General features: G+C 34.4%; 3 protein-coding genes across 5 annotated transcripts; 2 read left to right on the forward strand and 1 right to left on the reverse strand.

Moving 5' to 3' along the window:
• Positions 1–24,607: 24,607 nt before the first annotated feature.
• LOC136203559 (6,7-dimethyl-8-ribityllumazine synthase, chloroplastic-like) lies at positions 24,608–28,977 on the reverse strand. Of its 3 annotated transcripts, none has more exons than XM_065994745.1 (9): positions 28,710–28,976; positions 27,787–28,000; positions 27,593–27,711; positions 26,784–26,879; positions 26,597–26,692; positions 26,383–26,461; positions 25,156–25,202; positions 25,026–25,085; positions 24,608–24,928 (listed from the first exon to the last, which is right to left on the reverse strand). In XM_065994745.1, the coding sequence occupies exons 2-9, from the start codon at positions 27,920–27,922 to the stop codon at positions 24,890–24,892; spliced, it is 672 nt and encodes a 223-aa protein (XP_065850817.1). In that variant the 5' UTR covers positions 27,923–28,000; positions 28,710–28,976; the 3' UTR covers positions 24,608–24,889. The 3 variants fall into 3 exon arrangements, with proteins under 3 accessions (XP_065850817.1, XP_065850816.1, XP_065850818.1); XM_065994744.1 differs by having other exon boundaries at positions 27,787–27,923; positions 28,710–28,974; XM_065994746.1 differs by lacking the exon at positions 25,156–25,202 and having other exon boundaries at positions 27,787–27,923; positions 28,710–28,977.
• Positions 28,978–42,578: 13,601 nt separating this feature from the next.
• Positions 42,579–46,448, forward strand: LOC136202092 (derlin-1). Its single transcript, XM_065992563.1, has 7 exons — positions 42,579–42,760; positions 44,178–44,313; positions 45,081–45,154; positions 45,307–45,400; positions 45,553–45,681; positions 45,779–45,939; positions 46,172–46,448. Exons 1-7 carry the CDS (start codon positions 42,744–42,746, stop codon positions 46,299–46,301), a joined length of 741 nt encoding a protein of 246 aa, XP_065848635.1. The 5' UTR covers positions 42,579–42,743; the 3' UTR covers positions 46,302–46,448.
• Positions 46,449–57,092: 10,644 nt separating this feature from the next.
• LOC136204138 (profilin-4) lies at positions 57,093–59,317 on the forward strand. The gene is made up of 3 exons (XM_065995339.1): positions 57,093–57,325; positions 58,128–58,265; positions 58,903–59,317. The coding sequence occupies exons 1-3, from the start codon at positions 57,197–57,199 to the stop codon at positions 59,035–59,037; spliced, it is 402 nt and encodes a 133-aa protein (XP_065851411.1). The 5' UTR covers positions 57,093–57,196; the 3' UTR covers positions 59,038–59,317.
• Positions 59,318–72,089: the final 12,772 nt, after the last annotated feature.

Raw genomic sequence — 72,089 nt, forward strand, 5'->3', positions numbered from 1 at the left:
GTTTTCTGAAATTGTCCAAAAAATTTAATTAGCCCCTCGAACTTTCATATTGTTCCTATAGCTTCCTAAACTTATTTAAAACATAATCAATTCATTCATGAACTTATATGAAAAGGTTGACTGCTACTTGAATTGCAAGTTGTCCAGATAACCCCTTCAACAAATGTGCATATTTCTACTCAAACGTCAACACGCAACAAATGTGCATATTTCTCTTATCTAACATATATTAAAAGGAATGAAATTTTCTAGTTAAATACCTAAATATAATGGTTTAAATTCTAAAATCCCTAATGTTCTTTGAAATTCTAAATCCTTAAACAACAACAATTGTTTGCCTTTCTCTCTTATGTTTTTATGGATTTCTTCTCTTCTCCCTTGAAATCGCTTACCCTCTTCTCTTTTAAAATTGCTTCTTCTCTTATCTTTTGAAATCATTTATTCTCTTGTCCTCTAGGTTTATTCTCTTGAAATCGTTTCTTCTGTTTAGTTTGCATTTATTCTCTTCTTTCATTTCTAATTTGGTTGTTTGTGGTACATTGTCAGTTTTATTTTCTTGAAATCATCTTTGTTAGTTGAACATTTGTTTTTTGGGATAAAGGCCAAATTTAGCCCAATATTTTTTGTGAAGTTCAGATTTAGCCTCACTTACGAGATGGTCCAAATTTAACCCTAATGTTTTCAAGTAAGATCAATTCTAGCCTTGTATTAGCAAAAATTTGAAAAATTGTTTGACTATTATTTAACTGTCACATCATAACTTCCAAACATCAATTACATTTAAGAATGTGACATTAACACAGTTACAAAAAAACTTATTAAAATGCTAATAATTCAATATGTCACGTACAAGTTAATCACAATTTTTTGTTTATGTCTCTAAAATATTTATTGTGCTACTAATTTAGTTACAAATAATCAACCAAAAATGTATAAAACTACTTCAGTTTATCGACAAACTTGTTTGGAAGCTCTAGCGTGACAGTAAAATAACAGTCAAACCAGTTTTTTTAAATTTTCAGTAACATAAAGCTAAAATTTATCTTACTTGAAAATATTAGGGTTAAATTTTCATCATTTCATACATTAGAGTTAAATCTACACTTCTCAAAAAACGTTAGGTTCAAATTCGATCTTTATCCCTTGCTTATTCTATGTTGAATGACTAAGAAGATTTGGAGACTTTTAATGATAAATTTTAAATGTCATTTACTTTTCAGTGCTTAAACGGCTCGAGATTGTTTACTCAAAACTTGAAAATTATTGCTTGAAATTTTCACCGATTAATTTAGTGACCGAAAACATTAAAGTGCTTCATTCAAGATTCTCTCGATTGTTTGATATTTTCATCGAATGATTTAGAGATTGTTTTTGTTCCTCCATCAAAATGTTTAATATATCATTTCCATCACTAATTTTGCTCTTTACATACATGGTGATGTTGGTTAATCTACAGAATAGGTTGATCAAGCTAAGCTGGAGTCACCTGAACAGAATGAGCACAAACTGTTAGAGAGAGGTCGATGTATGACGTCCCTTTTGATGCTTAAGTCAGTGATTTTACTAAGGAGTAAGTGAGACTTGAAAGTAAAGTGAAGATAGATTGGATTACGTACCTTGTGTCTATTTAGAACTGACTATTTACAAATAACTGAAAGGTACCTACTAATGAGTAGTTTTCCACGTATTGACGTTTGCTCGGTCTACATTCTGTGTGCTTTTGTGCTTATCTTCCCTTTACCGTAAATTGCGGCGCTTCTTAGGGGTTATGAGCGTATCTTTGGAATCTGGCTTCATGATTATGACATGTGTATTAACAGTTACACTTTTTGCCTAAACCTTCTTATTGGTCTACGTGTCCAAACCTTTATTTAAAACGACATCACATGGTAATTTATTAATCTGACATGGCACTAGGTGTCCATTCTCTTGACTAGCCAACAACGTGTAGGATGTACATAAGTGCTTTAACATCAGGGCAAACCACGAATCTCGATGAGGATTTACAGTGAAATTTACAGATTACCTACCAATAAGGACTAAATTTTGACGGAATGATAAATTGAACCTCAAACATGTGAAGCAGAGATTCAACGTCTTACCACTCAGACTAACCCTCATTAGCTCTTCCACCATTACTCTAATAATAGCAAGAAATTGTCAAACTCAATATCATATCAGCTTGACACTCAACACTACTGTCAATTGGAGATTAGAAGCCACTTATGAAAATAAAAATAGCAAAAAAAAAAAAAAAAAAGAAAATGGAAAATAAGGGGCGAGAAAATGAAAATGTTGTGGGGGAAGGGGTGGGGTCAGCACAGCTGGTTAAGGCTGTCATCACGTTGTCAAATAGGGAAGATGGAGTTTGTTTGATAATACACAACTATTTTCCCATATCAAACAAAATTTTGTCCTACGTGGCATTCGCTGGCGCCTTCCTTCAATAAAATAAACTCTGGAGTCACATTTTCATTTGGGATCCGACGGCGCAAGCGGCTCTATAAAAAAAAAAAAAAAGAAATTCCCAAATTATAATGTTTTTTTTGGTAGAAAATTATAATGTTACTTTTTAAGAAAAGAGTTAAATAAAGAAATAAATTATTAAATGATTTATACACTTGTTCTTGTGTTTCTGTATATTAGCTAAATCCGAATCCAAATTATTTATATCATTTTCCTATGTTATAAATCCGAATCCAAATTTTTAAGGAATGTAGCTAAAAATAGGATATATAACCTTTTCTTTTGTGCGAAAAAGGTAAGGGAGGTGGAATAATTCAAGTTCCAGGATGTGGAAAAACTTTGAGACACTGAAGGGTTAATAAGAGGACTGCATTTAGAGATACTAATAATGATAACGGAACCGAATTCAGATACTGGTTTTATAAGAATCGCTTTCTTACTATTGAATGCATCTTCATAGATTAGGCTAACTAAGGTTTTGTACAGGGTAACTAGTATTTATGAAAAGTTGGGTGATTTTTATATTCGGTTTTGAAGTTGAATGACCATGATATTAATTAGTAAAGGTAAAGTTGAATGGATCTTGGAATAATTTACCCATTATGCATAAGTCCATTGTAATAAAAAACTAAAACTAATTGAACTAAAATTATGAAGAAAATTTTAGCGTGAGAACAAGTCGTTGTGTACTAGTGTAGATTCTTTGTTTTCTAGGAATTTGGGAATCTCATGGTCAATTCTATCTTAATGTTTCTCTCTCATATCAAAATTGGTGAAGGGGGACGGTTGCAATTCTATCTTCAAGTTTTTCTTTTTCAGCGTAGAAACGGATCGTCGTATACTAGTGTAGATTCTTTTCTAATACACGAGTATATGTTTATGTAAAACACATAAGATCCCAATGCTTATGTTTTTCATGCATTTATAAGAATATGATTATTCAAAAAGTCTTCGGAACTTTTCCAATACACGAGTGCTAGTGCTATTTGTTAAAATTTATTATGCATGTCGGACAAAGAACTCACTCACACGGGTGTTTACCCTTATCTTGTCACGTGGTGATAAAAGGAATAAGGATGAGGCTTTTTAATGAGTGAATCAAGAGCTACCTCAATAACCACAGTCGCCCTGCATAAAGGATGAAATCAGTTTCATTTAAAATGAGAAATGATTGTGTACATAAATTATGTCTTAAAAACATATTAGAGGTTATATGGTAGCAAGTTAAAAGTAACTTGAAATATTCTATCCTTACAACCAGAAGTAATCTCTATACGGTGTAGATTAAGGTTAGATGTTTTGGCACATCTGACGTGAAACTTCTACATGGTGCTTTTACTTTGAGAAAGACATGCTCTCCTTTTAATAACAAAGTGATAGAACACCATGACGAATGTATTCGTACCATGTGTATTTTGTGACCATGAGATGGAAAAATATTAACATAATGAATCTCAAGTTTTCCTAGTGTGAGACTCACGTCATAAAACTATTGTTTCTTGACTTTGATTTGTCCTTAAGATCTGTAACTCATTCTGAAAGTATGATCTGGTTCGACTTATCTTGGAAGGAAATTCTGAAAGCTACGAGATAATACAGACCGTAAAAGGACCCAACCATTTAAGCAAATTAGATCATTATGGAAGAAACTGAGTATGAGGGAAAGAATTCTATTTTATCACATCTAAGTGTTTCTATTTATCGTTGTCCGAACACTTTATACATATGTGCATATTTGTGAGAAAAAAATTGTAAGTAAGATCAGAAGAATTATATGTGAATGTGAGATGAATTCTGTAAAAAGGCATAACACTTGTCACAATACATGTTCATTCGAATGACTGTCTCCAACGAATATATAGTACTAAGTTTGAAACATGCTTGTCGAGACGCTATATATCTCCAACGAGTATATAGCACTAGAGCTCTTGAGTGTAACCGATCGCACGAACTATTTGCAAGGATGAAGGAGACCGAGAAAGAGATAGGAATAAGTTGCATTACATGTGAGTGAGAGATGTTGGAAGTATATTTGGGTTTGTGCCGAATATATAAGTTTGTCCGTTAATGGGCCGGGCCGGATCTTATTATATGGAGAGGATAAGGGTTTCACCTTAGTGCCTGCATATATAGTTAGAGTAACCCTAACCTAGCCTCGTTAAGTTTACCTGAAACCCTAAGCAAGCCTCGTTAGAGAATAGACAAAAGTTATCCCTATCCTTTACTTGTTGTCGTCTCTCTCTCTTTCTTAGTTCGTTCCGTTGATCGGCGTAGTTAAGATATGATTGGTAATAGAAAAGTCATGATGACTCTTACTATAATTTCTCATCACATCAATAGATATTTGCACTATAAGAAATAACCCGATAACTCGAATCTATTTCGTATGTGATACTATTTTTTCTTCACTAACAGAGCGAAAAATCACTGATAATTCTAACATTTCGTTGTAGCATCGAAAGTTTTTTTTTTTTACCCTAAACTAAAAATCCTCTTTCTAAGCTAAACTTTTTTGTAATCATTAATCAAATGACAATACAATACCACATGTAGTGAAGATTGAAAATGTTTTTACAATACCTCTAATTAAAGGAAATTGGCCCTGTTTGGGAATTAGCTGTTAGCTGTTAGCTGATTACATTAGCTGTTAGCTGATTACATTAGCTGATTTGACTAGCTGATTTGATTAGCTGTTTGTGTAGATCTGTTTGGTAAAAATTAGCTGATTGATAATAGCGGTTTGTGCAAAAAGACGAATAAGGGCATTAATTTTGGCGCAGGAGAAGATGGAGTCTATTTATTAGGGTTAAAGAAGTCCATTAATTTTAATATTGCAAAACGCTAATTGAAAAAGCTCATTTTAAGAGCTTTTTCTAAATTAACGTTTTCATCCCAAAACTCTCTCACAAACCTCTCTCCACCAAACACTCCAATTAGCGGTTTCAGTGGTCAAACCTCTAAAGTTGGTCAAAATCTCTCTTTTTATCCCAAAACGCTCTTTATCAAACAGGACCGATGTGTAGTCTCAAAAAGATGACGATGTGGTGACTAAAGGAGCCATTATCAACTCGAATGCAATTTTGTAGACTTCAAAAAGTCAAAACCTTGGAAATAAATAGGTAATGTAATGATAATTGGGTCCATGAAATATGTTTACAGTTAATAATAATACCATTCAAAATCCACAATCACTTCACTTGGTAAACACACCCCTTTTTCATTCTAATCTTACTATATAGTATACTTTTTCCTTAGATGGGGCAAAATGGAAATTTAAAGGCTTAATACATTTTTTTTTTTTAATTTGGTCTTATAAAAGAAAGGGTTAAAGTGCAAAAATACCCCTAACGTTTTGGGTCATAAGCAATTTTACCCCTAACGTCTAAAATGGTGTAATTTTACCCTTAACGTTGGAAGCCAAGAGCAATTTTACCCCTAACGTTGATAAATTGGATCAATTTGAGAAATAATTCATCAAACTGTCTTTTCGGTCATGAATCTTGTCATCTACAATTCACACATACGTTATTTTATCAGTAACAAATCACAAATATATGTTGGAATGTAAAAAAAATGAAAAAATATACTGTCTTTTGTACGAATTAGATAAAAAAAATTCAAAAATTTCACCGAATTTATAAATATTAATCTCAAATTTTATTATTAAATTACAAAAAACATGATATCCTTTTTTTTTTTAACGAATTGATATGCAATTGGTGCAAAATAAAGAAAAAAAAGACTGTATTTTATAATAGTGTCTGAAATTGTCCCAATTTATTAACGTTAGGGGTAAAATTGCTCTTGACTACAAACGTTAGGGGTAAAATTGCATCATTTTAGCCGTTAGAGGTAAAATTACTCCTGACTCAAAACGTTAGGGGTATTTTTGCACCTTAACCCTAAAAGAAATCGAATCATCTAAATGTTTCATTAATCTAACTTATTTAATGTAATATGATTAATTATTTAAATGCTATGTGACAGAATAAAAGAAAATTTAGATAAATTGAAACATATATTTCTTTAAACAAATTCAGAATGTAACGTATTATTTTAATAATTTCAAATAAATCGTATTAAACAAGTTTTAAAAATCATAAAGTAATTTAAAATAAGTTTAAAAGGTTAATTTGAGCTATTTCAAAATTAAGAACTCAATCCGTTTTCTTTTATTAATTTCAAAGCGCTTTGATATATTAAGCAAAAATATTTTGAGCAAAAAGTATTTGAGGAAAAAAAAAACAAAGTAAAAAGTTATGATTAGCTTTTCTACTCGATGATTGTTATCCGAAAAAATGGAAATTTTTTGGATGATGTAATGTTCATTTTTTTGCACAGCAATAAAACCATTGGATGCCACTTTTAATTAATAGTCAATTTTAGACCGAGAACCGTAGTTACTAACTTTATTATTATAGAATAGATTTAGCTCCATAATTATGTGATTTACTGTACCTAGCCATAAATTCCTACCTCTAGTCTCGGGAATTGATCGAACTATGCTTTGCCCAAAAATTGAAAAAAACCAAAACCTCTCAAATACCCTATACACTCTTCGATCAAATCCGGACTCGTTTGTGAACCAAATCATGGATCATGAAAGAGCCCGTAAAGGGAAAGACAAAATGGTAAGATTTACGGTTTTATTTCGTTGATTTTCGCTCTGTTTTGTGATATGTGGGGTATTTAAAAAAATCGCCGGAATCGCAGTCGGCGTATGAACATCACGCCCGACATGTGGTTCCGGTGTAAGGGAATCACGCCCGACCAGTGGTGCGGGCGTGATAGCCACATGCCCGCACCACTGGTCGGGTGTGATGCTCGAACGTCCAAACCACAGGTCGGGCGTGATGCGCTTACGCCCTAACCACTGGTCGGACGTGATGTTCATACGCCCGACCAGTGGTCTGGGCGTGATTCCCTTACGCCCAAGGTTTTTTTTAAAAAAAAAATTTACATTATTTACAATTTTATTAATTTAGTATAATTTTATAATTTTAGTATAAATTTAGTATAATTTTAGCATAATTTTATAACTTTAGTATAATTTATTATAATTTTATAATTTTAGTATAATTACAATTATTTACAATTTTATTAATTTAGTATAATTTTATAACTTTAGTATAATTTACATTATTTACAATTTTATTAATTTAGTGTAATTTATAAATTATATGTTACCATTTTTTATTAACTAAGTGTAATTTGTTTGTAGACGGAGCGGCCTACTAGGGGTGGGAAATCCATCCTGTCATCTGCTCGTCGTCTAGATATGGACGGCGAGGATGATACACCACGCCATACGAGATTGCGTGGTATTGATATATCCGGTCGTAGGTGGAGAGGGGCTGCGACGGACCAGTTGAGGAGGGGACCGATTGTGGAGCAGCCCGATATTAATGGATCGGAGGGGGCGACAGATTTTGATGACAGAGAGCCTGATAGCGATACTGTGGAGGACTACCTGGATGAGTTTATGGATGCGTGGCGTCGGGCGAGCTAAATTATTTTTGTAGAACTTCATACATTTTAACACTTTTGATATTATATTTACTCTTTTGTGTTTATTAATTTTTATTTTAATGTTTATGTTTTTAAATTTTATTTGTTAAAGGGTAATACGAGTTAAAATGCCGTAATTTTATTTCTAAACGGATAATTCGAGTTACCACAATTATGAACAATTTTTTTTGTGATTTATTCATGCGGGCGTGAGGTAATCACGCCTCACCCTGTGGTGAGGCGTGAGGCTATCACGCCTCACCGTAGATGCGGACGTGATAGTCCCACGCCTCACCTTGTGGTGAGGCGTGATTACCTCACGCCCGCGTGCCGGGAGAGGTTTTTTCCCCCAATTTCCCACCTTAAAGCCTGAAAGGGTACTTTCATCCTTTCATGGGGCTAGAGGTGGGAAATTGGGGCTGGGTTTAACAACACCCATAATTATTGAGGAATAACACATTTAATTTATATTTAGAAAACATTACAAATTTAAATTTAATATTTATTAGGACGATACAATTTCATATCTTATTAACAAAATACAACTTTTTCATATATAATTTAATGTTTTAGATACACTTTAACTTTTAGCATTCTAACTACGAAATAAGGTTTGAAATTTTTACTTCTTATGTTAATAGAAAAAAGCTCATATTCCGTTAACAAGACTAAAATCGCAACACTGGTAAATATTTGGCTTAAAATTTACTGTTTTATATATGTAAGCTAAACTAGTTTCCTCGAATGACTGTATGGCTAAACTTGCAACTCATCCTAATTATTCTTAAAAGAGAAGTTGTGAAATAAATTTTAAAAGCTTCATTTGTGCTATTGTTATGGATTTTCGATATTTGTTTATGAGACTGTATGATTACTTTACATGGATATTTTTTTAACAAAAATAGATCTCACTAATTATTATATTGTACTTGAAATAATTTTATGGTTTATCAAAGAAAAATTTGGATTGGCGGGAAAGTCTATTATGGTCGTGGTCCAATGGAACCTATCTACAAATGAAAAATAATGATTGTAAAATTTTATTCTTTACACTAATAATTTTCCAATGAGGTGATATATATCTCATGTTTCATGATCGAGTCAATTTCACCCAGTCCACCATGGAACTTCTCGAATTAGAGGCTCCTCTAAATATGAGAGGAACTCCCCCTAGAGCCGCCCATGCATGTGTGCATTTTCATATAGCAATAGCAAAATTATAAAAATATGATAGACGCTAGTCAGATGGATATACCCTTGATAATTAGTGGGAGATTAATCAGACTTGTATTTTTATATTTATTTTATGAAGTATATTTGTACTTTCTTATTTGTTAATAAACAAATTATTATATAAATATAATTAAAATATATATTATCTAAAAATAATAATATTAAATAATTTAATGTAGAAAAATATATATATGCAATATATATCCTTAAAACATTTAAACAACGATATCACCGAAACAACTTATACAAGTAAAACATAATGTACATAAATAATATAATTCACAAAAAAAAAATGTTCTTAAAGTTTTAAGTCCATATCAGAGAACACAGTTAAATAAAAAAATATATGAAATAATAACTTCAATTCATCAAAGTGATGAAACTTTTAGCCCAGTGGTTGAGAGCATACCTATAACTAGAAAGATTATGGGTTCGAATCACATCTAGGGTGGGATGAAGATTTTTCTTTCTTCTTTAATATAAGCGCATTATGCGCAAATTTTATTAAAAAGATAAATAAAAAAATTCATTAAAAACCATATGATAATGTTCAAAACTGAATAATAAAATAAAATAATATTTTGTTCTGACAGTTCTTCAAGCAGCTCCAAGCAACGGATTTTTCTAGAAAATCGGAACGAATTTTCGATTTTGAATTTCTAGGTAACATTTACATTGACCAATTGTAATTAGACCTGTCCACGGGCCCGGGTACCCGCCCGGCCCGCCCAGGCCCGTGTCCCTTGGACCGGGCTTGGACAATAAAAATTGTTTATCGGCCCAGGCCCGCCAAAGCCCGTCTATTTTTTGGGCGGGCTTGGGATTAATAAAAATAACACGGGCCGGCCCAGCCCGGCCCGCTTATTAATATTAATTAATAAATATATATTTATATATTAAATATTTATTTTTAAGTATAATATTTATTTTTTTATAATTAACAATTATATATATATATTTAGGTGGGCTTATATGGGTTGGGCTCGGGATTTGATTTTTAAGCCCGAGCCCAGCCCGGCCCGAGCCCGCCTAAATTAATTGTGGGCTGGGCTGGGCTGGGCTTGGGCTGAGCATTTTTACTTAAAAACCCGACTTGCCGGCCCGAGCCCGGCCAAGCCCGGCCCATGGACAGGTCTAATTGTAATAGCATTAAACTGGTCCAACAATTTCTATTTCATATAGAAAGAAAAAAAATAGTTCGAAATATCTAACGTTATATAATTAATTTCTTAATTATTTGGCTTAATATTGAGTTTAATGAGTTAATTTATTTTAATGGTTTAATACATCTTTTGCCTTTTAAATATGTTCAAAAAGTTTGATTGGTCCCATGAACTTTTCCGATAGCCCTTTCAACTTGTATAAAATATCCAGTTAGCTCTCTAAGCTTACGTAAAATATAATCAATTAATCATTCAGTTATAAGAAAATAAGTTAAATGCGAAAAACGTATTGTCCGCGTCTTAAAAAAGAAGTAAAACGACCAAGGTCGGGGTATGCAGTTCTAATATAAGAGAATACAAGTTTTATAGTTGAGCAAGTAAAATTTTTTTAATCTATTATGTGAATTATGTAATACTCCCTCCGTTTCATAATAATTATCGTTTTGAGGAAAAAATTTTGTTTCAAATTATTTGACGTTTTACACTTTTCAAGAAGCATCAAATGTGTTTTTTCCAACTTTGTCCTCATATAATAAGAGGAAAGAAATTTACAGAGAAATTTAAACATTAATTGCAATAGGGTAATAAGGTAACATTTAACTAGTTTTTAGGTTAATTAATAGGTTTCTTAATATTTCTAGAAACCTTAACAGACAATTAAAATGAAACAGAGAGAGTAATAATTTAAGACGTGTGCAAAATATTTTCCGCATATAACTTACTTTTTTACAATCGAATGAATTGATTACATATTACGCAAATTTAAAAAGTTAACTGAATATTTTATACAAGTTAAGAGGGTTGTCGGGATATTTTAAAAATTCCGAGGGTCAATCAAGTGTTTTTTTAGATAAATTCATGATATTAAAGGTTGTAGGGTCTGATTTGGAAATTTTCAGAGTTGTTGGAAACGGTTGTATTGGTTGGCAGATTTGCAAAAGAAGGGGGGATGGTCATTGGCGGAGAGGTAGCTTATAATTGACCCCACTGAATTTATATATGTATAAAATAATTACAAATTTTATATAATTCATCCACTCATATATAATATTTGGCCTATTATTTTTAGAGCAAATTACAATAATAATTTTATGTGGCATGTTTTTTTTTTATATATAAAACAAAGTAAGTTCTAATTATAATCAATATAATTTTTATTTAATTTTTTAAATTAAAACTACATAGTGACAAAACACAGAATCTCAAGTTGAATCGTATGCGTAAAATGAATTTAAACATTAATTTAGTTCACAAACTTTCAAATTTGTGAAAAACGTAAAAAGTCCATTATATGATTTATGATTTTGATTCACAGAGCTGTGTTTTTTTGGAGGAAGACTGCATTTTATCGATATGTACAAATATATTTTTTTAAAAGATAAAAATAATATTGGTTGTTATCAGAACTTAACAGTGTAATTCAAAATACTTCCTTTTGTAAATAAAACATACCACTTACCTCTATTTGTAAATTTTTAAACTACAAGCCCACATTTATAAATTGGACAATCTACATGTTTTTTTTTTTGTTGTGTATTTTCCCCCTTATTGTCATAAAATAGACCCCAATATTATAAGAACTTAAGAAGTAACTAATTAAAAGCAAAAGAATAACTAGTTAGAGCGTTTAGCTTAAATTTTGGAATCAGAATATGACGGAATCAAAATCAGAATCACTATTTGTTTGTCCTATTTGATCCACTTCGAAATCGAAATTTGATTCCGTTTAAAATTGTTTGGTTTTTTTAATAATCGGAATCAGAATTACAATTGTTTAAGGGAAAATTATAAAATTGAATCAAATGGAAGACACATTTACATATTTAGACCACTTACGCAACTCATTACCTTTCTAGACTATATTTTTTTGTGAATTTTCCAAAATACCCTTCATATATATATAACACTTAGAAATTTTTTAGTCTTTCTTCTTTTTCCATTTCGTCTGACTTCGCATATTTCGCAATATGCGAAGATAATATTTGCTTCAGAACATGAATTTAATTCGCATATTTCGCAATATGCGAAGCATTCTAAGACAATACTAATTCACAGAATAACTTTCATTTTCGCAGATTTCGCAATATGTGAAGTAAAAGATGTGTTTTTAAGCAGTATTATCTTCGCATAGTTCGCATATTGCAAAATATGTGAAGTGGTATATAACAAAAAAGGCATAACAACATGGGTGCAACAATAATTCTAACATTAAAATCATAGCATTATCAAAATTTACAACAAGATTGCAACAGTAACAACTTAAAATCATAATATTTATCAAAATTTACAATAAGATTGCAACAATAATTCAAAACCTAAACCCTAAATCTCAGAAGTAGAAGAAAAATCGGTGGAATAAGCGTCATTTTGAGATGAGAAATGGAACCGGAAGTTTGAGAAATGGAATCCAAAGTTTGTGGTGATTTTTCTTTTCAAGAAAGAATCCAAGAAAAATTGGCAGGTTCCTACCTTCCCTACATCCCAGTGCACCGCCTACTGTGATTGATGCCTTTGCATTCAAGCTAAATGAGTATTTGAATTTGATGTTCTGTATTCAACCACCTTCACAAAAATTAAATCGTGTTAGCAAGAAAAAGGATGGGTTGGCTTCGCGAAAGAAGATTACGCGAAGTCTGAAAAAGAGAAAAGTAACAATAAAAGGACGATTTTACTTCACAAAACAAGATTACGCGAAGTCTTTGAAGATAAAAATCATGAACATTTCTCTTCGCAGACTTCGCGTAATCTGTTTTCGCGAAGTAAAATCGTCCTTTTCAGTCTTTTTTTCCTCGCAGACCTTCGTAAAACTCATTTCGCGAAGTGATTTTCTGAAAAAAAAGATAAAGATTAAACAATAGATACTTACATTTTTTCCGCCTTTTACCATTGAAATCGTTAATAATCATATGATAAACGCAGAAAAACAATCAAAATAACGTTGAATAACGATGTCTACGATCCGCACAAGAAGAAAGAAACCAAGAGACGAGAAGAAACAGGAAGATAAAGAACCATGACTTAATTTTCTAGAAACAGGAAGATGAAAAATTAAGAGAAAAAGAGATGAATAAGAGAAAGACACGGTGATGAAGAAATTGGTGCAGATGTCGCAATATAAAGGAAGAGAGGAAGATCAAATGTCAGCGAAGGGGAAGGAAAACCGTGCAATTGGAAGAGGAATGAGAAGATGAAAGGTTTGGATATTTTGAAAAAGTTACAAAAATATAAATATATAGTAGGTTGGACAAGTGGTTTAAATATGTAAATGAGTCTCCCATTTAACCCAAATTTATAATTTTTTCATTGTTTAATTTTCTCATGAATCAAAAATCGTATACTAATATTTATTAAATATATTTTATTAAATAATAATAATAACTTCAATAAAAAAATCAAAAAGTTGAAATCATTTGAAAAATAGTTGTTTTAGTACCAAGAAAAATAAATGTAGTTATATACTAATATTTTCTAAAAATAAAATTCAAATATTTCAATTCATTCTAGACATATATGATCTCATAGGAGGATAAAAATGACCAATCACATATTGCCTTTTAAAATGTAGCAAAGCTTGATAGAAAACTCTTAATTTATTTTGTTTTGTGACTTCCGACTTTCGAGTATCTATCTTAGTACAACCGCATTTCTTCCCCATTGATGCTTTTCCCAAGATCTGGATCCATAAGAGTTTTTGAATGCCTTATTCTGTTGCGTGGGGATTCTGATTCCTATAGATTATCAAGTTTTGTGTTTGCATATTGGAGATTTTAACGTGTTCTTGTGTGATTTACGATTGTTCGGAGGAAACTCGGGTTCTGTCTTAGCTCTTTCGGTATGATAAAGAGTTCGATTTGACCGCAATTTCCACGAAAATGCGTGAAGGGGAGTGATCTTCCCCGTAAGAATATTTCTAGCTTCTCTCGTTGTATAAGGAAGAGAGTGACCAGGATGACTGTTTCGGCCCTTAGTAGGAGTTCGTTGTCGGATGCAATCCTCATTCGTATGTTTTCCCTCTGGTACTCCGATGATGCATTTCTCCTTGTTGGGCAACTATAGACAATGTGCTATTTTGTAGAATAAGCAGTAGGTCCTGCATTTTGGCTAATCTAATAGCTTCTTCGGCAACATCTAATTTTTCTTGCAGTTCTACCATTACTGCAACATTTTTGTTAATGGGTTGATGCACCGTGTTGACGTTATAAAGAACCTATTTTGTTATGCCATCCATAAATGCCCTCCTAGTATGCTAGCATTCTTCTATACATTTATCGAGGTCATGGGTAATCTAGAGGACACTCAATAGATTTCCACTAGCATCGACCGATAATTTGAGACTCTGAGTACATTATGAAGACGATAGACCCATGACGTTTTCTTGATGAGCCATAGTCATTTGTTTGGTTCAATCCACACACATCACACCAATTTAATACAATAGAATCTGTAGAGTAATACTCCAACTCCTCAAATAAGACATAAAAAGAACCAACGCGAGGTTGTTGACCGGCGACCATAAATTGGGTGCTCAATCCCCACTCCCTTGGTCCCATATTTGTCGAACTCCATTCACTTTTTACTTGGACATGTCCATTTATCTTTAAACTTTACATTATGAATCTTAATCCAATCAACTCATCCTTAATCCACACAGTGTCATGGAAGGTGGGGTTAACTGTTAAGCATCATCTTGCTGTTTTTCAATTTCCATAACTCCAATCCAATATGCTTTTTTTCATTTCTAAGCAACAATTAATATATATTCATAAATATGTAAGGTTGAAGCTGTATGAATCAGTATTTTTATTTTATAAATTGCATTAACATAATTATTGCTTACCAAACACAATTTGTTGGGGCAAATGGGAGAAAATTAAGTTGGTGTGGGGGTGGAAATCGAGGCATGGGAATCTAATCTAATCTAATTAATGGTGGGGTAATCCTAATTAATTGACAATGTTAAACATTTTACTTTACATTGGTACTTTGAAGTTAAATCAATGTCTCTCATCATCCAAATAAGCACGACATTTTCGGTTGCTTTCACTGTTTTAAGGGATAATACATATATTTTTACTACATTATCTGTACAGTAAAATTAATTATTTCCTTCAAATTTTGAATTTATCTTGAAGAAAGATCAGTGGAAGTGAATCAGAAGTCTTTCTTATTGAAATTATAGCAATTATAGCTTAGGTACAAGTTGAACACTAGTGAATACAAGATTGTTCGGTTGGGAGGCCGATTTTACACGTAGTGTGTAATTTTTTTTTATTAAATCGGTGTTTAACAGAAAAATTCGAATTTAGAAAATTAGAATTTTGGATTTATAAATTTATATTGAATAACAATTTTCATTGTTTTTTTTTTTCAATTTGACGCTTAAATATATAATGGATAAATTGAGTTTAGAATAATTTAAAATACGTCAATGTATTCTATGTCATGAGATCTTTTTAACGTTATATTAAAAGCTCAAAACAGATAAGTGATGAATAAGAAATTGATGCTTAAAGTGAACCATTTGAAATGATTGTGAGAAGAATAAAAAGAAATTAAGAGTTTCCATTAATTTATAAGCAAAGAGTTTTTACAAGCCTTTAACCAATTATTAGCGGAAGGACTTTCTCACATCTAGCGATAACACTTTACATACGGCAAAAGTTCACTTATCTTCCTGCACAAACACCTTAACTTTGTTGGAGCAGTTGTACAGCTGTATATTTTGCTGTAACAGACTTCATACAGTACAACATATTGTACTCTATTTTTTTTCTTTTCTTTTCTGTTTCAGCAACTTGCTAAATCAGTTAGATCATAACTGCATTTTGGCTCCATCTTCTTTTGTAACAGATTACTAATTTCACTTGCTATATAAGCAGTGATTCTTAGTTAATTGTTTTTTAAGAGTTTTCAATAAAAGTTTCAGTTTCATCTTTGTGTTTATATGGTATCAGAGCATTAGGTCAGTAAATCTGGCTCGATCATGGCAAAGAAGAAGCATAATGCACAGAAAAAACATTTCACTCGATCTCATCGCCAAGAACATGAAGTTTCTGATAATCCTAGTGATTCTAACAAAGAAGACAATTCTGATTCTTCTCATACGAGAGAGAAAGCTTCTGCAAATTCTGGAAATTACTCAGGAAATTCTCCTTCATTTTCATCAGAGAATCCTAGGTTGGTGTTGATAAACACCGCCTTAACAAGTACAAATTACTTGGCTTGGAGCAGCGCAATTATTCGAGTGTTAACGACAAAAGGAAAACTCAAGTACATTATGGAGGATAATGAAATCCATGTTTCCGGTTCTGCATAATTTAAGAAATGGCAGAAGAAGGATTGTCTTGTATCTTCATGGATTGTGAATACAATCTCTAAAGATTTGGCAGAAGGATTCCTCTACATCACATCAGCTCGTGACTTGTGGAAAGAATTGAAAAGAAGATTTAGGCAGAGTAATGGCCCTATGCTTTACAAAATCAAAAGAGAAATTGGTGCTTTTAACCAAGGTAATCTTTCCTTTATGATTTACTACAATAAATTGAAGAAAAATTGGGACGAATTGTCCATGCTTAGGCCTGTGCCAGGATGTGTTTGTAATGATCTTGTGCCTACAATGTAGAAATAAATGATGAAGGTAAGCTTGTGCAGTTTTTAATGGGGCTAAATGATCACTATAATCATGTGAGGAGCCAAATTCTCTTAATGGATCCTTTACCAGATATTCATAAAGCTTATTCCATAATTCTTCGAATAGAGCAGTAAAGAGAAGTTATGAACAGTCAAAATATTGAGATTGCAAGTCGGGAAACTAAAGCTAGAGACAACAGATCCAAGAAAATTAAGCATTGTGATCATTGCAATACATCTGGTCATTCAAGATCAACTTGTTTTAAGTTGGTGCGATATCCAGATTGGTGGAAAGATATGAAGAACAAGAAGAAAAATGAAAAAGTTAATGATGTTTCTAGAGCCAATCAAGCTAGTTCTAGCAAAAATGACAGTTAAGATGAAGAGGAGATGGATTCCAAACAAATGGCCAGAATGGTCAGTGAGATGTACAAGTTCATGAAAGGTAAAGTTTCCACAGATTCTCCTTTACAGAACTTCGATTTCAATGCTTTTGTAGGATGTGCAAATAAGAATGTTTTAACTACAACAAATTCTTCTTACTGGATCATAGATAGTGGAGCCACTTCCCGTATGTGTTCAAATGAAAAATGGTTCAATAATTTCCAAAAGGTTACATCTTCATAAAGTGCAACTCTTCCAAATGGATCACTACAGAATGTTAGTCATATATGCTCAGTTATATTGCATAAAGATTTGACATTAAACAATGTCCTTTATGTACCTGGCTTTCAATATAACTTACTATTTGTAGGTAAGCTCCTTAAACAATCTGAGGTTGAGATAACTTTCTATGATAATTGTTGTTCCTTACAACAATCTAAGAGCAATCAGGTGCTTGCAGTAGCATGGTTGATTGATGGTCTGTATCTCTTAGATGATACTTCATTTTCAGAAAAGGTAATTAGCAGTTTTCTAAAATGCAATGTGCATAAAGCCTTTCCTGTAAAACCTGGTGAACAAAATCTTAAAGATAGTTTTGATATGTGGCACTTAAGATTGGGGCATGCTTCTTTTGACTCCTTAAGTCACATAGAAGCCATTGAGTTGAAATCGAATTCCACAAGTTGTGAGACTTGTCCATGTGCAAAAATGCATAGATTCTCTTTTACAAGAAATGAAACTAAAAGTACAGAAAGATTTCAGTTACTTCATTTAGATGTATGGGGGCCTTATAATACAGTTGCAATTACTGGTGCTAAATACTTCCTGTCAATAGTTGATGATTTCACTAGGGTAACTTGGATTGTGCTTTTACAACAGAAATCTCAAGTCTACAAAGCTATAGAAACTTTCCTGGTTATGATATCTAACCAGTATAATGCCTCAGTGAAGATTATTAGATCAGACAATGGAGGAGAGTTCATAAATCATCAATACGGTGAATTGTTTAGATTAAAAGGAATCATTCATCAAAGGAGTTGTTCTTACACTCCACAACAAAACAGAGTGGTTGAAAGAAAACACAGGCATTTGCTTGAAATAGCAAGGGCTATCACTTTTCATGCTTGTCTACCTGTGGAATTTTGGGGTGAAGCTGTTTTGATGGCAGCTAAAATCATAAATGCTCTTCCTAGCAGAATTTTGGGATGGCAATCTCCATATTTCAGATTCCATAATACTCAGCCAGACTATTCTCTTTTTCACATTTTGGGCAGCCTTTGTTTCTACAGAGATCCAAATTCATCTAATAAAATGAATACGAGAGCTATAAGATGTATTTTTCTAGGCTATACTCCTGGAAAAAAAAGGGTATAAGGTGTACAACATGGAGACTGGTAAGATTTTTACTTCTAAAGATGTGACATTTCTTGAACAAATACTACCTCATTCTAATATGCAGAAAAGCACTGCTGATACACAAAATGCAGTTTATGAACCTCAATCTATCATGCCTGGAACCTCTAGATTGCTAATTTTTGATGATATAACAAATGAATACTCAAATTCTGATATTTCACCCACAATACCACATAGCTCTCTACGCATGTCAGAAAGGTGTAGACAACCACCTGCTTGGATGACTGATTATGTCCATCTATGTGCAGACACTCAATTTTTTAATGCTAATGCTCTCATAGTTGATACTTCACAAGTTTCAACCTTCTTAATTCCTCTTGCAACTTTTTCAAAAGAACATAAAGCCTTTGTTTTTAATTTAATTCAACACAAAGAACCAGCAACTTACCAGGAAGCAGCTGCAAATCCAGCTTGGACACAAGCTATGAAAAATGAAATTGAAGTATTAGAGAAAAATGAGACATGGATACTTATAGAGTTACCAAAAGGAAAGAAGCATATTGCATCTAGATGGGTTTTTCGAATCAAATACAAGCCAAGTGGTGAAATTGACAAATTCAAAGCCAGATTAGTTGCAAAAGGATTCAATCAAGTTCAAGGCATTGACTTTCATGAATCCTTCAGCCCTGTTACAAGAACAGTAACAGTAAAACTATTTCTTGCTATTGCTGTTATATATTCCTGGAATGTTCATCAAATAGATGTTAACAATGCTTACCTACATGGTACCACTGATGAAGACCTCTATATGATTCCACCACAATGGCATTCGAAAGCTAAAAATGGTCAAGTCTGCATACTAGTTAAGTCTTTATATGGCCTAAAACAGGCAGGAAGGCAATGGCACAAGGAGTTATCGATTAATTCGGAGAAATTTAGGTTCATTTATTCCGTTTTTTTATCACTGCTTGTTTATTAAGCAAAGAAGTTCAGGAGTTTTTCTTACAGCCATAATCATCTATGTAGATGATATTCTTATAACTAGTTCTAGCGATGAACAAATTTCAGATGTCAAAACTTTCTTGCTTAGTCTTTTTACTATAAAAGACATGGCATCAGTCACTTATTTCCTTGGCATTGAGATAGCCAAAACTTCATCTGGAATGATGCTGTCACATGTTAAGTATATTACTAACATGCTTAAAGATGCAGGCAAGATGGATGCTAAACCTGCTTCTAGCCCCATGCCATCAGGAATCAACTTATATATGACAGGAGAAGAAATTTCTAATACAGCTTTCTATAGAAGAATTATTGGCCGATTGTTGTACCTTGGTTTCAACAGACCAGACATTGCATATTGTACTCAGCAACTCAACCAATATATGCAGAGGCCTTGTGTCCATCATCTTAATACATCTCTACATGTGTTTATATACTTAAAAGGCACTCTTTACATTGGCCTCTTTTATCCTTCACATACAACATATATTCTACATGCCTTTTGTGATTCTGACTGGGGAGGATGCCAGATAACAATAAGATCTTTAACAGGCTTCTGCATATTCCTTGGAGAATCCTTAATATCATGGAAAAAAAACAAAGTGTTGTGAATAAATCTTCAGCTTCAGCTGAATATAGAAGTCTTGCTGCTACATGTGCTGAGTTAAAGTGGATCTCCTACTTATTGAGTAACTTTAAGTTCAAACTTTAACTTTCTATTATGGTTTCCTATGATAGTCAAACTGCTATCTCAATTGCCAAAAATCCAGTATTACATGACACAGCCAAACATTTCGAAATTGATTGCCACTATGCAAGGGAATGTGTCAATCAAGGTTTTATCAAATTGGTTCATGCCTCAACACACTCACAGATTGCTAATGTTTTCACTAAAACACTCAGTCACTCTCAAATGGTTCCTTCTCTTGTCAAGATGAATCTTTGCAGTATTCAGCTCGATTCTTCTTGAGGGGGGCGTGTTGGAGCAGTTGTATAGCTGTGTATATTTTGTTGTAACAGACTTCATACAATACAACATAATGTACTCTATTTTTTCCCTTTCTTTTCTGTTTCAGCAACTTACTAAATCAATTAGACCATAACTGATCATTTGCATTTTGGCTCCATCTTCTTTTGTAACAGATTACTAATTTCACTTGCTATATAAGCAGTGATTCTTAGTTAATTGTTTTTTAAGAGTTTTCATAATAAAAGCTTCAATTTCTTCTTTGTGTTCATAAACTTGATAGGTTATCATGTTAGGAAATTACATCGGTTGTTTAATATGCACTACGCAGAACGGAAAATTAGACATGTAATTATAAAAACAAAATTTCGGAAAATTAGACATGTAATTATAAAAACAAAATTTAGCATAGTTCGGATAATTTTGCTTATATTTTTATGGGCTAAAAAGCACATAATTCATTAATGATCGGCAAGTTGTGATAAGAAATGATAAATATCATCATTTACTAAAAATATTACTCTCAAATCTTAATTATGGTCGGATCCGATTACACTAAAAAAAAACTCACACAATAGCACGAGCTTCAAAACTTTCTATGCAAATAAGGAAACAATGGAACTCAGAGCCTATATAATCCTTTTATTAGTAGGATTCAATTAAGAGGAAATTTTATTATTCTAATTAACAACAACAAAATTAAATAGGATGTTAGACATGTTTTTAATAGATATTTGGTCAAGTGAAACCTAAACATAACAATTTCTTTAATTGTATGCATTTATCGGATTCCTCATATAATTTAGAAGATTCAGAGAAAGATTGAAGAAATTATTATAAAAAATTTATAATAAAGTTGTGGACGAATAGTAACTTATGAGTCTTGGCGAGGTACTTCCAAGGTACTCGACGTCTCTGTGCTAGGAACGGTTCCTGCGAACACTCTGACGGTCAAGTTAGTGTGGGAATAATCGAGGTGCAAAGTATATGTTAGAGAGAGATGAAAGCATACCCTTCTTATGTAAGTATTGGGGTTTATATAGGTTTGAATGTGGCCTGGTGGGCTAGTACTTGCTTGAGTTAGGTGGAATATGGCCATTGAGCAATAAGTGGGCTCGAGCTTGGCCCAGATATCTTATCAATTTAAATTTCTCTTTTCAAAGAAATAATTTTATTTATTTATCTTTTGTTTCATGTCAAAATTGATTTAATATGTTATATAAAGAGTTGAATATCTGCTTTTTAGGTTTGAGGTAAGATGTAAATTGTACTTTAAACAATAATCAAGATCTCTAGTTTACTCTAACATTGAAAATGGATAGACTACTCTTACCTAAACAGTTTTTTTTTTTTTAAATGATTTGGTATGGGTTTTAATTTTTTCAAAAAAAAAATTCTGATTTTTTTATTTATGTTTATAAAATAGGATCAATCATTTATTAATTTTTACTGTTTAGTCCTTATATTTTAATAATATATTATTTAATTATTAACTTTTGTTATATTCAACAATTTAATCTTTTATATGGAGCGACTAAACTGTTTAAAATTCAAATATTTGAGGAGCTAAATTATTGAATAAAACAAAAATTAAGAACTAAATGTAAAACCCAATTTACAAACAGTATGTTAGTTAAAAAATATAAGACTGATACATTATTTACTCATAAAATGTAATATTTTTAACTTAATTATGTAAATTGCTCTATTTTTTTTTTTTTTTGGTCATGGGTCCAAATAGTTTGTTTTTTTATACTCAAGTGAGACCGAAGTCACATCTAATCAACACCACTGCTTATTCTACGTAATATTATAAGGTAAAAAATATAATTAAGCTTTACATGTTTTAAGAAGAATCAAAAGACCGATTAATTATTTTTCCACATTAAACCTTGACCATTCATTCTATTTTGAATTTGGCCCTTATTGAACTTTTCAATCGAGTTTGAACGACATGCATTGTTAGGACGATTCGGCCTACTGATGTTGACAAATAAAAATAAGAATTTGTTAACTATGATAGAGAGTAAAAAATAAAAAGAAATTACAAAAATCAATTTCAATAGGTTCTTCCAAACTCGATCTTCTACTCTCCATTTTGTGATTTTCAACATTAGAATCACCAAATCGATCTTCTCCTTTCCCAAATTCGGTGAAAAAGTTAAATAAAGACCAATCCATAGCAAAATCAATGATCAATGACTCAATGTGGAAAAATAATTGATCAGAGGCGTGATCTTTAAAACTGAATTCATGAACTTAATTATGATTTTTATCTAATATAATAGTATCAACAAAAATATTCCCAAATTATTCAAAACTTTTTTTTGTAAAATTTTCAAATTACATTCTCTTTCATTATGTGAGTAGTCTTTCCTACATCCATAAATGAGAAAATAAAAAAGATCCAGTAGAACATAAAAAATGTAAAAATGCGTATAAATCGTTATATATACATAAAAAAAAAAAAAAAAAGTAAAATTTACATACAAATTCACTTTCTAAAAACTATCTATCTACTGTTACACATGTCTCATGCATATCATAAAATTTCTAAATTTGTCAAATTATATTAAATCTATACAAATTTTTAGTATATAACGAACAACCCTTTAAAGAAGGGCATAATTATTATTAAAGTATTTAAAATAATTATAACAATTAAAAAAACAAAGACCCTGTTTGTGAATTAGCGGTTAGCTGATTACATTAGTTGATTTGACTAGCTGTTTGTGTAGACCTGTTTGGTAAAAATTAGCTGATTGATAATAGCGGTTTGTGCAAAAAGACGAATAAGGGCATTAATTTTGGCGCAGGAGAAGAGGGAGTCTATCTATTAGGGTTAAAGAAGTCCATTAATTTTAATATTCCAAAACGCTAATTGAAAAGGCTCCTTTTAAGAGCTTTTTCTAAATTAGCGTTTTCATCCCAAACCTCTCTCCACCAAACACTCCAATCAGCGGTTTTAGTGGTCAAACCTCTAAAATTGGTCAAAACCGCTCTTTTTATCCCAAAAAGCTGTTTACCAAACAGGGCCAAAATAAACTCCTATGTCAGAATGGAATTCACAAATCCATTCATAATTTTTTCTTAAACTCCATTAAATCATTAACTCCAGTTCCAATCCATGTACATTCATAAACTCCATTAAATCAATAACGCGAGTTCCAATTCATACTAAATCCATTCACATGAATTTTCACATGCACCTTAATGAGCAATTGAATTTGCTCATTCACTAGGCTTATTAGAATCATAAGGTGGAGATTCAAAGCATCATGAGGTTTAGATTTAATAAGCCTATATCTAAAGGTGAATGAGCAAATTCTACGTGCTCATTAAGGTGCATGTGATCAAGACTGATCCATTCATAATCCCTTCTTAAACTCCATTAAATCATGAACTCCAATTTCAATTTATGTCTTGTGGAATCGACACCAAAAAGGAAAGAAAGATTCACTTGTAAAAGTTGAATTATCATATTCAGAGAAACTAAAACTAACTGCAGATCTCTCTTTCCATCATTTCTGATTCTATTTTAATTAATAGTTAAATAAATAATTTAATGTCTATTAACTGCTATTTTGACAACATTAAAAATACTTTAATAGATTTCTGATATTTCCAATTAAAAACATATTGTGATGATAAAAGACAAAACCATGAAATACATAACTGTAAAAAAAATTCCAAAACTGCTTTTGAGCGTAATTTCCTCTCAATTTTATGACATTTCAAGTGATTTCTCTTTGAAAATACTTATTTATTTTGGAAAGTAAAAAAAAAACGTGATTGAGCTAGGAGAAAGTAGGCCCGATTCTTTCTTTATTAATGTATAATGCAGAATTCAATCTACATTCTAAATGTTCCTTTGAATTTCTAAAATCTGAAGTATAAATAAGTTATAAAAAATTCTAAGAAATTCATTTGTATGAAACAAGGTTCAATATCCACTACTGTCTCAACCTGTAACTTATGCACAATATCAAGCATGTGCTTACAGGGTCCAATCTAAGCAGTTTTAGAGCAAATAAAATTTAGCAAAAATGCAATAAAAATTATGGATTTGCAATACGCGATAAAAACCTAGCCGAAAAATCACCTTGAATGTTGAAGCCACTTTTTAAATGTCCCATCTACTCCCAAGGAAATAAAGGCATTCAACAGTGTGTCTGCGTCTCTACTTCAAATGATGCTCAAACAAGGAAGCCATCTCAATCTGCAATTACAAGCCAAATTAACAAAGCATGAAGAGAATTATCCAGTACAATACATAAATAAATAGAGGAAACAGGCATCTAATAAGCTCAACTTACAGCTGTCAATGCTCCCTCAGCACCCTTATTCCCAGATTTCCCACCAGCTCGATTTATGGCCTGCAGTTGTTATATGTAATATTCTCAGATTAAATTCTAAACATAGCTCCTCTGAATAATGTATCTTTACCTGCTCCATGTCGTCGCATGTCAGAACACCAAATATGCATGGAACTCCTGCTTTGTCCAGACAGGATCAGAAACTATTACAATACTCATGGACAAATTGAGACATACACATTAAATTGATTAACAATTTGTTGGAAAAAGATGGATCGCATCTTATTTTTTTAGATCACGTGTTATGTGCACTAGCTTCACAAAGGTCAAGAGATCGCAAAAAAGTTATTCACAAGCTGATCCAGCCAATCACATTTTGTTGGAAGAAGAGTGTGGCATGATATCGTACTTGTGTCCATAGTTATTAAAGGCGCAAGGCGCACTAAGGCGCAAGGGGGGTCCTGGAGCCTTGGCGCAAGGCGCAACTTAAGGCGCGCGCCCGAGCGACCCGAGGCGCACACAAAAAAAATATCATAAATTCATAATACTAGTCACAAATAATCACAAATAGTCAAATAACAACAATAAAACCATAAAATGCATGAGTTAAGTTCTAGTTAACTACTAAGGCATGAGTTAACTGTTGCGATATGTGAAGTAAAAACTGTCGATCTTTGTCTATCCATGCTTTTCTTTTATTTTCTGAACTTAAAAGACCCTAAAATACCTTAACCTTAAAATACCCTCAAAACCCTAAGTACCCTCAACCCTAAAATACCCTAAGGTAGCTGAGGCGCGCGCCTTGCGCCTGGCTTAAGGCGCGCGCCTTACTGACCGCGCCCGCCTTTGGGCTCCAGAGGCGCTAAGGCTGGAGCCTTAGCCGAGGCGCGCCTCAGGCGCGCCTTTAGCAACACTGCTTGTGTCATTTGATGCATTTGGAAGAAAGTTTTTACAAGAAAAAATCAAGAGTTAACTGGATGCATTTGGGAGATGGTACATTGTTTTCTTTCAAAAGCAGTTTAAGATTAGGAAGGAAATGAATAAGATAGTCAGTCTGTCTCTTGAAGATGGGAGAGTTGTCACCGATAGAAGAGATATTAGTCAGGCCATGGTGGAGTTTTATCAAGAGTTAATTGGTACTAGTAGCTAAAAGGTTGAGGCATGTGATCTAAATGAAAGCATGACTTGAATGCGTATATTTTCAAACAAGTCAAAATAAGTAAACAAACAACTATGAGCTAAGATGTGCTTGAAATTCGTGTGTGAATGACTGTAAGATTGTTTACTAATGGTAGTATATCTGAAAGAAAGATAATGATATTATCAAAATAACAATTCGAAAGCAAAAATGACCAACCTGAATTTAAACCAGCTGAAAGTACTCCGGATGCTGCTGAATTAGCAACTGCATCATAATGCGTAGTATCACCTCTTACCTACTAATCAAAAATGAATTGATAAGATAGGTCCAACAAGTGTCGTTGTACATAAGAACCTAATTGTCATATCTACTACTTAACCATATGTTTCTGAACTCACTAGTAACTATAGAGTACAGGAAGATATCATACCACAGCTCCAATGCATAAAATTGCATGATACTTCCGTGACTTCCCAAGCTTTTCTGCAACAACACCTATTTCAAAACTGCCAGGAACCCAGACGACCTACGATGAGAAAATCAAAAGTAACTATGGATGCCGACATTTGCCTAGTGAAATAAAAGGATATCACAGCTCGCCTTAAGCATTATCCTACATCAATATCTTCTTCATTAACTGAGTAGCTCTTGAAAGTTTCCAGAGCTCCCTCCAAAAGCGGCTTCGTCACAATCTCATTGAACCTTGCTACAACCTTTCATGTAATTCCAGTCAAATAAGCAATCAAATAAAATTTGATAAGATTATGACACAAATAAAACAGCATATGCCTGAAATGTATTCACTACTTAATAGTATCTACTATCACTGCATCTAGAACCCAAAAACATAAGGGTTTATTGTAACTCAAAACAAGGATGGTTCAGCAAATATTTATTCCCATTGTAATCTGCAGAAGTATGAAACTGCATAATGAATAGTTTCTGTAAACAAAGGTCTAACTCACCCCAAAAGGTATCTCAAAGGTGAGGATTGCCTCACATATTTAAGGAACCATATAGCTTCGTCATTTAGCAATGTGGGATGTCTAACACGCCCGATGCATTTGGTGCGTGATGCTAATATTAGCGGGAGCCCCAACATTGAATCATGGCTCTGATATACCATGTAAACAAAGGTCTAACTCATCCCAAAAGCTACCTCAAAGGTGAGGATTGCCTCACATATTTAAGGAGCCATATATATAGCTTCCTCATTTGGCAATGTGCGATGTCTAACAGTTTCTTCACGCAATTTACAATTAATCTAGAGCTCAACCCGTGGCTAGGTCAATCACTTATTGGGGTAGCACAAATGAGATTAATGAAGAAAACAAAGTATAGAGGTTTAAATTGTTCAAAAATATGAATTTCAACAAAATTTTGAAGCCTAAAAAATTCGAAAATAAGAAAAAGAACAGGTACTAACCACAGCGAAGCGAAGGCCCTCTGTTCTGGTGAGGGATCCGACCAAATGTCTAACAGCCGCCGTTTCCACAAACGACGAATGCTCCTTCCTCCTCTCGAATGAAACCGATGCACCCAACCCTGTACATCGAAAACTAAGAGCTTAACAATGATCTTACATAGTGTAATTATCTTGGGAAGCGAACCAGTTGCAACCTGTCATAGAAGTAGAAGAGGAGAAGGAGAGGTTCGCCGGTCTATGAGGAAGAAAGCCATGGTGGGCATGGTTACTATGAATATGAGTAGCAGACGAAGATGCAAGACGGAGACGCGAAGCAGCAATTGGAGCCATCCTGATTCAGGATAGAGAAGAGATGCAGAGCGAGAGCTGAGGATTTACTTTATAACATATAGAAGAGAAGAAGAGGAGCTGAAATGGAAATTATCACCAAGAATTCTGTTATTTATTTTGGGTTTATGGGAAAATTATCTAAAATCACACTTTCGGTAAAACCATTATTTGATTTATCATGTACTTTCTAACTTTTTTTTTTTATAAACGAAAACAAGATTGTTTATAACCTCATTATAGGATTAAGATTAACAATAAGATATTCATTCATGTTATTAATTTGAACAAATGGGAGTATATAGTCTTAAATAACATTAGCAGTAGCTTGATATTAATTTCAATCCAAATGAGAATTTTAAAATTAGAAACTTCAAATATCTACAAGTTCAACTTTACCACCAGATAGCCTTCAATTAGTAGTAACATTGTAAAATCCCATCAAAACCCATAACTGTCCAGGTAAAATCCCAAAAAAAAACCCATTCAGAAAATTGAAAACTGCAGAGTATGTTCATTCAGAGTTGTGTAAAGCACTATGAACTTTTAGAGCTTTACATTCAACAATCTGATTAACTACTCATTCAGAAAATTGCAGATTGCAGAGTTATGTTCTTTTTTAGCAGAAGAAAGATAGGCAAAAAAAATCTCAAATTACAGAATATCCCTCGCAAGGATCCAACAGAATCATTCAAACAAAGAGAATCACATAACTAAAATAGATCATATATGGCTTCCATGGTTAGCAGAAAAAGAAAGAGCATCCAGAAAAAGAAAATAACTATCTAACCTTGAAACAGTTAAGAGAACTCGAGAGTAAATGAGATGCAAGTTCGACGAGCGGAGGTTCGAAATACTCAGAGAGAGAAGAGAAGTGATTGAGAGCCGCAAATTGAAAGGACGGAAGCTTTTCGACACGGCGGATGACACGGCTGAGATCGGTTTCAATGGAGGTGTCAACTCCGACAGTGGCGTCCGACGAGCGAAGATGGTGTCCAACCAGGAGTCTTTCAGGCGGTGAAGCTGCTGAATGGGTAGGGTTTAGGCTCGGTTGTTTTTAGGGTAAATAATTTATTACGCCTCTAACTTTCCTATTTTGAAAAACACATTATAACATTCCTATTTTTTTTATCAATATGCACTCTTTAATCATTCTATCTGTTTTATTTTAGAAGAGTAAATGGTCATTTTGTATCTACAATAACTGTCCTAAAAGCTAAGATATTTTCAGTTAAAAATCGAAAAAAATAGACAGAATGACCAACTGGTTAATATTGATAAAAATTAAGGATCTTATAATATATTTTTTCAAAATAGGGAACTAAACGGTGTATCAAATAAAAAATAGACAATTAATAAATTATTTACCTTTCTTTTTAACTTAATAATAATGATGGTAGAGTTTCAAATGATTTGAATGATAATATTAAACATTAATAAATTTATAATAATAATAAGAATTGTAATAATAATAATAAATATATTATTAAAGATAAAATTAAATTAATATTTAAATTATTATTGAATACCAAATAAAATTTCGGTTCAACTAGGTTCGATAAAAACAATTATATGTGATGAGGAAGGTGTGTGCCATTTCAAGATCACCATAAAAACAAAAGTTGAAATGTATTAACTTGTTGTTCATTTGCTAGAATTTTCACATCATTAATATCGGATGGGAATGAAGTATCCATGATGTTACAGTGTGAAAAGATTCTGTAGCTGATCTGCATCCATCTAAAGATAAATCTTTTGACTTTCATAACAAACTAATCATTGATTCTAATTTTTTTTCTCATAATTTGTAGAAAAATATTATATAGTGGATTCGGGATATCCAAATACGCTTGGGTATTTATCCCCAATTAGAGACTTCAGAATTATATATCATAACGCCCTGCTAGTATACTTCTCCAGATAAACGACGGGTTATGACCCAATTTCGCCTGTAAAAAACCAGAATAAGGAAAATACTTCGCCTTAAGCAACTGAGCCGCTAACGAATCAGGATGCTGCATTATTTTCCATCCCTGTTTGGCTAGGAGAGCTAAATTAAATTGTTTGATATCTCTGAATCCCATACCTCCTTCTACCTTCGATGAACACAAACTCGACCACTGCTTCCAATGAATTCCAGACCCGTTTTCGCCAGAAGATCTCCACCAAAATCGATTCAACATCTTGTTGATATCGTCACATAATTGGTCTGGCATAACAAATACACTCATTAAGTAAGTGGAAATCGATTGTAGAACCGATTTAATTAGTACCTCCTTCTCAGCTCGTGACAAAAAAATTTCTTTCCAATTCGATATACGAGTCCAGATTCTATATTTAAGAAAGCCAAAGGTATGCATTTTACTTTCTCCAACATTGATTGGAGCTCCAAGGTACAACCCTATATCAGCCACCTCCGTTATCCCCAGGGTAGCAGTAACAATACTTCGATCACCAACAGCCGAACCTTTACTAAAGAAAAGCGAAGATTTTTGCAAATTAATCTCCTGACCTGACGCCTGCTCGTAAGCTTGCAGACAATCGAGATAAGAGCCTCCTTTTGGCTAGCTTTAAAAAAACAAGTAACTATCGTCGGCGAAGAACAAATGAGAGATCTTAGGCGCACCGTCAATCACTGAACATCCATGAATTAATCCTCGCCTCTCCTTTGCTTTGAGAATCAACGAGAGACCCTCCGCGCACACCAGAAACAAGAATGGGGAGAGAGGATCTCTTCGTCGTAGTCCTCTAGTTGGAATAATCGGCCCAATTTCATGACCCTCCTGTGCAATTTTATATTGTACCGTCGTTACACATATCATCATGCAGGAAAAACCAAGGTCGTCAGCATGTTCCGTAAAAACTCCCATTCCACACGGTCATACGCTTTACTCATGTCGAGTTTCAACGCTGACATACACGTTTTGCATTTTAATTTCAGCTTGTGCAGTACCTCATAAGCGACAATGATATTATTCGTAATGGATCTACCCGATAAGAACGCACTTTGAGTTTCCGATATGACAGCCGGTAAGACTAGTTTGAATCTGTTAGCCAACATCTTAGAAAGGATTTTGAAAAGGACATTGCATATAGAGCAATTGGCCTTAAATCAGTGACCACTTTTATCTCCGGTTTCTTCGGAATGAGCACAATGAGAGTGTCGTTGAGATGTGCAGGAATTTGAGATGAATTGAGGAACTCGAGACAAGCCGAACTAATATCAGGCCCCACAATGTTCCAAAATCTCTGATAAAATGCGAGGTTTAACCCATCCGGGCCTGGACTTTTATCTGGGTGCATAGCAAAACACGCAATACGGACATCCTCGGTAGAAAAAGGCCTTACTAACATCTCTTTATCCTCTTGTGAAACCCGAGCCTTCACAGATTCCACAATCTCTGTCACCTCACTTCCGCGGCTCTGGAAAATATCTTCAAAATAGTTTTGTAGAAGGCTTTCTAAACCATGACCCAACTGAGACTTTCTCCAGCAGCATTTTCTAGAACAGTAAAGGAATTCTTTCTCTTCCTCGACGATGCATATGCGTGAAAATACTTTGAATTCGAATCCCCCTCTTGTAACCAGAATAATTTTGCTCTTTGTCTCCAGAAATCTTCCTGTTGATGAAGAACCTTCACATATGCTTCAGATGCTAGTTTAAATTGTTCTATCCCATAGTTATCCAGACACCCTTTATACCGATCCATCTGCTCCCTCAAGCTTCCTAACGAGGAATGAAAATTTCCTTCCAATGTAGAACTTCAATGTTGCAACGCAGCAGTACAGCGCTGCAGTTTTTCAGAAATAGTCAACCTCCTGCTTCGATCCTAGGCCTTGTCAACAACCATTCCACATTGAATCTCCCTCAACCAGCTGTTTTCAAATCTGAAGCGGCGAATTCTCGGTGTTTGAATCCACACACGAAGCTCAAGGAATAAAGCTGAATGATCCGAGCAAACCGTGATTAAGTTTCGGAGCTTAGGGTCATTAAATTGAAGCTTCTAACCCGAATTGACTAAAGCCCGATCTAACCTTTCTTTTATCCATCGATCGGTTCCTCGTCCAACCTCCCACATATATGGTTGCCCTTGCATTGCCAAGCTCGTGAGACCACAATCCTCCACAGCTAATCCTTCTAATAGACTATTGGGATGCCTATTTCCTCCCCACTTGTCATTGTTATTTAGTAAATCATTAAAATCACCAATGCAACACCAAGCTTGGTTCGACGGATTATAAAGTGATCTCAGTAACTCCCACGAATCTATTCTTCTACTCCTTTTAGGGAACCCATAAAATCTCGTTAGTCTCCAATTCAGGATGTTCTGAACTGATATCTGAGCATCAATATAGTTGATTGATGATGAAGAAACTGTTATCGTCACCCTACTACTCCAAATCATAGCCAATCCTCCACCATGACCAACACTGTCCACAATGAAACAACCATCAAAACCCAACCTCTTACTGATAGCTAAAACTCTCTCCTTTTTTACCATTGTTTCCAAAAGGAAAATTATTAATGGTTTATGGACACGTATCAAGTCCCTAAGGACATTAACAGTCTGTGGGTTGCCCAATCCACGACAGTTCCAACTTAAGAGAATCATAATCCTTGACGGGCCTAGTCTCTAGGTCCCGTCTCCTCTCCGTTTTTTGCCTGATCGGAACAGGTAGCATCGACCTCCATCATACCAACCTCACTCCTTTTCCTCTTCACACTACCATCCAGAGTTACCAGGGTCTCACCATTAGGGTTTTGATCAGTATCGCCCTCTGTGTCATCAAAAAACTCCTTGAACTGCTCCAATGGTGTTCTCAGCCAAGCTCTTCCGATTTGAGGGGATGGTTTGCAGACCGGGGCTCGTAAGAAACTACCATACTTCCTCTCCATTGGTGATTTAGGGTTATCGAACAATAAGCTGCAGAACTTATCAGCATGGCCAATCACTCCACAATAAAAAAAGAAATTGTGGTAATCTTTCGTATTTGTATTCTACCCAGAATTTACTGCCTCCTCTCCTCTGAAGGAACTGACCAAGCTTTAACCTCTTCAGAACCTTGATTGCAACCTTTATGCGTAGAAAACTTCTCCTAAGTCCAGTGAAATTTTTTGGATCGGTTTCAAGAAATTCTCCAAGATCGTTACCCAAAGCTTTACAGGCCGCTTTTGTATGAAAATCAATCGGGAGATCGTAAATCTGCACCCATATTATTAGTTTAGACATCTCCACCTGTGTAACTTGTTCTAAGCCCTCAATCTTGCGTACCACCAGTAGGTTTTGATTGAAGGTCCATGGCCCATCATTCAAGACTCTTTCCATGTCACGGACATGATAAAACTGGAACAAGTATCGTCCCTCCACCTCTGCCTTAGTTACCGTGACGCCCTTCACCGATCTCCATATGGCCGCTAGGGTATTTTGCATTGCGTCAAAATTGATAGCCCTTGCCGCAAGAAACTACCCCACAATAAATAATTGCGTCTGTTGATCAATTGGTAATAACAGATCATCCCCTAAAACTAATCCTACTTCATCATCGTCTACGATTTTTAGTTTGGAATATGTAACATGAAGATCATGTTTAGAAGCCATATCAGTGATTGCCGAATGAAAAGAATCGAAAGCAAGATAAAACCACTTAGGGTTAGGGCATCTCAAGAGAGAAGACTATAAAACATTCCATGAGGAGAGACCCACTTTCTTCTTGCTTAAGCTTAAACTATCTTACCACATGTTAATAAGAATTACCTTCTTATTATCTCTTCAATTTGAACGAAATCTCTTGCCCTCAAACCAAATGCTTATTTTTTTTTCCATCTTTTATTTAATTTACCGTAAATACTTTTTAAATTTTTAAAGTCTTTTTTTAAATTAACTTTTTTAAAGTCTGTTTTTTTAAGTCTCTTAAACTTATAGTTTTCTTTTTATTACACTCTTATCTTATATATATTTCCAACATTTCACTATAATTTACTTTTATACATTATAAACTTACAAATACTTCTTTAAAAAAAAAACTTATAAATACTTATTTTTTTATTAATTTACTCGAAAAATTTTGGGTCTCCAAATGTAACTCTTCATTTATAATAAAAAAATGCAACTCTTCAATTATAGTATGCTTAATTTGAATAGATTTCTTCAACTTTATATTTATTACTCCCTCCATTCCATTATATAGGTCATTCTAGCAAATTAGTTTTTTCCCTAAATATAAGTCATTCTAGGATTGAGGGCGAGCCTTGGCGCAACGGTAAAAACGTTGTTGCCGTGTGACCTGAGGTCACGGGTTCGAGTCTTAGGAGCGGCCTCTTGCCAATTAAATTGGCAAGGGAAGGCTTGCCCCCAATACACCCTTGTGGTGGGACCCCTCCCCGGACCCTCGCTCAGCGGGGACGCGTAATGCGACCGGGCCGCCCTTTTATAAGTCATTCTAGGATTCCAATGCTTATTGCCCAATAGTGACATGAGAGAGAATTATTTTTTGTATTGGTACATGTGTTTTTTAATATTCCAATGCTTATTGCCCAATAGTGACATGAGAGAGAATTTTTTTTAGTTAACCAATATATTTCTTAATTTGTGTAAAATACCCTAGAATGACTTATATAATGGAATGGAGGGAGTATCTTTTATTGTTATTTAAATATCCTTTCAATTCAAACAAGCATTAATAGTAGGGAATTAAATCCACACAAAAAAAAAGAATGAAACTTATTTGGTTTTGATATTCAATTATATCATGTATTATGTACACTCTATAACTATGTTTAACTACAAAAAGAATATTTGTTTATATATTATTATTTTTATGAGTGTTATATGTTATTTTATGTAAGCAAAGAAGGCACATTTATTTTATTATTTATTTCCAATTATCATAACTACATCTTACCACTTACACAAATAGTAAGAAAAATAATAACATATATTTTAAATTACCAATTTAATAAAATTGGTTAAATATATATTATATAATTCGAATAGTTTATATCATAAGTATTCTCATGATTATTATCAATTTCTCAAATAAACTAGCATTTATTAAACATAAAATTAATTACAAGAATTAAACGATGTCATATTTTTGAAATGCTCCCCCGACTTCTCCAAGACAAACAATGGCCTTATAATTGTTCTTGACAGCAACTTCTTCCATGACTAAAAGAGGTCGATAATTTGTCTCATCCACAATATGCAATCCATCATTCTCAATTCTCTCTTGTTTCAAATTGGCATTAGCTCGTTTCTTGTATTCACTAACACCATAATATACAATCTCAGCCACAAGAGGATCATTCAAATCAATCGGAGTCCGTCTGCCGATCCCTGCTACTGCCAAACTAATATATATTAGAAAGCAAACGAGCACTATTTGAAGTTTCATTCTATGATTTAATTATCTCTGGTATGTACTTTGTGTTGAAACTATAAAACCTTAAAGGACTCTATTTATAAGGGTCATAAAATGTATTTGGTTATCCTTTCTAAAATATATTACCTAATTTACATGGATTTTATCACCAAGTTTGTATTAGGGGTTGCCTTATCTAGTTCATGCTTAGTTAGTAATTAGGAATAACATTTTAGAAATTCATAAATCGCTTCAGACTTGCTTTCTTTAACTATGAATTCAAGATTTTTTCAAAAATAATTCAAGGTGATTTATAAGTTTTAGAACTCGGGAAGGAACTCTGATAAAAAATTTTATTTGACAATTTGTAAATAATTATTGAAATATTTCTGATAAATAATCGTACTTGCATAATTTTAATTTTAATCATCGGCTTATTTAATAATTCTAATTTTAACCATCGGCTTATTTAATATATCTAATTGATGTACTCGTAACTCTTGATGAATATGAACATTGAATTGAAGTTTATAATTGATTTCATACTTGGAATTTATTAATTTCTCTTATTAGCTTGTAATTTATCAATTATAAAATATTTTAATATGTTACTATTTTTAATTAATTATCTATCTTTAAAAAAATTAAATGTTTCACCTTTGGAGACTAATATGGAAGTGGGTAATATCTTTCATGACTTAACACTCATTGGTTTGACAATTTATAAATAAGTTATTAAAAAATGGTAAATTAAAAATGTTATTTTACTAGAAAATATATATCCTAATTTCATTTCTATTTAGTAATTAGGAATAATATTTTAGAAATTCATAAATGGCTCCAAATTTACTTCCTTTAACTATGAATTCAAGATTTTCTTTAAAAAAAACTATGAATTCAAGGTGATTTATAAGTTTTAGAACTCGGGAAGGAATTCTGATAATTCTTTTATTTGACAATTTGTAAATAATTATTGAAATATTTTTGATAAATAATCATACTTTCATAATTTTAATTTTAATCATCGGCTTATTTAATAATTCTAATTGATGTACTCGTAACTCTTAATGAATATGAATATTGAATTGAATTTTATAATTGATTTCATACTTGGAATTTATTAATTTCTCTTATTAGCTTGTAGTTTATCAATTATAAAATATTTTAACATGTCAATATTTTTAATTAACTATCTACCTTAAAAAAATTAAATGTTTCATCTTGAAGACTAATGTGGAAGTGGATAATATCTTTCATGACTTAACACTAATCGGTTAAAAAATAATTCCATTAATTTTTTTCCATCAACTTTATTCAAATAGAACTTTAATTATGAATTCAAGGTAATTTATAAGTTTTATAGGAAAGAATACAAGAAAGAGTTATTGGTTCAAAAAAAATACAAGAAACAGTTCGAGTTCTGATAAAAAAAATTGGTTGGACAATTTATAAAAAAAATTAATTTTTTTTAATGGACAATTTATAAAAAAATTATTTTTTTTGGTAATTTAAAAAATAATGTCATTTTACTAGAAAATATCTATCCTAATTTCATTTCTATTTAGTAATTAGGAATAACATTTTAGAAATTCATAAATGGTCCCAGATTTGCTTCATTTAACTATGAATTCAAGATTTTCTATATATATAAAAAAAACAAATCTAGAATTCAAGGTGATTTATAAGTTTTAGAACTCAGGAAAGGAATCTTGGTAATTTTTTTATTTGACAATTTGTAAATAATTATTGAAATATTTTTTTTATAAATAATCATACTTTCATAATTTTAATTTTAATCATCGGCTTATATAATAATTCTAATTGATGTTTTCGTAACTCTTGATGAATATGAATATTGAATTGAATTTTATAATCGATTTCATACTTGGAATTTATTAACTTATCTTATTAGCTTGTAATTTATCAATTATAAAATATTTTAACATGTTAATCTTTTTAATTAATTATCTACTTTGAAAAAATTAAATGTTTCACTTTGAAAACTAACGTGGAAGTGGGTAATATCTTTCATAACTTAACACTGATTGGTTAAAAAATAATTCCATTAAATTTTTTCCATCAACTTCGTTGAAATAGAACTTTAATTATGAATTTGAGGTAATTTATAAATTTTATAGAAAAGAACGCGGGAAAGAGTTTGAGTTCTAAAAAAAAAAGTTTGATAATTTATAAATAAATTATTAATTTTTTTTGGTACATTAAAAATATCGTTTTACTAGAAAATATCTATCCTAATTTCATTTCAATTGTAAATCTGTAAAAATTATCTTGTTTACAAAATCATTTTGTTTTAAAATCTTAATAAAGTATGTTTGAAACCTTTTTATTTTTATCAATTTTTAAAAAATCAGTTTATTTGATTTTTTGTTTTTGTTTTTGTTTTTTTTTTTGAGATAATTTGATTTTTTTTGTTTTCAAAATCAATTTAATTTAAAACAAAAATTTTGATAAAAAAATATTTTCAAATCACATTTCTTTTTTTTTTAGTAAATTTACATTATCAAACAGGTACCTAAAAAAATTAGTACAATGAGAATTAAAATTTTCATGTTCAACAATAATATTTTAGTTTAATAATATAAAAATAAACAGTTAACAAACTCAAAAAAATAAAAAAAATTATTTAATAACATATTTTTTATAAAAGTAAATTTTTTTTTTCCTAAAATTATCATTTTCAAAACTCTCTCTAAACATTAATTTTTTTTTTCTCATCACCAAACACTACTTAAATAACCTCAAAATTAGAAAAATATTTTTAATTTAATAATATGTTTAATATGAAATCAAATTCCCTAAACATTAATCTTTTTCTCCTCACCAAACACTGCTTAAATAATCTCAAAATTAGAAAATTAAAAAATAATTTAATAATATGTTTAGTATGAAATCAAATTTGTTATTTTACAAAATCATCATTTCGAGATCCCTCTTTAAATATTCATTTTCATTCTTTTTCCTGGTCAAACAATCTGCATAAGCAGAGGGAACTCGATTCTATTTCATCCGATGGAAGTGATCTTGCTCCACCTCTAGAAGCAGAAGATTCCGCGGATGAAAGCAATTCATAGGGAAGATGTATAAGTAAATTATGTTAACATACAGTTAACTGTTCGTATTTCGTTCATTCAATCGAAGTTTAGATCAATAAGTTTTCAGAACCCTGATTTTATCGATAAAAATCTAGAATTTTTGCAAATCCAATATCCCATGAGATTTACAATCGAGCTAGCAATTCGTTTGCAATCGATAAAGAAAAGGCAGCCCAAGGATAAAGCGCAAAAGGATAGGCTTAAGGTCCTTGCTAATGAGTAGGAAGAAATGCTTTTTAGAAAGCTTTTTCTTCGTGTTACCCGTTATCGATCCCTTTCTTTGCCTACATTGAGCCCCGATAAGAAAGACATTTCAGTCTATTCGTTAGACCGTGAACTAATATCATAAGATATCATCTTTTCTAAAATGATCTTTTTTCATCGAAAAAACCCGGCTTTTAGCAACTTTTTCGAGCTCAAAGAAAGAATTTCGAACTAGATTTGGCAGTTCTGAACCTAGATTGCTCAGCAAGGGAGAAATAGCTAGCTTTACGACTAATTCCGACAACTTCGAGGGAAAAGGAGGCATTTACTTATTACAGAGATGGTGTGGTTTGATTTTTTTTATCGCTTCAAGTCTTAGGAGAAAGACACATTAGTCGGTATAGAAAGATTTGAAAGAACTCTACTCCACGCTTTTTGAAGGTGAAGTTTCTAAGTTTATAAAGATCGAGGAAAGGAAAGAATACGCTCTTGTCGCAATTGAAAATGCCATTGACCTATGTTCTATGAGACTGTGGAGCACGAAGGGCAGCCTTTCTTTCCCCAGACCGTCTTAATCTGAATGGCAGATATTTCCATTTGATATAGACTATTTGCCTTGCTATTCCTCCTCGTCTATTAAAGTCAAAAGAGAAGGTAAGAAAGTAATATCGGCAAGGAAGAAGAGCGCTGGTATTTCAATCACCACCTACTGGCTGGGGCTCCTTTTTGGCTTTTTGGGTGACATATTTTATGTCCAACTCGGACAGGAGGAGTAGTTTCTCCCAAGGGCTGCAATGTAAACATGGCTACTTCAGCTCGGGAAGAGAGTTTAGTCACTTGAAACCTGACATCTAGCAAAGCTCCTTTTTGCTGTGCTTGCCACTACTGTATCATAAGGTTTTTTTTTTGTAATTTTATCTTTTCAATACGCTTAGCATCTAAAGCACCTTGTGCTAATTCTAATTGTCATCTGACAAAAAAAGAAAAAAGAAGAAAGCATTTGTTTTTTCAGACTTTAAGGTTGGAAATCATTTTTATCATTTGTTACAGATTATTTTTTTCTTTTTTGGTGAAACTTGTTTTTCCTAAGCTAAGCAAATACATAAACGGATCTTACAGATTAGGTTAAGATGTAAAAATACCCCTAACGTTTTGGGTCAGGAGCAATTTTATCCTTAACATCTAAAGTGGTGCAATTTTACTCCTAACAATGGAAGCCAAGAGCAATTTTACTCCTAACGTTAATAAATTGGGTCAATTTGAAAAATAATTCATCAAACTGTCTTCTCGATCGTGAATCTTGTTATCTACACTTCATACATGTATCATTTTATCAGTAACAAATCACAAACTTTCGTTGGGATGTAAAAAAAATAAAAAAAATATACTGTCTTTTTATACGAATTAGACAAAAAAAATACAAAAAGTCCATGGAATTTATAAATACTAATCTCAAATTCTATTATTAAATTATAAAAAACATGGAATCCTTTTTCTAGAACGAATTATTATGCAATTGGTGCAGAATAATGAACACAAATACATATCTGTGTTTTTATAATAGTGTCTGAAATTGAACCAATTTATCAACGTTAGGGGTAAAATTGCACCATTTTAGACGTTAAGAGTAAAATTGCTCCTAACCCATAACGTTAGGGGGTATTTTTGTACCTTAACCCTAAAAAATATAACAAACCAAACAAAAAAACAATGTAAAATATATTTATATATATATTCTTCCCATTTTGCCCTTCCAAACCCGCCAGCCCTCCTGAGAAATTCCTCGCCGAAACCAACGCCTCACCATCGTCTGCCTCCATGAAACAAACACCGAGGACTTCCACTCACCGTTAATTGGTATATCTTGACACTTCCTAGATCTGAAGCAAAATGAAGAGAAGATCAGATAATACAGGACATAAATGGAGGAGTAAATGATGTTTAACGGAGTTTAAAGCGAAAGCAGCACCGCCGCTGCATCTGTACGCGTTCGGCAGCAAGGAAGTCGGTTGAAAAAGGACTGCTGCTATGGAATATCTTCTCTAGGGTTTTCATTTGAAGAAGATATTAGAGAAAGGGGATGGCTGCCATGAAATCCGGCCATGGGAACCCGAGGTGAGCTTCATCTCTATGAAAAGAGGGAAGAAGAAGGAGAAGAGGCAGGAGTTGTGATTTAGGCTTATGAGAGTCGAATTTGTCTTTAATCCTTTTAATCCTTTTAATCCTTTTAATCATGCCCTTCCTTATCTCAATTTAGCCCCAATTGCTTAAATAGAATTCTAATAAGCCCCTTACAGTTACCCCTTATTATAAACTTCGGTCCCCAAACATTTTTATTCATGTAATTAGGCCCCTCATGTTATAATTTAACCCCCGCTAGTTTTTATCTTTTATTTTTTTCTTATTCCACCCATTTATATTCTTTATTAGTTTTTATTTTACTTCATAAATAAATAGAAATTGAGTAATTAATTATTCAGTGATTGATTGCTTGAAAATTCGATGGTAAGACTGCAAGCCGTGCAATATTTCCAACTCTAAATCTACCTAACATTGTGATAATGCTTTTTTTATTTTTAAGTTCCAGCACATTTGAACAAATATGAGAGCTACACCCGGTATTTGATAAGGAGATTTTATCCTTATCTTTTAGAATAATTTATGATGTATTTTTCAGCAAATAGCTAAGCTTAATATTTAATTTTATGTATATTTCAATGAAAAAAATATGCATTTTTAATTAATTTTAGTCATTTTCAATCCCTTTTTGCTATAAATAAAATGAATAAATAAATTGAGTTATCTTGGATTTAATGTTCGTATTTTACAGGCCTAAGGAATAGACACAAAGAAATAGGAGAAGACAGAAGAAAGGCTAAGAAAGAACTCATCATTTGCCATATGAAAGGAAGAAAATATCTCTTTCAAACAGACACATAGCGTGTGGAGTGTGAATTGGATAAAAACGACAGGATTTCGGCAATCAACTGAGTCAACCAAGTCAATGTCCCCTATTCTACAAACATCCACACGGTGTGCGACATAGTCAACATGCCATGTGAATTAAGATTTCTCAGACAGAGACTCCTTAAGACTGTGCTCATGGCGTGCGCCTATTCCACATGTCGTGTGGTTTACCTTTACACGAGCAAAATTAGCCTCAAACGGTGTGTGATCTATATTTTCGTCCAAGTCAACCACCAAAATAAGTCAACACGATATGTCACTTTTTCCACACGACGTGTGACCTCTAAATTCAACAATTCTTATGTGAATGAATGTAAGATAAAAGCAGTTTACGATTATACCCCGAGCTTGATTTGTGTATAAATCACCCAATTAGGTATTCAACTTTTATGTAATAAAAGCACCTTACATCTTGAGAGCTTGGTTGTAGCAAAATTCTTCCATCATCTCTACGAAATTACGGTTCCATCATTTTTCCCCAAGCTGAAAAGTTCCACCTCTTAATCTGAAGTGACGATTTTGAGTCCGGTTAGCTAGTTATAACGGTTGAATCTTCTACATTTTTACCTTATTAACTAGTTTGTACTCTTTCTATGTACTAGATTCAGTTGTATTCCGCTTTAACTCTCTTCATAATTTCAATATATGAAACTATTTTCATTTCTCTTATACTTGTTAATATTTATTCCTTACTTTAATTCTCATAATTGATTATTGTGTACGTTGATCACAAACTTTGAAATCTATTAGAATTCATATAGGTGTACTTCACCGAGATTGACAACCCGAAAACCGTAAGAATGTACTATAATATCTCCATAACCACCTTCTCATATTTTATCTCAAATCGGTATATTTAGCTGCTAATTTCACATATGTAAATTTGTCTATCTATATTTTTAGGAGTATCTGAAATCAATTATCCAAAAAAACGATTTTGGGCTAAGGCCCAAACATATGAATTAAAATCATGGCCCAATTGGAACTTGACGACTAAGAAACCGAGGAAGACCGCATTCAAATCGACGCCGCACCGATCTCTTCTTTTCCAGCATTGCCTGTTTCCAGAACATTCGATTTCAATCTGGAGTAGAATTTTTCATAAATTATATTACACAATCATATTCAGACGGAATTGCTTTGAGGAACTTATAGCAACTGAATTATCTGCATCTTCAATGTCTTCACCTGGCGAGTAAGTAATGTTTCCCCTTTCTTCAAGTTCTCTATCAATTTATGCCCTAAGAGATTGTTTTTTTTTTTTTTTCAATTGTTCTCTATTTTAGTGTTTCTCGGATTTGAGCTATTTGGCTTCAGCTGAACTTAATCCTAACTATGTTTAATTGCTCGTGTTTTCTTTAGTTAAATCTTGAAATGTTTACCCCCAAACTAGGCATTTAACTATGACCTTTAATCTCAAATGCGATTCAACTGTGATGAGAATTAAGATGATATTATTTTAGATTCAATCAAAGGAAGAGAAGCACAAATAGGATGAAGTAAATGATAATCTTGTATTGGGGAATTTAATTACTTCTTAACATAGGAAATGCTGGTTTAGTTTAAGGCGTAGCTGCCCAACCCATGAGGAATGGAGTCTCGAAAACCCGACATCTAGATTTTATTCCAAAGAAAGCTAGCGAATCAAGGTCGAAACCCTTGCAAGTAGAGGTTGCGAAGATCTAATCCCAGTCTCCAACAATTAGGGATTTAATCCTGAATTGTTCAATTGCAGTTCAATTAATCAAGAATAATGATTCAAGACTTTAATTTCCCTTACATGACTTAAAGAATTAAAATGAAATAAGGCCAAATAAGGAAGTGAAAATTGAAAACAAACAATTAAATAAAAAGGGTAGTTTTCAGCTCATGGAAACCCAAAAAAACAAACCACCAAACCCAAAGTCTTCTGAAATAACTCGCAGAGTCGGTCATGACTCACTGAGTCAGAGGCTTTGGAACAATCTGTTTGGATTGTTCATGGTGACTCAGCCAATCAATTCCAACTCCAACCCGCTTCGTTTTTCGACTTTAAACTTCGTCTTCGATGTGCTCTTCGTGTCCCAACTCCGCAAAAGTGATAAAATTGTTTCAGTTAGAATTTCGCAAGCTTTGTAAAATTATCAAACAAAGGATTAGAATTTGTAAATGTGATCCCAATATCATCATAGAGGATCCAATTCTCATCAGCTAATCTGTTGCATGATTTGGACCAAGCATTATTTTGATTAAATTGTTATTGATCTTTTTAATTACAATTGAAATAGACAGATAACACAGCTTCAAAGAGATGTTATATTTGATGAACATCTCCATGATGTAGAAATCTTGAAATTGTCCTTTCTGGGGATGCTATAATTAGAAATAAGTTACACATTGCTTCTGTTTTAGGCTGTAATGTTTTTATTGAGGCCTTGTTTTGCTCTGCTATCTTTAATGCTTGATTTTGTGTGTACTAGCAGCAACACTGTTTTTTCTAAAACAACTGTGAATTGGTAGTCGCAGTTCTTTACATTTTGTGTGTGTGTGTGCCAACTCTATATCTCTTGCGACTTTTGTTGTATATCCATCTTGAAGCCTTATTTGCAACTTTTGTTGTCTGTTTCTTTCAGATACTACCAATCCCTTCCACCTATAAGCAAAGCATATGGGACTTTGTGCCTACTTTTCACAGTGGTCTATCAGCTTGGAATACTTGAGCCAGTACATGTTGCATTGATATATAAACTTGTATTTTATCGTTTTCAGGTACGAAATCAATTGTCTGCCAGCCATTGTATCTCGTAGGGATCTGTTGTATTTTTTGAAATAATTTCAATTTAACATTATTTTCCATTTTATATTTTTCTGATACACTTTTTGAAACAATCTAAATAATTGATTGGTATTTAAAGAATTGATATCCTCATCAGTGAATCTTGGTTACTATAATTGCCTGTGGTTTGTTAAATTTTTCTCTTGCAGGTAAGGTATTATATTCATATCGTAGTTATAGGAATGTAATATAACGGTACTAGCATACACTAAATTTATTTAAAGAATTGAGATTCTCATCAGCGAAACTTGGTTACCATAATTGCCTGTGGCTTGTTATTTTTTTTATCTTGCATGTAAGCTATTATATTCATATTGGAGTTATAAGAATGTAATATAATGCCACTAGCATACATTTAAATGGAAATTTAAGCTGGAAATGCTGTTTGAAAACCCTAACACGAGTTGAACTAATTGACTTAATAACTGTGCTTGACTGCACTTTGTTTCTGGATCCATTACTTGAGCTTTCGACTCCATACTGCATATATACGCGCATCCAAACTCAAATTAAAACCCAACCGCATTTGTGATATAAATTCAACTTTAAAGTTCTTTTTTTTTTTTTTTTTTGAAACACAACTTTAAAGTTCTATTTACCGAGTTTTCAATTGAAATTGTGATGTTGGATATTTTCTTCCTGTTCAAGCCCCCTTTATTTTGCATTTGCTATATGACAATAGCTTTATATGTATTTGCAGGTATGGAGGCTTTTTACGAATTTCTTTTTCCTTGGGAAATTTTCGATCAATTTTGGAATTCGTCTCTTGATGATGTAAGTTTTTAGTTGCATGGATATAGTGTGATCTTATTTTGCGACTCTCTCCTATATCAGTCTGAGGTCTGTGAAGTTAATAAAATACTATATGGAGAACTCCATTCCAAGCATCAATTCCTTCTAGGTTAAATTTTTGCAATTGTGTACAGAGCCAGATATGGTGTTCAACTGGAGAAGGGACCATTTGATAGGCGCACAGCAGATTTCATGTGGATGATGATTTTTGGTGCCTTTTCAATGTTGGTATGTAGTTATCTACATTATTCATTACGTTTCTTATCTGGTACTTGAAAGTGTGTTTACATTGTTAAATGCTGGAAGTTTTGATTATACTGCGCTTATGAACTGGAGGAGGTATGAGATGAGCTGAAATGTGATTTCTTTTTTCTGTCCAGTTACTTTCTGCGATCCCTATATTTTGGACGCCATTCTTGGGAGTATCCCTCGTTTTCATGATTCTCTATGTGTGGAGCAGAGAATTTCCTAATGCGCAGATCAACTTATACGGGCTTGTGACTCTTAAGGTATTCGCAATGTTATAAGTTTTCTCCTTTGCACTCTTAAAATTCAGTGTTTAGCTTCCGTTGCTGACATATTTACTTTTGCCAATCATTTTATCAGGCATTTTATCTACCGTGGGCAATGCTTGCTTTAGATGTCATATTTGGCTCGCCTCTTATGCCGGATCTCCTTGGAATCCTAGCAGGGCATCTATATTACTTTCTGACTGTGTTGCATCCTCTTGCAACCGGAAAGACATTGCTGAAAACTCCAAGATGGGTGTATCCTTGCATTAATTTATTTCTGATGGATAAAAGTATATTTTTATATTACTTAGTTTCGTGTTCGTTTACTTGCTGACATCTTAACAACACATTCTGTCTTATGGCATCATTCTGCAAAGCAATTCATTAACTTTTAGGTTTAACTTTGATTTGCCCTCGTATGATCGTTTCCTGACCGATCCTGGTAATTTAGATTGATGTTTACTGCAATTTCCTTGACTGTTATTAGACATAAAATTGTGGCCAGGTGGAGAATAGGAGCACCAGCCCCAACAAGCAGAAGTACAAGTACCCAACCCCAACCTGAAAGAAGTACGGGGGTGGCTTTTACAGGGAGATCATATCGGCTAGCTGATTAGTTATAATCTTCCTGTATTACCTGTTTCTGGTTCATAATTTTAAGTCAAATGATTTTATTTTATTTTATTTTTTCTAGAATTTTCTAGTTGTATAACAGAAACTATTAACAGTTGAACTGATACTGATGAATTTTTTTTCTTTTTTTTTATTCCTTTCATTTTTAAAATTTCCTCTTTATATATATGATCTGTTCGAATTAAAAAGAAACTAAATTATATTTATGGACTTGGTCCATAATTTATATATTATTTTAATTTGATGGTTTCAAATCATGATGTGTAGAGATATAGAATTCGAGATGTGTAGAGATATAGAATTCAAGATTTGAAGGCAATTTTAATTGGTTTTAAATAATGCTTTGATAAGCAAATAAATTAATATTAAAAAATGTGTTGACCTCCTAATTTTTCCTTTTATACTTGATACTTTATTATACCAATATTTAGGGGAAAAAAATCATCGGGTTTTTTTTTTTTTTTATTACAGAAACAGGAAAACAAAAGGGAAGGAAGAGAAACAGCAAAGAAAAAAAAGAAACAGCAGCGGCAGCAGGAACCTACCCCAGAACCAACCTAGCAAAACACTTTCCAACTTGAGCATTCCAACAGGATAGTTATTATGCGTCTCCATTGTAAGTTTATCCGCCATCCGGTTTTACTCCTTATAGACATGCTTGAACACAATAGCCTCAAAGAAGGCTGCAGCTCTCTTAATCCCCTGCAACAGATTTCAAGTACTTCCCATCAGAGACACGTTCAAATTAATTGTCCGGATGAGCTCTTGATTGTCTGACTCTACTTCGAGTAATTTGATGTTGGACTCTTTGGCTAATTCAATACCAGTCATAATCCCCCAAATTTCCGCTTCGAAAGAATCACCTCTCCCCATGTTATGCACAACCCAGGACTCGAGACTCTCACGAATAGCGCCCCCATCTATATTAAGCTTATACAAACCTCCATTCGATGTATTCCAACCAATCAACACCTCCTTTTTTCCTGACCTTTAAGGATGTTATCTGCTGCCTCCCATCCATGGACGAATTGGGTAGTAGTTTCGTGAATGCATCTACTCTGATCTATAGGGATACCGCTTCCCCTATCGAAAATAAAATAATTCCTCCATTTCCAAAGAAGCCAACAGGTCATGAGGAAAAGAGCTTACCAATTAACCACATTAATCTCATTATTGAATAAAGGCCATTCAAACCAAGAATTAGCAGGCTGATTGAAAAAAACAGTATTGTAGGAATAAGCACATTAATCTCATTTGCTACCAAAACAATTGCTTTGGGTAGGCATAAGCAAAGGTCCACCAGTTCTTCTGCTATACGTACATGTATTGTAGGACCAATGAGACTATGCAATAAGTTGAGCCATTTGGCCTTCTCGAGAGTCTCAATCTTATAGTACATTCCATGATTTATTAAAACAGTAGAAGTCTTCGTGCATGAAAATATCAACCAACCCTGCTTATCAATTGTTGGACGAGGCAATCCAATTTCTTCTACATTTTCACACAAGGTATCTATCAAAATCATATAATTTTTGTTTGAAAAAATATTGTGAACCGCTCTACTAAATCATTTTCTTTCTGCTTTATCTAATGAAAACTCCATCTGATCAATAATCAATTTTTGTATTTCTTGGACTGAAAGCCCTTTGCCATCAACGAATAAAACAACCCCTCTATTAAATTGATCTTCATAATATTTTATGTAGAGATGTTTTAGTAAATTTGTCTTTCAACTCCCAACAACACTAACTAATCCGATAACACGATTCTGCACAATTACTTCAAGAAGATATAATGGAATTTTAAATTCCGGTTTTGGCCAAAAAGCAACTGCACCAATTGATACATGTGGTCTCTTAATAACAAGTGTATCAAAATCCTCACTAATCAAGCTAGTAATTTCTAAATTGAGTTTTATGATTCTATTACCAATATCATAGTTTCGTTTCCAATTTTTCCAGAAGCACCAAAAAAATACTTTAGTTTCTGCAGCTTTTGCCTCCTCTAGAAGTACTTTTGCTTCCTCAATGGCTCTAGATGAAGATTTATGCCATCCTTCCACCACCGCTCTCACCTTGGTTTTTATTGCATCCTCAACATTCGTCTGGCTATATAAATCTATTTTTTTTATCACTAAGCTTTTCAATGTATATTTCCAAAAGCTTCTGGTTGTCGGGTAAATCATCTATCACTTTCTTCCACGAAGTAGCAAATTCGAGGAACACCGCCATAAATGGGTCACAGGAACACGGGCAAGGAAGACAATACATTTGGTAAATAGAAGATTTGAAAGAACAGTGGAGATTACTGATGTATTTATGTCTTATTGTCTTTGAAGTTTCACCGCCTATTTATAAAAAAATTATAGTTATGCAAAAGGAAATTCAATCCAAACTTCCATCTTTAATTTTCCTTTGCTTATATTTTAGGCCGGAAGTAGATTAAGCAATTTCATTAAAATTTCATTAATCATTAACAAACAAAGAAGGGCGTTATTGCATTATAATTAATAGATTTCTTCTTTCTGATACGTAACATTTTCCGTTCCTTGTATTTAATTCCACTAATTAGTAGTCATTTCGATTCAATTACTCAAAATTCTAATTAAATTAGAATTATTTGAAATCAAATTTTGTTTGAGTCAAACTATTGTGTTTAAGAAAAAAAAATTGAGTTTAGTGCTTAAAGTCATTGATGAATGTATGAAAACGCACATGATTAAGTTTTTAGATACTTAAAAGTTATTCTAGATCAATTAGAAAATTATTAAATTGAGAAATTTGTTGCCATGTCAAATATTTTTCTAATTGATCTCATTTGCTACCAAAACAATTGCTTTGGGTAGGCATAAGCAAAGGTCCAGCAGTTCTTCTGCTATACGTACATGTAGTGTAGGACCAAATTTTCTAATTGATCTAGAATAACTTTTAAGTATGATCTAATTGATCTAGAATAACTTTTAAGTATCTAAAATAGTAGGACGAAATGACTACTAATTAGTGAAATTAAATACAAGGAACGGAAAATGTTACGTATCAGAAAGAAGAAATCTATTAATTATAATGCAATAACGGTCCTTCTTTGTTTGTTAATGATTAATGAAATTTTAATGAAATTGCTTAATCTACTCCCAGCCTAAAATATAAGCAAAGGAAAATTAAAGATGAAAGTTTGGATTGAATTTCCTTTTGCAGAACTATAATTTTTTTTATAAATAGGCGGTGAAACTTCAAAGACAATAAGACATAAATACATCAGTAATCTCCACTGTTCTTTCAAATCTTCTATTTACCAAATGTATTGTCTTCCTTGCCCGTGTTCCTGTGACCCATTTATGGCGGTGTTCCTCGAATTTGCTACTTCGTGGAAGAAAGTGATAGATGATTTACCCGACAACCAGAAGCTTTTGGAAATATATATTGAAAAGCTTAGTGATAAAAAATAGATTTATATAGCCAGGCGATGCAATAGAAACCAAGGTGAGAGCGGTGGTGGAAGGATGGCATAAATCTTCATCTAGAGCCATTGAGGAAGCAAAAGTACTTCTAGAGGAGGCAAAAGCTGCAGAAACTAAGGTATTTTTTTGGTGCTTCTGGAAAAATTGGAAACAAAACTATGATATTGGTAATAGAATCATAAAACTCAATTTAGAAATTACTAGCTTGATTAGTGAGGATTTTGATATACTTGTTATTAAGAGACCACATGTGCTAATTGGTGCAATTGCTTTTTGGCCAAAACCGGAATTTAAAATTCCATTATATCTTCTTGAAGTAATTGTGCAGAATCGTGTTATCGAATTAGTTGGTGTTGTTGGGAGTGGAAAGATAAATTTACTAAAACATCTCTACATAAAATATTATGAAGATCAATTTAATAGAGGAGTTGTTTTATTCGTTGATGGCAAAGGGCTTTCAGTCCAAGAAATACAAAAATTGATTATTGATCAGATGGAGTTTTCATTAGATAAAGCAGAAAAGGATATGGTAGAGCGGTTCACAATATTTTTTCAAACAAAAATTATATGGTTTTGATAGATGACTTGTGTGAAGACATAAATGTAGAAGAAATTGGATTGCCTCGTCCAACAATTGATAATCAGGGTTGGTTGATATTTTCATGCACGAAGACTTCTACTGTTTTAATAAATCATGGAGTGTACTATAAGATTGAGACTCTCGAGAAGACCGAAGGGCTCAACTTATTGCATAGTCTCATTGGTCCTACAATACATGTACGTATAGCAGAAGAACTGCTGGACCTTTGCTTATGCCTACCCAAAGCAATTGTTTTGGTAGCAAATGAGATCAATTAGAAAAATATTTGACATGACAACAAATTTCTCAATTTAATAATTTTTTAATTGATCTAGAATAACTTTTAAGTATCTAAAAACTTAATTATGTGCGTTTTCATACATTCATCAATGACTTTAAGCACTAAACTCAAACTTTTTTTTTTCTTAAACACAATAGTTTGACTCAAACAAAATTTGATTTCAAATAATTCTAATTTAATTAGAATTTTGAGTAATTCTCGAACCATTTCCAAATTGATTCGAAATGACTACTAATTAGTGGAATTAAATACAAGGAACGGAAAATGTTACGTATCAAAAAGAAGAAATCTATTAATTATAATGCAATAACGGTCCTTCTTTGTTTGTTAATGATTAATGAAATTGTTTAATCTACTCCCAGCCTAAAATATAAGCAAAGGAAAATTAGAGGTGGAAGTTTGGATTGAATTTCCTTTTGCAGAACTATAATTTTTTTTTATAAATAGGCGATGAAACTTCAAAGACAATAAGACATAAATACATCAGTAATCTCCACTGTTCTTTCAAATCTTCTATTTGCCAAATGTATTGTCTTTCTTGCCCGTGTTCCTGTGACCCATTTATGGCGGTGTTCCTCGAATTTGCTACTTCGTGGAAGAAAGTGATAGATGATTTACCTGACAACCAGAAGCTTTTGGAAATATACATTGAAAAGCTTAGTGATAAAAAATAGATTTATATAGCCAGACGAATGTTGAGGATGCAATAGAAACCAAGGTGAGAGCGGTGGTGGAAGGATGACATAAATCTTCATCTAGAGCCATTGAGGAAGCAAAAGTACTTCTAGAGGAGGCAAAAGCTGTAGAAACTAAGGTATTTTTTTGGTGCTTCTGGAAAAATTGGAAACGAAACTATGATATTGGTAATAGAATCATAAAACTCAATTTAGAAATTACTAGCTTGATTAGTGAGGATTTTGATACACTTGTTATTAAGAGACCACATGTGCCAATTGGTGCAGTTGCTTTTTGGCCAAAACCGGAATTTAAAATTCCATTATATCTTCTTGAAGTAATTGTGCAGAATCGTGTTATCGGATTAGTTGGTGTTGCTGGGAGTGGAAAGACAAACTTACTAAAACATCTCTACATAAAATATTATGAAGATCAATTTAATAGAGGGGTTGTTTTATTCGTTGATGGCAAAGGGCTTTCAGTCCAAGAAATACAAAAATTGATTATTGATCAGATGGAGTTTTCATTAGATAAAGCAGAAAGAAAATGATTTAGTAGAGCGGTTCACAATATTTTTTCAAACAAAAATTATATGATTTTGATAGATACCTTGTGTGAAAATGTAGAAGAAATTGGATTGCCTCGTCCAACAATTGATAAGCAGGGTTGGTTGATATTTTCATGCACGAAGACTTCTACTGTTTTAATAAATCATGGAGTGTACTATAAGATTAAGACTCTCGAGAAGACCGAAGGGCTCAACTTATTGCATAGTCTCATTGGTCCTACAATACATGTACGTATAGCAGAAGAACTGGTGGACCTTTGCTTATGCCTACCCAAAGCAATTGTTTTGGTAGCAAATGAGATTAATGTGGTTAATTGGCCTCAGTTAATTGGCAGGCTGATTGAAAAGCAATTCGAGCAACATCATTACCATAAATTTTATCTAATCTGACAAAGACGGAGTGCCTATGCCAAGTGAGTCGATGACCCGAGCAGCCCAGGTCAAAAACACCTCATTCATCCATAGATTGATGATGCCTCAAATATCTATTCATGTAATGATGTCCCCGCCTTTTTAATCCCCCATGGATGAAATATCATTAAAGTCGCCCATTATGAACCAAGAATCAGATATAAGCTTACCCAACCCAATCAACTCATTCCAAAGCAATTTCTTTTATGACGAAATAGGGGAAGCATACACCACAGTAAGTTTGCAAATCTCAGACCCATTCTTACCAACCGAGCAATGAATAAACTGAGTATGGGTAATTATCAGACAGATATCAATGATCTCAGGTTTCTAGAGAATCTAAATACCCCCAAACCGCCCTTGCGCTTCAGATCGAATACACTTCATGTTATGAAACTTAGTCAAAATCTTATGGGCAGTGGTACCACTAATTTGAGGCTCAAGAATAGAAACACAGACAGGGTTGAACTGTTTAATGACATCTCTCAAATGGACATGGGAGGCCTCACTCGCCGCTCCTCGAATATTCCAGCAAATAAAATCAATCATAAAGAAAGGCTAAGCTTAGCATTAAGCCACATATTTCTGAGGGATACCTTCAAAGCGAGAAGAACTCCCTATTTGCTCTTTGTTCACTAACTGTTTTGGTGCTTTAGTTTGCCCCTTCCCATCTTTAATTTGTTTCTTTCCACTACGATATTCATTTTTCTGCCCTAAGCTTGGTGGTCGATGGGTCTCTTGGATCATAGTATCAGCATAGACAGTAGTCTGCACCTCATTACTTGTATTTGGTCTCGTCACTTCAATCACATTCTCAGTCGGGTTGTCTTCGAATAGAGGATTTTGGTCACTAACATGTAACGACATACTGCTTGTAGCTTCTTTCTTCTCCCTAAGTGTCTCCTCCACTATCTTGGCCCCTTGATTAGTTCCTTCAATCTCATTATCTAAAATGGCAAATCGAGACCCAAGAGAGGAAGACTTTTCCATAATTTTTCTAGCTTGTTCAACTTCATTTTGCTGAAGCCCCATCCAATTTGCATTAGCCTCATTAATCTTGGTGTTTGAATCACTTGCACGAGTTTGGACCTGGTGATTAGTTGAAATATTCCTCCTTGCTGGTTTTTTCACTACCATCCAAGGGCCGTAGTCATTTAGAACCTCAGACCTTCCATTCAACGTGTTAGAGCCATTTGAAGTTTCTTCTATGAGTGTTCCTTTGGAAGGGCACATGTTCACCTCATGGCCGTATATGCCACAATCAAAACAAATATAATTCAATCCTTCGTACTCAATCTGATATGTCTGACGCCGGAGTTTTTACTTAGAAAGCAATGGTGAGGACAAATCCACTTCCACACAAACTCGAGCAAATTTACCTATTTATGCTCCCACAGTCTTTTTGTCGACGTGGTGAACCTTCCCTGTAAGATTACCCAATCGTGTAGTTCTCATTATAGTATTCTATTGGCAGGCCAGGAAATCTCACCCAGGTAAGAACTTTTTTCACATGATCATCCAAGGGATTGAAATTAGGGATCTAAAGACGAATAATAGACAATGCTTAGCTATAATATAAGGCCCCCCTTCAATAGCATGTTGATTGTCAGTCTCATTCTTAAACTTAATCACATAGTAATCATTTTCTAGATCAATAATTTCAATTGTCCCAACCTTAACCCAAAATTGTTTGAGTCGTTGAGAGAGATAGTGAAAACCAACCTTTTTCCCCATCACGTTGACGATTAAGGAACACTTCCAACGACTCCATAAGAGGCGTTTATCCTCAATCGAGAGTCTCACATTTGGGCACTTTGGGTCATCTTCTTCTTCCTCATCTGCATCTGACTCTGGTCCGAATTCTTGAATCCAATCTCCTTCTGGTTCAGAATCCTCCATAACATCAGTAACATCACCTTCCCTAGTGACGATATTCGTCCAGCTGACTTTCCTTCGAGCAGGGGATTGTAAAGTCTGGTTGGGATTAAGGATACTTTCCTCAGGGAGGCTGTCTCTTCCTTTCGATTTTTTGCTGCAGTGGCTGGCCGGAGAAACCACCGTCTCCTTGTGGGTTTTTTCACCACCGCTTTCGCACTCCATTTGCTGTAACAGAGCTTGATTTACGGTAGCAGAACTTGATTTTACTTCTTTTAATTTATGATATTGAGCCTTTTTTTTCTTTGAATCATATTGAGTATTTTTTTTAAGAGAATCATATTAAGCTTTTGATTAGTTATAAAGGGATGACGTTTTTAATAGTATGGAATAGTATAAATTAATCATAAATTTCTATGGAAGATCGATTAACCATATGTTACCAAAAAAATTTAAGACTAATTTGATTGTATTTATCTATTACATTAGATATTTCAAACATCAATTAAGTATAAAATATTTAATATGTTACTAACATAGTTGTAAAAAATTGTTAAAATGTTAATAAGTAAGTCTTATACATATATAAGGTAACTGTAATTTTATTTGTCAATGTTCACTTTGTTAGTAAATATAGTTAGAAATATAAACAAAATGTATAAAACTGTTTTAATTTATCGATAAACTTATTTGAAAAGCCCAATAGACAGTCAAATAATTCAAACCAATCTATTCAAATTTTCAATTAGATAGGAGTAAAATTAACCTTCTTTGAAAATATTATAATTAAATTTATATCATAAGACTCAATCTGCATTTCTCCAATCAGCATTTCTCAAAAAACGTTAAAGTGTTTGCAATAAAAAGTAAGTGAGTTTCGAAAGTGAGAGTCGATTGGGTGAAACAAGTATTTGCAATAAAAATATGTGAGATGATAAGTGTTAGATAGTTATTTACAATCAAAATCAAAATCTTGCTGAAATTAAACTACAATGATATATCTTCATACAAATCATCAGTTATAGAGGTAATTATCCATTCATTGGTTTCATTCTCTAAAAAAAGTACAACTTTTTATTGGATTGAATTATGATATGTTTTCATTCGATATAAAATATTTTCATTCAATATCTAATTTTGGTAGATGCATTTTTCCCATGAAATATATGACATGTTTCATTATCTTAAGACATTAATTTTCCATTCAACCTCTTTTTATCTTCAATTCGATTCATACACAAAGAGTTGCTATAAATATAAATTGAAGGTTAGTACTTCTTTTTTCTTCTTTAAAGTTTTGATTTATACTTAAACTCGAAGAATGATTTGAAATGTCAAAAAGATTTATAACAAACCAGAAATAACATTGCAAATAATACTAACAATACTTGACGAGATAGCAAGATGAGAGATCAATATAGATCATATTAGTGCTTCACTTAGCTGCTATATAATTCTATGAGTTTGTTTTCAAATTTCAACTACCATCTTTACTAAATTGGGCGTCTTGATACTTATAATACAAAATTAGAGAAAAAAACAAGTTTTTTTTATGATTTAATTGAAAAAGTTTTTGACTTTTATAGTTACTAAAATTGAATTACTAAAATGAAATTTTATTGCAAAAATAAAATAAAATTATTTACTACTTTATTAATAAAAAAAGAGATGTTAGCCACTGGAATCAAATGAAATATATATTGACAAAATGACTATTCTATGTTAATACGTCATTAATGAACTTGCAATTTTTTTATGCATTTTACATTGGACAATTTTTTTAATTGAAAATCAAATATGATAGAGGAGTTTTGTTGAAAATAGAATCAAATTACTTTTTTTTGTCATATACTACAAAATTGAATATGTTTGTGAAGTTAATTAGAAAATATTGATATTAAAGCTAAATGTATATGCTAATATCAATTGTTGAATTGAAGTTAGATACGCATTAAGATTTAAGACCGTATATTTGAATGTAAGATTATTTTGAAGGATTTAATTTTGAATATTTTTTTTATGTAATTAACTTTATATCTCTATCATAAATAACTAAAATTTCAAAACGTAAATTATTACATATTTTCAAATTTAATAATATGTTTAGAATATTTGATAAAATATTATATATCTTGCTCTTCCACTAGTAACAACTTATTTTTTACTCCTAAAAGATTTTGAAAACACAAATTAAAATCGAAATTGAAAGATAAGCAATAAATGACGAGTTACTCATTGTCATCCATTATTAAAGTAGGATTAGTTAATCAGATGATCAAAGAAAAAAATAATGAGAGATTAGTTTCAAATTAATTTATGATTTAAGTATACTACTATAGCATTTTTCAATTTTTTTTTCGGTTAGCAGAAACAAATTCAGCTGATATTCAAAAACGACGGATTTGCTTAACGTTCCTGTGAAGCCACTCGATCTAGAAGGTATTCTCTGAAGGAATGATCTAACATCAAAAATATGATTAGAAGAACAGTGATAATTTCTATCTCCAAGCAAATCAATACAAAAACAGACTAATTACGAAAGAGAAAGATAGATATCTAGATTAGTGAAAAAAAATAACTATAGAGAGAAAGAGATTAACATGCATGTTAAGCATTAGTTTAAAAGGGAAAAATAGAAATAACAATTACCATATGAAAAGTAAAGGTTCTATTCTATATTAAATGAAAAATATGCTATTTTTTTTTTTTTTTTTTGGTACTAATAGTCTAAAAATTTAAGTTTTAGTTATATTAAGTTTTTATAATAGATGGATTTGCAAAAGAAAAACTAAATTATTGGCTTACTTCCACATTAGCAAAAAGACCTTTTCAAACTTGAGCAAAAAGACCTCTTCAAACCTTTAAATAACGTCTTTATTTTCTCTTCCACAATTATATATATATATGGTATAGGTATGGTATAGATTACAGCCTTCTCAAACACAATACTCTTATTCTACCTATTCTCGCTTACACTCTTACCCTCTCTCCAATTCACAAACTCCGGTAAATATGTCGTGGCAGACTTACGTCGATGAACACTTGATGTGTGAAATCGAAGGCGGAGGTCAGCATCTAACTGCCTCTGCCATTGTTGGTCATGACGGTAGCATCTGGGCTCAGAGCACCTCTTTCCCTCAGGTCTATCCTCTTTTTTCATATGCATTCTCATTTTATCGTTGTGTTCTGATTTTAATAGTTGGATCTTGTCGATTGTATTTGTTGCGATGATGATGATTTCGTGTTGCATCTTGATCAATTTGTGATCATGATTTCCCTCGGATCTCTCATTTTCATTTTATCGTTGTGTCGTTCTGGTTTTAATGTTGCTTAAACGCGTTGATGATTTTTGATTGCATGTTGATTAATTTGTGATCGGAAAATTTCTTAGTTGTTGAAAAACAGCAATGCACTCGTTATTGATGTGATTTCTCGGATCTTCTTCTTTGCTTCATCTCCTTCGTTTTGATTTCAATTATTCCTATATTTAGTTAAATCGCGTTGATGATTTTTGATTGCCTGTTGATATATTTGTGATCGGACAATTCCTTGACAAACAGCAATGCACTCGTTATTGCTGTGATTTCTCGGATCTTCTTATTTGATTCATCTCCTTCGCTTTGATTTCAATAATTCCTATATTTAGTTAAATCGCGATGATGATTTTTTTATTGCATATGTTGATTAATATGTGATCGGAAAATTCCTTAATTGTTGAAAAACAGCAATGCAGGAATGCTATGATCTTCTTCAAGGCGAAATGTTCACAATGTTAATGCCTATTTTTCTTTATTACATTCGTATGCTTGCATTTTTTTCTCTCTAAGGTTTTGTTAATGATCCTATCCTCATTGATTCGGAAGTTATTGATTTGTAATAATGATCCTCTCCTCAATCCTCATTGATTTGGAAGTTATTGATTGTTTGGAATGTTGGATTGCAGCTCAAGCCTACAGAGGTCACTGGCATCATGAAAGATTTTGATGAACCCGGTCACCTTGCCCCTACAGGCCTATATCTTGGGGGCGTAAAATACATGGTTATCCAAGGAGAGCCTGGAGCTGTTATCCGTGGAAAGAAGGTGCTCCTCTGCGTATCTTTTTCTTAATCTTATTATCAAACATCAAATAACTTATATTCAATGGAACTAACAGTATGAAGTTTGAAGTTTCCTAAACCCTTACATGTAATGTCATAGGATCTTATATATAGCTCTAGATTTGATTCATTAAGGCTTACCAAACATGTTATTAACTATGTTGCATGAAACTCCTGTTCGTTAGTGTTTCCGTGTTTCCGCGTCAGGTAAAAATTGAAAATAGGAAACCAGTACAATACAATTCAATTCCAATTTCAACCATGATTCTAGCTATTGAAACTTCCTCTTTAGTTAGAATTTCTTTTTGATTACATTAGTTGGAATATCATCTTAAAATTTATAAATGTCCCAATATTTTTAATATCTACACGTTTTCTCATGTCAAAATAGCAGGTGGCATCATTATGTTAAAAACCACCCGTTGTATATGCCAACGTGCATTACTTTTGAACTAATTCGACTGAAAATGTATAAATTGTGGATTAATTTGATACCTAAGTTCATGCGGTTCCAAATTGATGCTGCAATTCAAGTTTAAGAGCCAATCTTGGACTGATTATGCTTGTTATATGATGCAATTAACTAAATAGAAGCATGGATTGGTTGTGTTTGTTGGCAGGGATCAGGAGGGATCACCATAAAGAAGACTGGTCAAGCTCTTGTTTTCGGTCTCTATGAGGAGCCAGTGACTCCAGGACAGTGCAACATGGTTGTTGAGAGGTTGGGGGATTACCTCGTTGATCAGGGGCTGTAGGCCTAGCCAGTCTATCACATATTTATCATCATCATCATCATCATATATATCTCCTCTGAGCTCAAAATCCTGCTTTTTGTTTCTTTCTTTTTTTTATATCCTTTTTTTGTATTTGATCTCTGGTTCCCAGTTTGCACTCTCTTCTGTGAAAAGCCTTGAATTGGCATGAATTGAAGATGTTTGCAGACTTGGTTATCTGGTCTCTCTGCCTGTTTTGAGTTGCAACTCCTTGATAAAATTTTGAACTAGTGTGAATTTATGCGGATATTTTTCACATTCTTTTTCTTGTGTCCATTTACTTTGATTGTTTCTAGCATTAATGATTTTATATTTTACGATCTGGATGAAAAGAAATAGAATAAAATACAACAGAAAGGACCTCATAAGAAATAATGGAAGGACATGCAAATATGGCTTTGCATAACATGTAGTTGTCATAAAGGAATTGTCCATATCATTATCTTCTTCATGGGTTAGGGGATTATTCCTCTAAGAACAAAGCAAAAAAAAAAAAAAAAAAAAAAAAAAAAATCAAGAAAAGTGATGGAGATGTAAAAGGGGAGAAGAATTAATTATGGAATTCAAGAACCATTGTCTTATTTTTTAAACTTTTAAAAAAGTTTATGAGTTTCTGATCATTTGTTTTTTAGAGACTTAATTCTTAAAACCTTAAAAATTTGGAAACTTAAAAAATCTTAAGAGTTTAGGAGCTTAAAAGCATCTTCATACATTATATTTCAAAATCATTTAATACACATGACATATTATAAATTTTAGGACGAAAATTCAGTTTTATTATACTATTTATTTCCAATGGGTAAACTTTACCACCACTTGCATGAGATTCATTATCTGATACGGATTCGTGATGATAAAGATGATTTTAATGTTAAACTAACAAATAATGATTTCTTCACTAGCTAAATTAGTAGCAGTTAATCATAAAAGGTTAGAAACTTTGCTTCTAAAGAGGAATTTTGTGTTTAATGATGTAGATTAAAGTCGACTGAGAGTTTTAATCCTAAACTCTTAAAGATTTCATTAAAGTCGACTGAGAGTTTTAATCTTCTCAAACTAAACTTGAAGGTTGGATTAACCCAAAACAAGGATGAACCTTGAGCTCTAATGGAGGCTTTGATATTGATTTCATAAAAGTTATGGAACATTACAAATTAAGGAGCTTATATGATTTTGGGTAGTCATGCCATGGGTCTTCATAGCCGCAACCTTATTAAAGCTATTAAGAGGCTTAGCCCCTCATTTGATATCCTTGAGTTCAGCCACATTTTCCGGGAGCCACTTGGCAGCGGCAGGCCATGAGGGGGTGTTAGGTGTTTCTACCCTTACCGTTCCCCCTATCGCTCTTTCTCCTCTTCTTTTAGAGGATAGGATTGGGGTTAGCTTTCCTAGGCTAATCCCAGTGTAGTTGCTTGTTTTGCTTTGCTTTGCTTTCCTTTTCTACCAAAAAAAAGGAGCTTATATACTCCATTAAAAGATGAGGGAAAATACCCAAGAGCCCTCAAGTAAGGTTTCTAACACAACACACTTGGTAGGGGTAAGTTAGGGAAGGAAAAACCAATGGCAATTCAGCAAATAAGTGGGGGTGGCAAAACAGTAAATAGAGGTGGAGTAGAAATGGTCTCCAACCACAAGAACTTGGTGGAGAAGTATCCTCCAGGCGGAACACGCCTCGCGTGGTCCTCTTCATGCCCCGCGTACTCCTTGTCATGCCCCGCGTAGTTGAGCTGATGGACTTAGGGGCTCTGTTGGTCGGGATTCACGCGTGGCGTCCCTAGGCGTACGCCCCGCGTACTTGACCTCCTGGACTGGCTTCTTCTCGGATGCCGAATCTATGCTCCGCGTGTATAGAGGCACGCCCTGCGTCCTTGAGCTCATGGACAATTCTTCGGAAACGGGATCCTTCACGCCTTGCGTTTTAGTGAGCACGCCCCGCGTGCCTGGCTGGTCATCCCGGATCTCGTTGTTCTTGTCTCTTGGCTCCGGGCTCGGGCTTAGGGAAGGGATCCCTCATCATTTACAACAACAACAAAGCCTTAGTCCCGAAATGATTCGGGGTCGGCTAACATGAACCATCATATAAAACCGTGAAATCAAGTCGTGTCAGAGACACAAATTCTCTCCCTCCACTCTTTCCTATCCACTACCATATTTTCCTCAATCCCCAATACACTCATATCACTCTCGATCACCCTCATCCAAGTTTGCTTAGGTCTTCCCCTACCCCTCACCACTACATCCCTATGCAACTCTTCATTCCTCCTAACCGACGCATCAAGCGCTCTTCGTCTTACATGGCCAAACCACCTTAGTCGGTTTTCCCTCATTTTATTCTCAATAGATGTAACCCCTACTTTTGTCCTAATTATTTCATTACTCACCCGATCCTTTCTCGTATGACCACACATCCATCTTAACATACGCATCTCCGCCACCGACATCTTATGAATGTGACAGTGTTTCACTGCCCAACACTCCGTACCATATAACAGTGCTGGTCCGATTGCGGTGCGGTAGAATTTTCCCTTCAATCTATTTGGCATGCCGGGGTCACAAAGGAAACCTGTAGCACTCTTCCACTTCGTCTAACCAGATTTAATCCTACGAGCAACATCTCCATCTACTTCTCCATTCGTTTGGATAATAGATCCTAAATACCGAAAACAATCTGATGCCTGAACAACTCTCCCATCTAGGGTGGTTGTCCCTGCCTCCCTACTCCTATCGCCGCTAAACTTACACTCCAAATATTATGTCTTACTTCGGCTTAGCTTAAACCCTCTAGATTCTAAAGTTTATCTCCATAGTTCCAACTTCCTCTCCACGCCTTCTTTCGTCTCATCAACCAACACAATATCATCTGCAAACAACATGCACCATGGTATACCATCTTGAAGTGAACTCGTTAGTTCATCCATAACGATGGCAAAAAGAAATGGGCTTAGTGCAGAACCTTAATGCACTCCAATCGTAATAGGAAACTCTTCAGTCTTCCCAACACTGGTGTGTACACTCGTGCATGCTCCCTCATACATGTCCTTTATGATGTCAACATATTTCCGCGAAATGCCTTTCCTTATTAGAGCCCACCAAAGTAATTCCATTGGTACCTTATCATATGTCTTCTCCAAGTCAATGAAAACCATATGCAAGTCTTTCTGCTTGTTTCGATAGTGCTCAATTAATTGTCTCATTAGGTGGATGGCTTCCATAGTTGATCTTCCCGGCATAAAGCCAAACTGGTTTTCCGAGATCTTCACCGTCCTCCTTGGCCTTTGTTCAATTACTTGCTCCCATAGTTTCATAATGTGACTCATTAATTTGATTCCTCGATAGTTGGCACAATCTTGGACATCGCCTTTGTTCTTATACATTCGGATGACATCTTATTGTTTCTCCAAATTTTGTTGAAGAACGTCGTCAACCATTCGATTCCTCTCTCTCCCAAACATCTCCAAATCTCAATAGGGATGCCATCAGGTCCTACTTCTTTCTTCAATCTCATCTTATTTAATGCCATTTTGACTTCACCATTTTGAATTCTCCGTATGCATTCACGATTTATCATATCGTGAGGGATACTTGTATCTCCAACCTCTTGTCCGCGATCTCCATTAAATAAGTTATCAAAATAGGACCTCCATCGTTCCTTGATATCCTTATCTCCAACTAGGACTTTTTGGTCCACATCCTTCACACATCTAACTTTTCCGAGATCTCGCGTCTTCCTATCTCTCATCCGAGCAATTCTATATATGTCTCTTTCCCCTTCATTCGTATCCAATCTTGTGTACAGATCCCGATTCACCTTTGCTCTAGCATCTCGTATGACCTTCTTTACTTCCCTTTTAGCCTCTTTGTACTTTTCGTAGTTCTCATCACTTCTGCACTTCCCTAATATTTTATAGGATTCTCGCTTACTCTTTACTTCTTGTCGTACTTCTTCTGTCCACCAAGATGTGTCCTTACCCGGTGGCATGCTACCTTTAGATTCCCCTAGAACTTCCTTCGCTACTTCCCTTATACTATGCTCCATCTTAGTCCATATCGAATCTATATCTAAATCCATATTACAAGTCCAAATATCTTTTTTGGCCATCTCATCCACAAATTTTTGTTGATTCTCCCCTTGCAGTTTCCACCACTTAATCTTAGTCTCCACTTGTGGTGTTCGTTTTCTCATACATCTCTTACTTCGAAAATCAAGCACCACTACTCTATGTTGGGTTGTCGTACTCTCACCAGGGATCACCTTACAATCAATATAACTCTTTCTCCAAGCACTCCTTATTAGGAAGAAGTCAATTTGGCTCGCATTACCACCACTCCGATAAGTCACTAAGTGGGATGTTCTTTTCATAAACCATGTGTTCATGATACTCAAGTCATAGGCTGATGCGAATTCCAAGATATCATTTCCTGCTTCATTTTTATCTCCAAAACCATACCCTCCATGAACCCTCTCAAACTCATCTCGCCTAGAACCTACGTGTCCATTGAGATCACCACCTAGTACCATCTTTTCATCGCTAGGAACCTGTTGCACCACTTCCTCCAAGTCCTCCCAAAAAGCTTGTCTCATAGAGACATCTAATCCTATTTGTGGCGCATATGCACTTATGACATTCATAACCTCATCTCCTATCATAAGCTTAGCACTCATAATCCTATCGCTCTTCCTAGACACCGCTACTACATCATCAATATACTCCCTATCAATAAGAATACCTACTCCATTTCTACCCTTATCTTTTCCTGAGTACCACAATCTATAACCCCAAGGAGCTATCTCTCTAGCCTTGGCTCCAACCCACTTGGTTTCTTGTAAGCACATTATATTTATTCTCCCCCTCTTCATAACATCTACAATTTCAGCTAATTTTCCTGTCAAAGAGCCTATGTTCCATGTCCCAAAGCATAACTTATTACCCCTACCCCTACCCCTACCATTACCATGGACTAGCTTATTTACCCGCAACCCTTGCATATTTGACACCACCCCCGGGTCTTGGGGTGGCGTGCCGCTTCGGGGCGACGACCTAGCAACCCTTGCATATTTTTCACTACACCCGGGTCTAAGAAGTGCAGCGCGTCGCTGAGTAGGGAATGTTGGTCCCTTATTTAGTTGCAAGTATAGTTCCAAAGGGGGGGGGTTAGGAACTATTTAAACTTTTTCCAAACTTAGGCAGACTTCTTTTACTAAAGAAAAGGTTTGAACAGCGGCGCTGAGTAAACATCAAGATACTGGCTTAGTCAACAGGTGACTAGGTCAGTTTCTTAGCTTGAGTCAGGAGATAGCACTTAGAGTCTATTCCTGAGCTCTTACGTTTTAATGCGCACAACTCAACTTGACCTCTTGACTTGGTCAGTTTTGATTGTTTCAGCAAGCAATATAAATAAGGAGTCAAAGGTTTAGAAATACTTCACTCAGCAGATTTATCCAGGTTCGGCTTCTTCTAAGCCTACGTCCTGTCCCCGGAACACGTCCGAGATTTCAAATCCTCTACTGAGCTCTTTAAAGGTAGAGCCTCAAACCTTTTACAATATCAGCAATTGAGTATGACAAGAGTACCTTCCTCTATACTTCTACTCAATCCTAATCTCTCCGCTGAGTACTTAAAACCGAGTACTCAGCCTCTCCTTTCTATCTCTAGAAATGATAAGTGTTTTTGTCCTAATACAAAGATGTGCTAAGACACTTTAGACGATTTACAATCACTCTAGACTTTTACACAGATATGAAAATGTAGTGTAAGAATTTTTCTTTGCTTCTAGCTTGCACAACTTGTAGAGATTTGGTCAGCGTAATGGCTTGATCAAGTTCTGTGTGTTGTGAAGCTTGTGATGGCACTATTTATAGAGACGTCTGGTCATTCGGTCATTTCGAATTTCGAAATAACCGTTGGAGGGAAACGGCTATATGTCGTTGTCATCCTGACTTGCATAGAGCTCTCGGCCAATCACAATTGTGTATCTTCTGTCCTCGGTCAGCACAGCAGATGGTCTCTCCTTTTATGGTAAAGTCAACTGGACAGCATACTGTGTCGTCTGAACTTTGCCAAAAGAGGAAACACTTTGTCTGGAAGTTTTCCTTTGCCAGCTGCTGTCTTGTACGCTTTGTCGAGACTACTCAGCAGCTTCATCTTGAAGTTGTTCCCGAAGGTCTTCTAGATCCTTCCGATTGCTGAGTTGCGTTTTGAACAAAACGGCAACGTCTTGATATACGCAGGCCGAGTGTACTGAGTTGTTTGACTTGGGCCTTGGCTTCCGTATTGGGCTTGGGCCTTCCAATCCTTATGACTTATAACATTTATACTCAACATTTGAACAAACACATTAGTAGAATAAATCAAAGCATTTAAACTTAGTGTGTTTAGAATATGTATTTTAACAATTTTGTCAAATCAAAATTATGTAGAAAGGTGTTTCAACAAACTCCCCCATTTTGATGTTGGCAAAACTGTGCAGCAAGGAACTCAGTATGAGCTCCCCCATGATAGTTGACCTAGTATAATTAAGCAAACTCCCCCGTAAGGGTTGAGCTACTGACTTAGTTTTTCTTAAGACATTTAAGGATTTAAATGAATAAGTCTAAGGTCAGTTTTCAGATATAGGTCAGCTATATCACATATTCTATTTACTTAGTGTTAGGCGGAAGTTTTTAGACATATAGAGCGTGCTGAGTAATTTGTTGTTCAATGAGTTCTTATCAGAATATTTCATAAGTGTATAGGTTCATGTCAAACATGTTATCAGCATATCTTTTAGTCAAATATTGTAAGTGTTAAACAAAGCTGATATAAATGAAGATACATAATAACTCAGTACTTATTAGCATATATCATAACTCAGTATTTGAATAAGAAAAGTAAGTATGATATATAAGTTGAAAGAAGTCAGCAGTTACACGACAAAAGAAATAAACAACATAGATTACAAATGTTAAGACCTAGCCTATCTATTTCTTTTTCTTGCCCTGTGACTGACTTCGCTCGTACTGACGTCGCTCATGCTGAGCTCTGGCAGCTTGCGCTTTCTCCCTCGTTTTGTCAACTTCAGGGAGCTTGAATGCATCGGTTAAGACAGCACGAGAAAGTTCTTGGGAAAGCTCTTTGAGTTTGTCAGCACTTTCATTTACGCCATCAAAAATGGCAACTCCATCAGCTGATACTTCTACTGGTATATGAAGATCAGCAGCACTGAGCATATTTACACTGAAAGCTTGAGCTTTGGCTTGCTAGATGAGAGCTTCAGAGAGGCCAGCAAAGACTTGGTGGAAGGTTTTTAAGAGAGCTGAGTCATAATGATGACGCTAGATATTATTATGACGGATGTGATTGAAGGATTGCTGTGCGAGAGATAGCAACTCATTCTGTTTCAATGCGTCAGTATCCATCTCTTGTTTGTTGAGATTAAGTAGCCTGATGGCCTCACCGATTTGCTCGACTGAGCACTGACTATAGGACACCATTTGCTCATTTGTCTTAAGTTGCTCAGTATGAAGCTGAGCAAAAAGCATCTTGAGTTCTGAGGAAGTGGCGTAGTCAGTGTTCACAGCAGATAACTTCTGAACTTGCTGATGGAGAGAGTTCAGATGTTGAATTATTGATAGCTGTATCTCTGCCAACTTGGCAAATGAATCCTGCTTAGCTTGCTGGGCTTGGAATGACAAGACTACATTCAGCAGATCCTTGAGTCCCTTGACTTCGTTGAGAAGTAGAGTGACCTGGGAGAGCTGAGTTGTCTCAGGAATCGAAGATCCAGCAGCAGGTGAAGCGGAATGTTGAAGATCGTGGATGAGTGCTTGCACTGAGTCAATGAGCTTTTTCCCGGACTCAGTGGCATCCCGATGTACATCAGTATGACCAAAAAAAAGTGGAGTGAAAGGAGTACCCTGGTCAGTGACTGGATGACTTGGCTCAATCTGCACTTGAGTTGGAGGTAAGGTTGATTGATCAGCAGATAGGTTGGTGATGGAAGTCATAACCCGAACACTATCTGTGCTGATGGCAGAAGGATGAGGAGTCAGCACCATGCTTGAGGAAACAGCATGGACAGTGCTTGGTTCAACCTGACTTGTTGAAGTGGTGGAAGTGGTATGCTCGGCATGTTCCTGTTGAGAAGAAACAGAGGCTTGTTTTTCCAACGGCGTTGTAGTAGAGGAAGTTGAGGGCCGTTTGAAAAATTTTAATTGGACGGTAGAAGGATCCTTTGTTGTCTTGGAGAGGACAAGTTCAGGAATAGATGGTGATTGCACAGGGGGTTCACTGACCATTTTCTCACTGGCCTTAACCAGCTTTCGCCTTCTACGTGGTGGAGTGGTATGATGAGCAGGTTCTTCGGAGTGAGTAGGAGTAGGTTCCTTTTCCTCAGTATGGGTCTGGTCAGCTTGATCAACTTGCTCAACTCCAGCAGCTAACTCAGTGTCAGTCTGCACAGCTGCACCAGCTAACCCAGTGTTAGCGTCCTCAGCTTCAATTTCGCTGTCATACTCTTCAGACTCCTCAGCGTCATCCTGACCGCTGGTTTCATCGTCTTCTTCTTCCCCCTCAGTATTATCTCCATCAAGTTCTTCCTCAACTTGGGAGATGAAGTGGTCATCTAACTGGACCTCAGGTTCCTCAGCATCAGCACCTTGGCATTGAGTGAAATGAGAATCACCCGGTACAATAAAATCTGTCGGCATGACGTCGAGAGGTGCCAGTATTGAAGACTTCTGCTTCTTCTAAGGTAGCTCAGCAGCTTCCTCAGTGTCAGGCTCATCTTGCCTGCTTCTCTTCTCAGCTGACTTTCCAGCTGACCTCTGCCTCTTTGCTGGAGACACAACATTAGGTGCCTCAGCAGATTTTCTCTTGCGAGAAACTGGGGCCTTAGTTCTTCGCCCTTTCTTAGGCTCAGCAATAGTTTTCTCAGTCTGATCAGCTTGGCCAGCAGCAGCAGCAGCTTTTCCTTTCTTCAAGGGCTGTCCAAATTTAAGTGCCCTCAGCGAGGCAGCTGTGATTTCGGTTCCTCTGAAAGATTCCTCACCTTCGAGGTCAATCTTGTGGTCGATGAGGATCTTGGTGATAATTGATCCCAACCTCATTGTACCCGTGCTGCGTAGGAACCCAGCAACTAAGAAAATCAGCATGTTAATGGGGGTGTACGTCAGCATGTGCCATATGAAGCACTGTTCAAAGTTGGTTGCTGATGTAGTGCAGTTGATCTTTGGGTAAATGAAGTAGCTCAGCAGGTAGTGAGCCATCTTCTGATGCTGTCCCATCGAAGATGCTGAGATCTCTCCTGAGTGACCCTCAGGTTTGCAGAAGGTATGGACGTAGTCGGTTTTGTCCTGATCTCCTGACTTCCTCAGCCTTACTCCCTCAGTTTTGAGCTGGAGGAGATTTCCTATGTACAGAGGGTTGATGAAGATGGTTTTCCCTTTTACTTCAGTGCTCAGGTAGTCGGCGGAGTCACTGGCAACCTTGAGGTTGTGGTAAAATTCCCTCACTAGGTCAGGATATGTCTCATCCCTGACCGAGAATAGCCCAGTCCATTCGTTCTTGGAAATCCACTCAGCAAATGGCTGTTCGTTCTGTACAAAGTGCTCCGAAACCCATCTGGAGGGTTCTACCTTCCATTCTCGTACATTGTCGAAGACCTTGGAGTAGGTCCTGATCTTAACAGCTTTCCCTTGGCCAGAAGTTTGGCCAGTTTTACCCTTGCTTGGTGTAGAAGGGTTTCGTGAAGGTTCATCGGAGCTGGACTTTTGGTGGCCGGCACCGGAGATGTTGAAAGACAACTTAGTCATTCTTCGAATATGGAGGAATTAGAGGAATTTGAGAGAAATGAAGTTCTAAGTGATTTCTTTGCCTTAAGAATTGATTAAGCGTAAAGAGTAAAAGATGGGGAAATACCCATAATTTATAGACGAAATGAACGGTGTGGATCTTAATCGAATCCATGTGTCAGTTTTGCCTTGGGATCATGTACCGACAATGATCCTGGCATTTATGACACATTACGGCGAATACGTCATCCTAGGCTATACGCGTGCTTTGCATTTATGCTAACGGATTAATCACTCAGTATTTAGAATGTCAAGCGTTTGATATTCTGAGTGGTCAGTGCAGTATTTAAAGATGATTTTAAGTTCAAGTTCTAAACTAATTTACTCAGTATGCAAGTTTTACTCAGTTATTGTATATTCAGACAGTTCCGATGAGTAACTCAGCAAACAATAAATCATTCAGTATGTAATTCACTCAGCATTCATATTCATTTAGCACAGGAATTCACTGAAGAGGATTAAACATACCAATTGCTTCTCTCAGTATGCTGAACTGCTCACGAGCCAGTGGCTTCGTGAAGATATCCGCAAGCTGTTCGTCCGTTGGGACAAAGGTCAACTTGATCTCACCCTTGAGTACATGGTCTCTAATGAAGTGATGTCTGATGCTGACATGTTTCATTCTGCTGTGTTGAATTGGGTTCTTGGACAGATCAATTGCACTTTTGTTGTCACATTTGACCTCAATTGTCTTCGTTTGAACACCATAATCTTCAAGTTGTTGCTTGATCCATAGGACTTGAGCAACACAATGACCAGCAACAATGTACTCAGCTTCAGTGGTGGACAAGGCTACTGACGCCTGCTTTTTGCTGAACCAGGATACAAGACAGCTTCCTAGGAAGTGGCATCCTCCAGAGGTGCTTTTACGTTCCAGCTTATCTCGTCCATAGTCAGCGTCAGTGTATCCGATAAGTGTAAAATCATGAGTATTTGGATACCACAAACCTGCGTTCACTGAGCTTTGCAAATATCTAAGGATTCTTTTTACAGCAATGTAATGAGATTCCTTAGGGTTAGATTGATATCTAGCACAGTAGCATACTGAAAACTGAATGTCTGGTCTACTGGCTGTTAAGTAAAGTAGAGAGCCTATCATACCTCGATATAACTTGCTGTCTACTGACTTACCATTCTCATCAGCGCAGAGGACAGTGTCAGTGCCCATAGGAGTGGATATTGGCTTGCAATTTTCCAAGTCATATTTCTTTAAGATCTCCTTGGCATATTTGGCTTGACTGATGAAGATGCCATTGTTTCCTTGTTTAATTTGAAGACCGAGGAAGAAGTTGAGTTCTCCCATCATAGACATTTCAAACTCAGTCTGCATTTGTTTGCTAAACTCCTTGCACATTGATTCGTTAGTTGCACCAAATATTATATCATCAACATAAATTTGGGCCAGCAGGGTATCTTTACCCTTTTTCTTAATGAATAAGGTTGTATCAGCTTTGCCCCTGACGTAATTTCTAGTCAGCAGGAAACTGGTCAGCCTCTCATACCAAGCACATGGTGCTTGTTTGAGGCCGTACAGAGCCTTTTTGAGTTTGTAAACATGGTTTGGGAACTTAGGGTCCTCAAAACCTGGAGGTTGATTTACATAAACCTCCTCGTTTATAACTCCATTAAGAAATGCACTTTTGACATCCATTTGGAATAATTTAAAATTCATGTAAGATGCATATGCACATAATATTCTAATTGCCTCTAGCCTCGCCACTGGGGCAAAGGTCTCACCGTAGTCTATACCTTCTTGCTGACTGTAGCCCTGAGCTACAAGCCTTGCTTTGTTCCTGACTACGTTTCCTTGTTCGTCCATCTTGTTCCTGAAGACCCATCTTGTTCCGATGGTCTTTTGACTCTTTGGATGAGGCACTAACTCCCATACATCATTTCTTCGAAATTGATCGAGCTCCTCTTGCATTGCGTTCATCCAGAATTCATCGTACTCAGCTTCAGCGAAATTCTTCGGTTCTTGTACTGAGACGAAGGCAACATTGCTGAGGTACTTCCTGAGTTGATTCCTCGTCATCAGGGTATTCCCAGCAGAATCAAGGATTGCACTTTCGGAGTGCCCTCTTGGAATCCTTATTTCTTTGGGTAGATTCATGTCTTGTGCTGTTCCTGTTTCAACAATCTCTGCAGAAGTAGATGGGTCAGTAAAAGTAATCTTAGGTTCACTCTTACTCTTGGTCAGCCTTTTCGTGAATGACTCAGTAGCTGGTTCTGAGTCAGCGATGGTTACTGAGTTTGGATCATCTTCGGTCAGCAGCTGGTATCTACCTGCAGGGTCAGATTCATCGAACTCTACATGTATTGACTCTTCTAAAACTTGAGTTCGCTTATTAAAAACTCTGTATGCTTTGCTGTTTGTTGAGTAGCCCAGAAAGATAGCTTCATCAGCTTTTGAATCAAACTTTGCTAAGCTATCTTTAGTATTTAAAATAAAACATCTACAGCCAAAGGCACGAAAGTATCCAATGTTGGGCTTCCGTCCTTTCCAAAGTTCATAGGGGGTTTTCTTGAGTATAGGTCTAACTAGAGCCCTATTAAGAATGTAGCATGCTGTGTTAACAGTCTCTCCCCAAAAATACTTTGGAAGCCTATGCTCATCCAGCATTGTCCTGGCTATTTCAACCAGAGTTCTGTTCTTCCTTTCTATAACCCCATTTTGCTGAGGTGTTCTAGGAGCAGAAAAATTGTGGTCAATGCCGCTGGCTTCACAGAATTCAACAAACTTTTGGTTTTTGAATTCTCCACCATTATCACTACGGATATGAGGTAATTTTAGGTCTTTTTCATTTTCAATTTTCCTAACCAAATTTGAAAATGTCTCAAAGGTCTCATTCTTGCTGGTCAGCAAGATAACCCACGTATACCGAGAGAAATCATCTACAATGACCAAGGAAAATCTTCTTCCACCCAGACTCAGCGGCTGGACTGGACCAAAGAGATCCAAGTGTAGTAATTCTAACGGACGTTTAGTTGAGACAATGTTTTTACTGTGAAAAGATTGTTTGGTTTGTTTTCCAGCTTGGCAAGCGTGGCATAATTGATCTTTTTGAAATTTAAGTTCAGGCAGTCCCTCAACCAATTGCTTTCTTGCTAGTTTGGCCAGGAGGTCCATGCTTACATGACCAAGTCTCATGTGCCATAGCCAGGAATTTTCTTCCTTTGTTACTAAGCACACAGTTTTTGAAAACTT

Source organism: Euphorbia lathyris, chromosome 8, assembly GCF_963576675.1.
Source record: "Euphorbia lathyris chromosome 8, ddEupLath1.1, whole genome shotgun sequence".
NCBI classification, from domain to species: Eukaryota; Viridiplantae; Streptophyta; class Magnoliopsida; order Malpighiales; family Euphorbiaceae; genus Euphorbia; species Euphorbia lathyris.

Coding starts and splice junctions, on each gene's coding strand:
- LOC136203559 (XM_065994745.1), bottom strand. CDS start 27,922: ATGGCTCCAATTGCTGCTTCGCGTCTCCGTCTTGCATCTTCGTCTGCT. Junction 26,880..27,592: donor AGGGCCTTCGCTTCGCTGTG/GTTAGTACCTGT, acceptor ATTACATGAAAG/GTTGTAGCAAGGTTCAATGA. Junction 26,693..26,783: donor TTAATGAAGAAGATATTGAT/GTAGGATAATGC, acceptor TTCTCATCGTAG/GTCGTCTGGGTTCCTGGCAG.
- LOC136202092 (XM_065992563.1), top strand. Junction 44,314..45,080: donor TTGTATTTTATCGTTTTCAG/GTACGAAATCAA, acceptor ATGTATTTGCAG/GTATGGAGGCTTTTTACGAA. Junction 45,682..45,778: donor ACGGGCTTGTGACTCTTAAG/GTATTCGCAATG, acceptor TCATTTTATCAG/GCATTTTATCTACCGTGGGC.
- LOC136204138 (XM_065995339.1), top strand. CDS start 57,197: ATGTCGTGGCAGACTTACGTCGATGAACACTTGATGTGTGAAATCGAA. Junction 57,326..58,127: donor AGAGCACCTCTTTCCCTCAG/GTCTATCCTCTT, acceptor GTTGGATTGCAG/CTCAAGCCTACAGAGGTCAC. Junction 58,266..58,902: donor CTGTTATCCGTGGAAAGAAG/GTGCTCCTCTGC, acceptor GTTTGTTGGCAG/GGATCAGGAGGGATCACCAT.